Source organism: Paramisgurnus dabryanus, chromosome 11 (genome assembly GCF_030506205.2).
Source record: "Paramisgurnus dabryanus chromosome 11, PD_genome_1.1, whole genome shotgun sequence".
Lineage (NCBI taxonomy): Eukaryota > Metazoa > Chordata > Actinopteri > Cypriniformes > Cobitidae > Paramisgurnus > Paramisgurnus dabryanus.
The window spans coordinates 31,369,390-31,441,478 of NC_133347.1; the positions used below are offsets into that span (position 1 = coordinate 31,369,390).

General features: G+C 40.4%; 1 protein-coding gene and 1 long non-coding RNA gene across 3 annotated transcripts; one reads left to right on the top strand and one right to left on the bottom strand.

Annotated features, from left to right (window-relative positions):
• Window positions 1-2,874: 2,874 nt before the first annotated feature.
• LOC135729890 (taste receptor type 1 member 1-like) lies at window positions 2,875-45,909 on the bottom strand. Its single transcript, XM_065247782.1, has 6 exons — window positions 45,728-45,909; window positions 45,268-45,565; window positions 44,278-45,018; window positions 4,134-4,346; window positions 3,923-4,043; window positions 2,875-3,803 (listed from the first exon to the last, which is right to left on the bottom strand). Exons 1-6 carry the CDS (start codon window positions 45,907-45,909, stop codon window positions 2,875-2,877), a joined length of 2,484 nt encoding a protein of 827 aa, XP_065103854.1.
• On the top strand, window positions 26,472-34,070 carry LOC135729891 (uncharacterized). 2 transcript variants are annotated; one of them, XR_012337970.1, is made up of 5 exons: window positions 26,472-26,700; window positions 27,493-27,539; window positions 29,014-29,060; window positions 31,466-31,602; window positions 33,943-34,066. It is a non-coding gene; the product is annotated as an uncharacterized lncRNA (long non-coding RNA). The 2 variants fall into 2 exon arrangements; XR_010525786.2 differs by having other exon boundaries at window positions 26,482-26,700; window positions 33,927-34,070.
• Window positions 45,910-72,089: the final 26,180 nt, after the last annotated feature.

A 72,089-nucleotide genomic window follows, 5' to 3' on the forward strand; every position in this document is an offset into this window, starting at 1 on the left:
TAAACATATACCGACTTACGAAGATGATTTATTAACATAAAAATGCTGCCTTGTGTCCCTTTAAATGCTACCCACGGATTTATTGTATATGATGACTTTGTACCACTGGATATGATGAGATGAGAACCTTTTTTAATTAATACTTTTTAAAGCATTCACGGCGCTGTCGGGGGATGAAGGCTCTCCACACGTTTGAAAATTATTTTATCACCTGTTTGTCACAATGAAGCATTTTTACAATTTGCATATTTGTAAATTATTATTTTTTCATCGTACCTTCAAAGCTTTTTTGCAGCTGGTGCGTTGGTTGGCTTGTTGGTCCTTACAAGAAATTTCTCCATTTTTGTTATGTGTTTTCAATATTAAAGTTTAGGCAATATGTAATGTGGCGTGTGTGTGTGTGTGGCTATGTTGAGAGACGTATCGGGGGGATAATCAGTCGGGACTTAGGCACAATCTTTAATAAAACGAACAAAATAATAATTTTGCAGACAATTCAGATTTTATTTTAATACATAACGATTGTAGTCCTTTGTCTGTGTGTGTGTGTGTGTGTGTGTGTGTATGTCTTAGTCGTGTGGGTGGTTTTTAGTGTAGCTACTGCCTAGCAGTTAAAATACTGGCTAGGGCTTAGATTTAATCTAATAAAAAAATGTGGGATTAGTCTTTAAAAAGACTGTTGGGGTTTTGTAGTAAAGGCCTATGTATATCAAGATTGATGATAACAGACTAGCGAAAGCTGGCACAAGCGAACTTGGCAAGAGACTAGACTAGAGTGAATGGAGAGCTATATGTCGTGAGTAAATTTAAATTCAGTGATTTATTTTTGTGCGAGAAAAAGTAAAGAAACATTTACACCCCGCTCTGTAAACCAGGGCGGAAACGGCGGCGGCCATGCGTATGCGCGATTCATTTGCAGCCTGGACGCAGAGAGGTGTGTGTCTCCTCTCTGCTCTGAGTCAGAGCCTCTGACTGCAGCGCGAGGCTACGAGACTGACCGCCTGTGAGTGCTTTTGAACGGGAGACAGCAGCAGCCGCTGCTAGTTGAGCATAGTTAGCCTATTCGTGTTTTCGAGTCTCCAAACACTACAAAGCCTTCAAAAACACCAGTAAAAGTGTCTGGATTTGTCGCGTTTGACAAAAAAAGTCGCAAGGATGGTTTGTTTGTGTCATAATCAGTGTTTAAAGTTGGGGGAAAAAGTGGCGGTACTCTCTTTGCATTGGCAAATCATGACATTTTTACAATGAAAAACAAAACTTGGAGATATTGCTGTTACAACAACAATTTATTGTTATTTATTAACAACATAACTGTATTTAAACATGTTTGTGTGCGCGTGGCTGCGTGCATGTGAGCATTTCTTTACAAAGACAACTAAACATTTTCTTTTAAGAAGTTGGTCATTAATAAACTTGATAGTCTTGAAGTTTGTTAAGATGGTGTACAACAATTGGATCTAGATGTTAAACAACAAAACAACGAAGAAAACAGCCCGATCTTGTCTTTTCAGTCATATTTTGATATGTTTACAAGACATCAAACCTAATACATAAATAAATAAGAAGGCGGCCTACACTCTGGTTTTACAGTTCAAGTAGTCACTTACATTTTAGACGAAATATTGACTATTTTGGTCTATTTTAGCAGCGAAAATAGATCTGATGAATCCAAACAAAGATCAAGCATAGCGCGTCCCGTCACAGCAACACTCAATCGTGTTTTGAATGATTCTGTGATTTGAACGAATCGGTTGAGTCAAAGATTCAATGACCCATTCACAAACATCTGTTTCATTCTTGATGAATCGGCCGTTTGAATGAACGACTCAATGACTCGCTTAATTAAACCGCTTAGCACCTGTATTTCCGCGCTCACTATCGACAAACCAGTCCAAACACATTTTAATTGTTATTCAGGAGTTATGTATATACAAAACAATACATTTTGATAACATTAGTTTAGAGATAAAAAAATTCCGATTTATTTTTTCCCTACCATCTGTAGCCTACAACTTGTGAAGCAGAAGGTTTTAAATTGTATAACATATGTATGGCTCCAAAGAACGAGTCTGAACATGTGGTGCACATCATCTTCTTTAATAGTTTTATGTCCAGGGTGGAAAGTGGCATGCAAATTCCACTTGCCTAATCCCATTTGCCCATTTGTTTTACAATTTTCACTGAGTTACAAACATTTATGGACATTTTATGGTCACCTTTTCTATGTCATTTGTTTTCCTTTTCCCCCTGTGTCCAATAGTCCCATTTTAAATAGTTTACTCTGAGTGATGTGGGTTCTGTGGATGGTTTTATATAGTTAAATATATGTAAATTGGTGTTGGTGGTCATATTGAAGGTGTTTCTACAAATCTGTGTCCATAAATCCGTGTCTAAAGATAGCGTGAGGTCGCTATCCCATTTTTTCCTTGGGCAGGGTAATTGTGGGGTTAGATGAAGCGATGATTTTGTATGTCATCTTAATTTCAGTACTAAATTACAATTACATAAAAAAGTGTCTTGGATCAATGCTTTTTAATAAAAAAATCACATGTAAATAATTTAAATGATTATCAAGAATGGAAGCTTTTAGCATATAGTTTAAGAGATACATTACAATCACTAGGTAAAGTGTTTTTGTTAGCACTGAGACCTTGATCAATGACTTTAACCATCTGCTGCTTGTCAGATAATATTTGGTATTTTACTTTGCATGAGTTTACCTAACCTGGTGAGAAAAGAAAAAGTGCTTGCTAATATATTTGTAATGTATCTGTAATATATCTACATTATGTGTACAACTATCTAAAACTAAAAGCAATCAAAATATCCGCATAAAGCATTTCATCTGCATCTGTGCAGCATCATTGCTGTGGTTTAACTTCTACTAATAGTTTGTGTGTAATTCTGAATAGATGTTTGAAAGTACGCAGCAGTGTTTTTCTTCGGTTGAAATAACATGATGTAAGATTTTGGTATGAAATAGCAAAAGAGAAATCCATATGTACTGGATATCTGAACAAATGCATTAACAAACAGGATTTCTTTGCTGTTGAAGAAAAAGAAAACTGTAAAGTATAAAATCCAGACCAGAATTAAAAACACTATACTGAAGGTTATTGATTTGGCCTCATTGTAATTTTTGGGAAGATCTCTTGCCATGTAAGAAAACCAAATACACAAGGCACCAAGAAACATATTCACAAAAGCAGCTGTGCTAATGGATATAACTTCCCCCCTTTCACAGGTGAAAAAAATCTGATTTTTAAAAGACAGTAAGTCCATTAAGGGTTTAGGAGGTTTCAGAATTATATACATTACATAAAAAAGGAAATAAAAGACAGAGAAAGAGGTAACAAAAATCCACTGGCCGTTGTACTTTACCCACAACCTGTGCACATTAGGGAACTCATTCATTTTGAAGACACAAACTATTTGAAAGGCACGAACAAAGAAACAGGAGAGACAGACAGCATTGAAAAAAGCATATATGGTATTTCTATAAGTACATTTTTCTAATGTGGGTTCACCAAAGAAAAAGAATGCACTTAGGCAAGAGATAATCATACACACTAACATTAGGAAAGACATGTTGCCACCAGCAGACCTCACCACTGGTGTGTTGTAATTGTAAGCGAAAATGACAATCATGATAATAAGAAGAGTAATCAAGCATACATTAGAAAATAAAAGTGCAATGGAGGGGATTTCTGTGAACTGTAAATACATAACAGAAAGTGTCTGACATGTCGCACTGCCATCAGACCATTCATTCTCTGCACATGGAAAACAGGTATAGGGGTCCCCTGGAATAAAAACAAAGATATGAATGTTTGGTAATACAGGCAAAATATCAATCTTGTGATGATTAAGATTTATAAAGCTAAAATATCACAAATGTGCTATTTAACTTTAAGGTACTTACGAGAATAATTCACATAGCTGTTTTGTGGACATTTTTTACATAGAAAGCAGCAATCATGATATCCCACGTGTTCTCTTGAAAATCCCTCCTTGCACTCAACAGAGCAGTTTGAGAAAGGAACCTTTATAGAATAATAAAGAGTGTTAAAAGTTCATCTAGGCTGCTAAATGTATTAAATGAAGCCTACCAAGAGTAATAAAGGGTAACTTACAGATGTGTTGTTATGCCAGGGCATGAGTGAGTTGTCAATGGTAAAATTAATTTCTGGATATGTGTCATAAATGCCCACCATCTCAATCCGTGAAAAATTTGTTTCAGTGTTCCAGACCACGATTGCATAACTGATGGTTAGATCACCATTAACATCATATTTCACCTGATAGTTATTGAGTGAAAAATCCAACTTCCTAATTTCTCCCAGAAGCTGTTGTAAAGTGTGTTGAAAAAAAATCTTATCAAAATGTAAACAAAAATTACAACAAAATTATAATGAGTATTTTATTGGCTTATTCTCCGGCAATCTTTTTTCAAAAAAGCCCGCCATCATTTTTTGTGATTTTTACAAAAGTTTCGCAAAATGCCTACCAGGAAAATTCTCTTTTCATAAATATAAACATACAAATATATCAAATAAAAGAACAGATCCTCTGCTTTCAGACAAACAAGCATACAAAACAGGAAAAAAAATTCATCCTATCTTCATTTGTTCTCTTTTTATAATAGCGGAATTACAGATTGTCAGGGAAACTTGTCAGGAAGCGTCATTGGCAGGGAAACATTTTCTCTTAATTGACAAGATAACTTAACAATTAACAATTACAAGATAATTGATAAATACATTTTTTAGATATGAATTTAATATTTAATTCACTAGCTCAGGTTTAGTACATAAACAGCAGTAACTATATGGCTGAGAACCACAGTATTTTAAATGCCTGTTTACCTTTCCTAGTATGTTACTTGGGATTGTGGGTTAAACAGACACTCGTATACTAATTTTCCAGCTCCCCTAGAGTTAAACATTTAATTTATACCTTTTTTGAATCAATTCAGCTGATCTCTGGGACTGGCGCTACCACTTTCCTTAAAAGACACTCCCTAAACACTAAACTCTGATTACGCATGAGATTATGCGAGTAGCTGGCAAACGCCAGTGTCTCTTTTATCATAAACCCTTTAGACGCATCTGCAGCAGGCACTTATTTTGACAAGACATGTGATGCACACACGGTCTCTCGAAGCGCAGAAAACATATTTTGAAAAAAGGAACCACACACGACGGGCTACATACATGTTGTGACGAACTTTAGAGGTTTTAGATGTGCTTTTTGCAATCGCATCTTTTATAAGAATACCTCAAAGCGAGTCAAATATGATGCCTCTTGTGTTTGTGTGTGCCCGTCTTGTATGATGTTTGACGGCAGCACAAAGAAATTACTTGCGTCTGGAGAGAACTTTCAGTGAGAACACAGGTGCGAGTAAATAAGGATTTAAATGTTTGCTGCACTCGGATAAAACAACTGAGCATCAATGAATGGAGAGACTAGATTAGGACTGTGGGCATTAGCTATGCATATGGATCATCGGGGTATGGCAATCTCAGCTAATTTCAAATAATGAGGTAACAGCAGAAAGAAGGTACATATCCCTCTTCTTATACTTATACAGAGACCGCGTTTTTTACAGTGTGTTCAGAGGACAGGCAGCTAGCAGATAGTGAGGAGATGTTTACTGTATGATACAAAAAATGTTTTATGGCCTAAAACGTGTGAATTCGCTTAGAGCACCTTTAATTTTGCAAAAAGCATAACATTCTGTTTTTATTGGGAGTGGACACAAAAAAAATAGACCTTTAAAATTTTAAATGATGTATAAATCATATCTGTATATCCAAAATCAGCAGAGTAATCTAATCTGGTGCTGGACATTCAAAATGGAATTCTGCAAGGACGGTTGGGTCCAGAATTATCTTTTCTCAGGCCTATATGAAGAGTTTGGTTCCAAAATGCAATAAATGCCATTTTTGAAAAAAATGAGTTACTGCCAGAAAAAGTATTGTATCAGGTCAGTATTTAAAAGTAAATTCTTAATTTTACGCAAAATCCAATATCCGCCGTGTTATTCTGTCATCTTTTCTCCCTTTTTTCCAAAATGCGATAAACGCCACTCCTCCTTTTCAACAGAATGCAATAAATCCGCACAAACAATGGCGGCGCGTTGAGTACACAGAGTCCTAGTTTTCCTCATCTACTTTGTACTTCTTGATCAACAAACAAACAAAAACAAAATATTACTTTAATGGCATTGATAAACCTGTGATGGTTTTCTGTAACGGGAAAGAAACGTAAGCCATCAACATCTAATTTACACGAGAGGCACTCGGGAGACGGGTACTTGTTCTCTCGACAGCATCAAGCTCTGTTTTTATAATAAATCTTTGAAAATCAAGTTATGGATTTTAATTTGTTATGTTTTTATAACCTAAAGATGCTATGTGAAAGTTTGTAAAAGAAAATAGTGGTTTTCATCTCGTCACTTTCATGGTATAGAAAACACGTTTTTACCAAAATTTATCAAAATGGATTTATTGCGTTTTGGAACCAAACTCTTCATATCATTCCTAATCTTTAAGGTATTTCAGGCAGCCTCTGAGGCATCAGGAATTCAGGATATTTTTGACAGTGTATACAGGTCATCTATGATAACAAGCAGGGGAGGCTCGGTCACAGAACCAGGCCTTGTGGAAGGATCAGAGACAGTGTTGTGTTAAGGCTTAAGTAATTAAACATGGAAGGTGGGATACATTTTACAGTAAGGAGAGACTTCACATAATGAGCCAGATTCTCTGTCTGATCCATTTCCCAGGTCCTCTCAGGTTACACTGGAAAGGAGTGAGGCCAGTGACTCGGAGGATATTGTTTTAGTCATGTTCAACCCATGCCAGAAATCTGATCTAGGAGTTCTGGTGACAATGGCAGAATGTTGTCAAGTAATCTTAAAATCTCTTGGATCTTTCTCTCCATCTGCTGGTTCTACTGGTGATGATAACTGAATTACAAACTTATAATCACACCAAGAAGGGTATAAAAGGCTTTCTAGACTCTAATTATGAGCTGTGGCTAGGGTTGCCATCGAAATCGTATTTGCAGTGATGATAATAACAGCGTTATAAATTAAGTAAACGAGTAATCAGACGGCTTACCTTTTCACCAGTTGTAACGCCGCTACCATTACTGACAATAAATTGTTGTGTATGTTACTATAATTGATCTCACTGAAGTAATTTTCACCCGAGTAGGGGCTCTATCAGCCAGACAGTAGGACCTTCAATGTTTTTTCTCTGGTGTGTGTGTGTGTGTTCAGTGGTGGGACACATAACTGATGATGATTGGTTTGTGTGTGTTAGAGGAGGTGGGACAACCACATAACTGATGATGATTGGTTTAATATCCATCGTTAGCCAACCAAAGGCAGAGTGGTGCACATTTTTTTTCACACACAAGCACATGCACGTTGGTGTAAAAAAAAATGTCTGAGCAGTGTTGCCAACTTGGTGACTTTGTTGCTAGATTTAGCAACTTTCTAGACCCCTTTAGCAACTTTATTTCAGAAAAGTGACTAGGACAAATCTAGCGACCTTTTCTGGCTTGGTTGGAGACTTTTGGAAACTGAAGATCAGTGGGTGCTCCTGTTAGCCCCACCCCAGTTTTAAGGCACTCACAGGCAGCCTGGTCCTCGCTACACAGTCCCTCCGAGTCGCACACACCGGCATTGACTGAGCAATGGCATGTACCACAAACTCAAAGGATACGTTTGCGAACACTGGAAGTATAATAGGCTGTCAGGAATTTGGAGACACAAGACACGAACCCAAATGCGGACGTTGACAACAAAGGAATTTATTAAACAGACCGGGTAAAACAGAAAACAAAACCCACGAGGAAGCAAAACAAGACAAGGGAAACACGATACTGAATAAACACTAAACTTAACAAAAAACACTAAACAGGCTACGACTAAGATATCACAACTTACTACAGGCAAACCAACAGGATAAGTGACAAGACGAACGTGCACAGAACAGCAGACATAAGGACAAAAAATAGGGACAAAGTAAATTACATACACCTGGAAAATAATCACAAGTAAGGGATCGGGGAAAAAGTGACGAGACCCGGGAAATGCGTGGTCAGAATAAACCAATACTAAAACCACACATTTCCCACATAGAACATATGTACTGTCAGAACCCTGCCATGCTAAACTAGATCTAAATACCAACAAGGATCTGGCAGGATTCTGACAGTACGCCCCCCTCAAAAGGCAGCTACTAGACGCCCTCAAGGGGGAACACTAAATACGGTACATGACAGACTGGATACAAGACAAGAACCACGAGAACATAACAAACACTAACAGGGGCAAACAGGCAATAATAACAGTAGGATTGGGGTGAGACAATAAAAATAACAAACAAGGGAGGGGGGTGGGGGAACACAAAAGTTCATAGGGGGTGGTCCAGGGTGGGAGGGTGTTGAAGGAGTCCGGGTGGATCTAAAGTAAGTCCTGGGAGGGGCATGGCAGGAAGGTGCAAAACCTGTCCGGGGTTGCGCTGGCTGCGCACACGGCTGGGGTTGACGTTTGAATTGTTTTCAAACAGACGGAGCGTAGCTAACTCCTCCCCCTCCCTTCCGTGCTTTCATGAATGCGCCCAACCCCCACCCCAAATCCTTCTTGTCGTTTATTGGCTGGAAAATTTTGTTATGGTTTCTGTTGTAGGTTTGGCCACTGTGTTGTTATTGCCATTTTTGAAGGCTGGGCTGTCTACAGAGATCGCGTTTTTTTACAGAATTCAATAGCGTTTGTCCCTTATTTTCGAGTTGCGCAGCATCCATGCAAACCATCTCATCCACATTCTGTGAAGACTTATTTCCTCTGGCATATATATATATATATATATATATAGCAGAGATGCTCACAAGTCTCTGAGCTCGAGTCCAAGTCAAGTCTCAAGTCTTTGAGCTCGAGTCCAAGTCAAGTCTCAAGTCTCGTTGTAACAAATAAAACTCTAATAACAAATAAAGTAAATGACAAACATTTATAAAAAAGAACAAAGTTGCACATTAAGTAGGGTCTAAAATTAGCATTAGGTACAGAAATTAAATTAAATGGATAATAACACTGTCTTTATTGTACAAATTAAGTATTATTATTATTGTTTTTAGAGCAATAGAAGTGATTTTCTGTTTGTCTTGGGTTGTTTGATTAACATAAATGACACAGACTTAGGTAGGTTAATCGAGGTTACTGTCTCTTTAAGAACAAATAAGCCCAGACTGGTTTCTGACTGGTTTCTTAAGACATAAAAAGACATTAACAAATGTTAGAAAAACAATACTGTGAGATCATTTTGTGTGTATGTGCCCTGTCAAGAAAATAAAGATTTTATGTTGGCTTAACTTTTGAAACACTTCTCTCTGTATGTGCACTACTGAGGCCACTTAAACACGTGCTCACACACAGGCGGAGAGCATTGTTTTTCATTGCTCTATTCAGCAAATGTATGTCAATGGACTACAGTATGACACAAAGTAGCGCAACTCTGGACCTGACTGGAGCTGGACCGGACACATTTAACCACATATACGTACAGAAATCTGCTCACTTGAGCGCCTTCTTGTGGTTAAATTGTTTAACCGTTTAAAGAATTGCAAGCCTTAGAAACACGTTAATGATAAACTTACCCTATTTAAATTGCATATTAATCCGCGAATTGCATGCGAGCCGGACCGCAGATCCGTCACAGCACTACCCAAAGCTTCAGATGAATGGCACCGCAGTGACTGGTGCAGTCGACATGTATGCACGGAGCAGATAGGTCACGTGTTACGTCGTGGGCAGGTTGTAGGTAACGGAGGGAGGGGAATAACAGCGAGCTCATCAGACGTTTCCTAAAAATAAACATTGTTCATGAGTCGCGCGGCTTGAGTCCAAGTCGAGTCTGAAGTTTTTGAGGGCCGAGTCTGAAGTCACTGTGTGTGCGACTTAAGTTGGACTCTAGTCAGAGTCTCAAACTCGAGTCCCCATCTCTGATATATAGTAAATTACACATTATCACACAATTATTATTATATAGGTTATTATTTATTCTACACATAAAGAAGATGGTCCTAATGACAAATCTTCATGCTTTGCTTTCTTACTTTTCAATCTCCATGATAGTGTCTGCTTAATGCCTAATGTAAATGTCATGAGAAGTTCAAATGTTAATCACTTGATCTAGGCCTCCTACAGATGTGCATCTCTGGTGAAGTCATATTAAAGGACTTTGTTATAACATCTCACATACTTTTTTCACCTGTTATTCCAGTGGGCCCACAGCACATCTGGCTTCTCCCAATGACAGCAAAGCCTTCCAAATCATCATCATCATCATTCTTTATTTGCGCTTGCACAGTTTCATCAAAAAAATGCTAACTTTTTAAGTAAATTTCATACATACATTCAGTGCAAAGCTCAGGAGTAGGATGAAGGAAATCGAAAATGAAAAGAAAACGGAACTTAACAGATAATAAAACTGATCATGGATTTCTGTTTTAACTCTTTTGCTTCGGTAACAAACTGCTCTATAAGTAAGCTGTGCTGTGAAAAACCCTTGGAGCCAGTTTTGGCGTATTTTATGCAACTAACCAACCTTGTGCACGCACCTGCTCATGCAGAACACTCCAAAAACAATGAGTTTGCCCAATCATATGTTGTGAATTATTAAACATTAATTCACAAACTGAAATGTGTGTATAAATACGTAAAACATATGAAATTATTAGGAATAACCCACATTGTTCTTAAAGATTAGTTTATATTTCTTTATTTGTCATTGCATGTTAATAGAATGAAATTGGTGAAAAATAGCATACCAATGCTGTGCCACTTACTAGTCCATATGTTAAAAAAAATTACAAAATGACCGTGATAGGGATTGTTAAAAAAACTGCAGTAAAGCCACATATGTGACACAAATAGATGTATAATCGGTAAACACCCATAGACAATAATTAGTCCCAAAAATAAAAGTAAATTTTTTTCACGATTTTTTTACGAAGTGCAAAGAGGTTTGTGCAGTTACAGATATCCTGTGCCATGCCCGGCCACCAGTGTTGGTTTGATTGGACAGAGAGGTTCTGGTCGCAGTATGGGCCGTGCCCACAAATGAATGAATGGACTTTATGAGAGGAACTCATCATTCTTAGTCCCTGGACGATAGGATATGGAAAAGTCTGGGTTGCAATGGTCAGTAAGTACTACAAAGAAGTAACAGGTGTAGTGAACAGCGTACAACAAACATTCCAGACCCCTCCCTAATTGCTACATTTGGAGTGTATTTTGGTGGGTTAACATAAGCAAGTGTGCACTTAATCAGAAAAGGCTGCTCGGACAACTCTTTTATAGTTGACCCCCGTGCCAAAGCGGAAAAGAAGAGGATGTTTTGATTGGCTCACAACATTTCTGCTTAACATCCGTTCAAACCCCCCCTTCACAATCTCATGAAGGCAGGATGGTTGTAAACACTCCTTAAGGAAAAGCATTTTTCAAAGTATTGGCTTTCCAAAGAACAAATCTTTACAATCCTTCCACCAACAAAATGTACTAAAACCATCACCTATTCACTTGACTTGTTTAAAGACACTACCATTCAGGATTACATCTTTATGTTATGAAACTGTTCAATTAATCACAGTTATTAACATATGAATGCATGTATTATATAGTAACATTTTGCTGTTATGTTTATACTTTTTACACTCAGGACAATGTCAATGGCATTTTGGAAATGGTTTGGTAAGTGGAAAATGCGTGGATGAAATTCTTAAGACAGTTAAACTGTACTTTATGCTATGCAAATGAGTTCTCATCCATATTCTGTGGGCTTCCTCTGACATCCACAGCCAATCATGGTTCTGCATCAGGAAAGTACCAAGATGCAAACTCCTCCTTATCTAAAATGTTATAAAAGTTCCTTTTTTCCAGACATTCTGTGTTCTAAAGCTGCTGCCTGTGTGCTAGAGACGTAAACAGAGTACCCCAGCTCTGAGTCTCAGCCCGAAAATGAGACATTAGACAAATTCTGAGTCTCTCGCCTGCGTGTTAGAAATTGCAACAGGACAAACCCCATCGTTCTGAGTCTTCTGCCATATGCTAAGAGACTGAAACAGGGCACCCAACTTCTTGTTTCGCACTTAGAGAGACAATAACAGATCATCGAAAAAACCAACCAAGTTTCTGAATCTCAGCCTTAAGATTTTACAACTCCTCGTTCTGAGTTTGACAACAGAGACTGAACCAGATCAACCACAAATTCTGAGTTTTTGGCCTGTGCGTCCAGAGACTAAGCGAATCACACCATGTTTCAAGTCTCACGTCCAGAAAGGCAGTCACAGACGTCTGCAACAAGGTGAAGCTCAGAAGATCAAACCTTTACTTCAAGGGACTTTTATCTGCGTGTTCCAGATTTGTTAAGGATCTTCTGCACTGACTACAGCACCGTGTCTGCGTGTTCCAGATGTCACGGTTTATGAATGCATTGTGTCAGAACGATCTGACCACAATATGTAGGCAGCGAGTTCAACCATCACATCCATGGAGGAGTTCTTTAACTGCAGCAACCGTCGTCTCGAATCCCAGTAACGTAATCTCTGCGAGTCGTGCTGTTCAGGCATTGGTGGCACAGGTGACGGAGCTCACCCAACAATTCCAACAGCTACGAGTTCCCACTGCGCCGCCCACACCGCCCGTTCAACCCACACCACCGGAGAACATTGCTCACTTGGAGCCCCGCCTCCCGGTTCCTGAATCTTACTCGGGTGAGCCTAACTATTGTAGAGCTTTTCTAACATGTTGCTCTATGCATTTCTCTTTACAACCTAGAACCTTCAACAATGAACAGACCAAGGTGGCATTCGTGCTAACTCTATTGACCGGGAGGGCGGCGCTCTGGGGAATGGCGGTGTGGGAGAATCAAGATCCATGCTGCGCCTCATTCCAGACACTCGCGACTGAGATGAAGAGGGTCTTCGACCGAGCACTCGCGGGTAGAGAAGCAGCTCGTTTGTTGGCGGAACTGAAGCAGGGAGAGAGGTCCGTCTCCGACTATTCGATCGAGTTCAGGACATTAGCGACCGAGTGTCAGTGGAATGAGGAGGCACAGTGGGACATGTTCCTGAATGGGTTGGCTGACCGCGTCCATCAGGAGATCTACGCCATGGAGCTTCCAACTACACTCAATGGACTCATCGAACTGGCCTTAAGAGTTGATTCCGTTTATCCAGAGTAAACCGTCGAGCCATGTCCAGATCCAGTGGAGCAGAGGTGATGCGGCCCATTGGCGGAGACGCGGTCAGCCCAGTCTACGATCCCGAGCCCATGCAGGTGGGTCGAGCCCGACTTTCCCGGGAGGAGAAGGAACGGCGGAGATCCCAGGGCCTTTGTTTGTATTGCGGCGGGACTGGTCACTTTGCATACAACTGTCCGGTAAAAGGCCCAGCCCGGCAGTAAGTTTGAGGCTACTATCAGGCGGGGGTCTCAGCCGAGAAGTCGTCATCTACATCTACGCTCCTCCCGGTGAGACTGAGGTGGTCAGCACATCATCACGATTGTCAGGCACTGGTGGATTCGGGGGCTAAAGGTAATTTCTTGGACCATTCTTTTGCCATCAAACATAACATTCCACTCAGAGCCCTTTCACAACAGACTTCAGTTCATGCACTCAACGGATTAGATCTTCCCACCATTGCTTTAGCCACCGAGAATATTACATTCATCACTTCTGGCAACCACACCGAAATTATTTCTTTCTACATCCTGGACTCACCCCTGGCACCTGTTGTACTTGGACATCCATGGTTAGGATTACCCAACCCAAAAGTGGACTGGCAGACGAAAATTCAGTGTGTGCTTGGAAGGAAGTGTTCAGTAAGTCTTACGCTGCTTCTCGTCCTCCACATCGTCCCTATGACTGTGCTATAGAGTTAATGTCAGGTAAGTCTCCGCCTAAAGGCAAGTTATATTCGCCTTCGATTCCCGAAAGTGAGGCTATGGAGAAATACATTTCTGATTCTCTAGCAAACGGGTTCATCCGCCATTCCTCTTCTCTAGCAGGGGCGGGGTTCTTTTTTGTGGGGAAGAAGGATGGAACTCTGTGACCTTGTATTGATAACCAAGGGTTGAACAACATCATGGTAAAGAATACTTATCCTTTGCCGTTGATGTCTTCAGCTTTCGAGAGGTTGCAGGGAGCATTCGTTTTCACAAAATTGGATTTACGTAACGCTTATCATTTGGTGGGGGATGAATGGAATGGAAAACTGCTTTTAACACCCCTAGAGGCCATTTTGAATATTTGGTGATGCCCTTCGGGCTATCCAATTCACCAGCAGTTTTCCAGGCACTCGTCAATGATGTGCTGCGAGATATGGTTGACCAGTTCATATATGTCTACCTGGATGACATATAGATTTTTTCTTCATCTCTCCAGGAACGTGCAGCACGTCAGACAAGTGCTTCAGAGGTTGCTAGAGAATGGGCTTTTTGTCAAGGCGTAGAAATGCGCCTCTGACTGCCTTAACCTCCCCACGAACCACGTTCAGGTGGTCAGACGCAGCCGAGGCTGCGTTTGCCAAACTGAAAGGTTGCTTTGTTTCAGCCCCTATTCTTGTCGCCCCTGATGCTTCACGTCAGTTTGTGGTCGATGAGTCAGGGGTGGGGGTAGGTGCAGTGCTATCCCAACGCTCCTCCTCAGATGACAAGATGCACCCCTGCATGTTTTTGTCTCATTGGTTATCCCCCGCAGAACGCAATTATGATATTGGTAATAGAGAGTTGTTGGCAGTCAAATTAGCATTGGAAGAATGGCGCCACTGGTTAAAAGGGTCTGGGGTACCTTTTATTGTTTGGACCGATCATAAGAACTTAGAATATATTAGAACTGCTAAAAGACTGAACTCCAGGCAGGCTCGGCGGGCACTTTTTTTCGGTCGTTTTGATTTTTCTCTCTCGTATCGTCGGGGTTCCAAAAACATCAAACCCGATTCCTTGTCACGCATTTTTGATCGTTCCGAACGCCTGTCTACTCTCGAGTGCATTTTACCAGAGAGTCTAGTTGTCTCCACACTCGTATGGGAGGTCGAATCGAGAGTCAAGACGGCTCTAGAAGGGGTAACGCCTCCGTCTAGGTGTCCACTGAACCGTTTATTTGTACCGGAGGGATTAAGGTCCAATGTTATTAAGTGGGGTCATTGTTCCAATATAGCTTGTCATCCAGGGGTAAGTCGAACCAAATTTTTGGTCAAGCAACGATTCTGGTGGCCACACATGGCTCGTGACATTCACAGTTTTGTTTTGGCTTGTTCGGTTTGTGCCAGTGGTAAGACTTCCAATCGACCTCCTGATGCGTTACTTCAACCGCTGCCTGTCCCTTCGAGACCCAGGTCCCATATCGCTCTAGATTTTGTTACCCCCCTTCCGCCCTCCCAGGGCAACACGGTAGTTTTAACCGTGGTGGACCGATTCTCGAAGGCGACTCATTTCAATCCCTTGCCCAAATTACCCTCAGCCAAGGAGACAGCGTTGGTTGTCGTAGACCACGTCTTTCGCTTACATGGCCTCCCGACAGACATGGTTTCCGACAGAGGTCCCCAATTTGTGTCCAAATTTTGGCAAGAATTTTGTAAGTTGCTATGGGCGACTGTCAGTCTTTCTTCTGGGTTTCATCCCCAGACCAATGGTCAAACCGAGAGAGCCAACCAAGATCTGGAGAGAGTGTTGCGATGTCTGGTTTCCAAGAATCCTTCATCCTGGAGCCAACAACTCTCTATGGTGGAGTACGCACACAATACTTTACTGGTATCAGCTACGGGCCTATCTCCGTTTCAGTGTAGTATAGGGTACCAACCACCTGTTTTTTCCAGTCTGGAATCCGAAGTCCCCTCCGCTCATGCATTCGTCCAGAGGTGTCACCGCACATGGACTAGAGCCCGGGAGGCTTAACTCCAGGTGGGGGCGGGCACCAAGGCCAAAGCCGATCGCAACCGGTCTAGGCCTTCGAGATACGTCATTGGTCAAAGAGTGTGGCTTTCAACTAAGAATATTCCTTTCCGATCCGTGTCTAACAAATTAGCTCCTAAATTCATTGGCCCGTTTAAGGTCACTAAGAACATTTAGTCTTCCTCCTGTGTACAGGAGAGTACATCCCGCCTTTCATCTTTCCAAAATCAAACCTGTGTTTTTTTCACGCTTTAATCCGCCTGACCCGGTTCCCCCCGCCTCGTCTCGTAGATGGGGTAACCAGGTATTTGGTAAATCGTATTCTGGACTCTAGGTGGAGGGGACGCGGATTTCAGTTCTTGGTGGATTGGGAAGGTTACGGTCCGGAGGAGAGAAGTTGGGTTCCTGCTCGAGACATACTGGATCACTCCCTTATCGATGAATTCAAGCGGCAGGTAAAGGAGTCTGGGAACGCCAGGCGGCGTTCCTAGGGGGAGGGGTACTGTCACGGTTTACGAATGCATTGTTTCCTTTCTGATTCACATGGCTGTGTTGTGTGTGTGTGTGTGTGTGTGTGTGTGTGTGTGTGTGTGTGTGTGTGTAGTGGGCGTGTCCGGCACTTACCTCCAGCGCACCTGATTCTCATCACTCGCTTCAGCTGGAGCTCATTTACTCCGCTATATATACTCACCCAGTTTCTTGTGTCCTTTGTCAGATCGTTTGTGGAGTTGGTGGTGTCTCGTGCTGTGTTTCCAGTCTGGTGTGTTCCTGCTCTCGTGTTCGTGTTAGTGATGAGCGAGTCACCCGAAACTCGGATCATTTAACCCGATCCCTAAAATGACTCGAGAACCATGAGTCCTTAGTGACCATTAACCCGAGTCAGTTGAGTCCTCTCAGATTTTGCATTAAAAATGAGAAATTGTATCAAACACAAAGCTCTTCAAATGTTTACAACAGAATTACAACAAATAACTCTACATAAGCTGCCATAGGTTCTATAACTTGCAACAACGAGTTAATTTACATCACCAAATGTCGACTGGGGGTACCGAGTGAACCAAAAGCTGCTATTCCGGATCATTATTTCTTGCAGGTCCGAGTACAAAGGGATGCGTGCGCGCGACAATGAGTTGGTCGGCGGCTCGGGGATTCACACAGAGAGTGACTCAACTCATGGAGCTTGAATCCTGGGCTAGGAGAAACAAGCCTTGCTCGTGTTGTTAACCCACTGACTCATGTAGGCTAATCTGTTGAAATATTTGACTGGCACAATGTTTTGGGTAGAAGCTGCAAATGTTTAACATTTTTAAATACGAGGACTGCTGCAGCAGTGCTGCTGGAAAGATCCGCCACCGACGGACGTACACGGCTCCTCTTGTTGACTGAGTCACTCAGAGTGACGTGAGTGGTTCACTCACAGGACCCGTGCAGGAGCAGGCGAGCGGCTCTGTCTGGGACTCACTCACAAGATTAACCGAAGCCTATCGTGGATCTTTTAAGTCAATCTGAAACAGGACACGTTCCTCTCACGTCCAAGTCAACCAAGCCTGACATCTTCTAAATGTGGTGTTGATATATTTGTCGTTATGAAATGAAACTAAACACACCAAACTTTTACAATTATGTTATTGATAATGTTACCACGGGCATGCATGTTTTTTACAAGTTCCTCAGGTCACATAAGCCCTTTTTTGTGAGCAGAGGAGTCATAAACTCGTAGCTGCACGCGTGATCCGAGTTGCTTGGTTGGCATTAGTATGACTTAGCGATTGGAATTGGGAGATTTTGACCAAGTGACTCAAGTGACTCGAGTGACTCGCACAACCCGGATCATATTAGTGAGTGACTCAGAATAACCCGAATCCTTAAAAAGATCCGGGTTGACCATCACTAGTTCGTGTTTCTGGATTGTTATGTGGATTATATTATCGACCGGATTCATCAGTTTCGTCACGCTGGCCATCTCAGTTACCTGTGTCACCCGTCCTGCTGTCATCATCTCAAATCCTTCTGTGTTTTCAATAAACAGCTTAACTTGCGTTTGCTTCCTCTCAATCTTCGTGACACCAGATCGCTAGAATCCTCTTGAAGCTTCTCGGAGATCACTATTTTCACAGCACTTCATGTTCAAGGCTGTTGAACTGAACCTGACTCTTTGTCATAGCAGCACGGAAAAGCCTGACACGTGGCTGACGGGCCACCACTGGACTGCTCATTCGACCACACAGAACGTAAATATAACACAACCAAATATTTCCTGAAACCATGGCATTGGTCTATTCTATTAGTAACTATTTACAATAGATGCTTCCCAATATTGCATAACTGATTTCTTTAACGTTTATCAGATAATTCTTTGATTATTGGGTTATTAGAAATAAGGTTTCATCTTACCAGAAATAGAAAACATTCTGCCATGAAATCAACTCAGTCACTTCAATTTTTTTATTCTTTACATTTTAGTTTCTATCTTTTTCTATTCTTTAGTTTTTTAGTATCATTTAGTAGTGTTTTTAGTTTTCTTGTTTATCTTTTGTTAATAAATTCCATTGTGTCTTCCTTGTGTTGGTTAAACAGTTGAAGGGTTCTACAAGCTGGTCAGAATCTCAAAAAATCCTTCCAATAAATTAGATGACAAACTCCCTCTAATTTACATATTTTCTTATTTGTTGAATGATCTATTTAAATCATTCTTATTGTTAAAGTGAAATTTTCACGGAGTGACTGTATACAGGTGGAATGAAAGTGGTGGAAATAGTTCTGCCAGGGCCAATTTCAGTGTAACACCTGGCTTGTTCCGGTCGACTCCGGGCGATGAATTTACATGAGATATGGATCAGGTGTGTAAAGAGAATGTGGCGATCGATGATTGGGTCATCGAGAGGAAAGAGGACCTATAAAGAGGGCTGTTTGAAAAGCAGAAAAGAGGAGTCAGCTCCGGGAGTCCGCTGGAATCGATGCGTAAGGGGGGCGGGTGAGAATGAGTGTCTGGACAAACAGGCAAGTGGTGAAGACGTAACCTTCATGGAAGGAGTTTGGAAAGAGGAAGGAGATTTATACATGAAACACGGAAGAGATAAGTGCCAAGCCATTTGTTTACGTTGTGCTTTCACGACTACGTGGTGTGTTTTGAAGGAATATTGGATGTCTGGAGGACACAAAGAACGGAGCGAATTGGATATGCATTAGAAGAAGGAGAGCAAAGCTAATCCGGTGGGTCAATGCTTCTGAACATTTGTCATGTGTTATGAGAAGCGAAGTGTGGATATTTAAAGGAACAGTCCGACACTTTGGGGAATTTCCCCGGTTGTATGTTGCCACCTGTATAACCCGCTGTCTTCTGGCTTAAAGCCCATATCCTCATACACCAAACAAAGGTATTGCCGTGTGTTACTGTGAACTGAGGGGAGGACGACTGCTTTTTCAGGGAGCTACACTGCGACCAAAATGGTCGCATATGCGACCTTTTGAACTGCCGTTGCGACCCTAATTTTTAATGGGTCGCAAATGTGCTACCTAATGTTTTAGACAATATGCTATGATTTACTATGAGCATTTATTAAAACAGAAATGTGGATCTTAAGAATACGTTTTATAACGTGCTCTGAGCCATCAACACGTTGGCTTCATTTTGCGTGAAAGCACGTCGTGTCTCTCCCTATCAGTGTGCGTTTGCGTGCTCAGCTGTTTCTCAATGAATTTGGTGGGACGCGACGCAAGCGCAGTGTCTTCCTTGTTTCTGAACTTGAGCAGAGGCTTTCTTCACTGAGGACGCGGGACTCGTATGGTTCCGGGTTATATTTTAAATGGTCTGTCGGGTCCGGTTAGGTCCTAGTTTAATTACTTTGGGTCCCAAGTCTGATTAATGTTGTGTTTATAACCCGAGTCGATCGGAAAACGTCCATGAGCGCTACCGCGCTAAAGCTCGAGTGCAGTTTCAGCGTGCCTCCGGTTTCTATGGCGATGGTTCTTGTTACGACCACGCGCTGCATTTTCTTTCTCACATTTTTTTAATAATCTTATTATTAATTAACCATATCCATATTAAGTTTGGACAGAGATTGTAGCAAAAAGCAATGCTAATGTCAAGCCAATTGCACTGAACGAGCAAAGCAATGTAAAGTCTGTCACCGGGACAGCAAGTAGACTTTTAAATCTGAAATAATGAGTGGATTAAGCTTTTTAAATCGGCAAGAGAGAAATAGAAAGATAGAGCAGAAGCAGTAAAAGTGCCTTTCTAATAGAAATTATAACCATTATAACATTAGTCACATTTATAATCTATAGACCTGCACTGTCTATTAATATACTATACATAGTATTGTATTATATTGAGTTTGATAAAAGGGGTCTAATTGCTTCATATATCAGTGCAAAAACAGTAAGTCTTTTCGTGGTGCTTTGACAAACAGTGTCAGCTTTGTTAATGGCAAAGAAAGTTTAAGGTGGTTAGATTGATGAAATATAATGTGAAATTAATATTAATTTTCAATGAATCAAATTATTGTGTTGTGTCACACATTATTAGTTCTACATCACATGTATAGTAGACCATTATTTGTCAGTGGGTAATAATTGCCCTTTTCACCGGCTACCACCACCAAGTAAATTTCAGATGTGGGAAACACTGCAACGTTTAAGAAAACAAGGCGGCATGTGGTTTAAAAGATGGCAAGTAAAATAAAAAGCATATCTGTATGCAATACAGTTTCATTATTGTTCATTATTATCCAGAGCGCCTTAATATAACTTGAAAAAAATATGTGCGACCAAATCATATTTTGCGCCAGTAACTGAAAAAGTTGGTAGCGCAAGTGCCACCAGTGGAAAAGGTTAGTGTAGTTCCCTGTTTTTGGTGTATTGATGCCTTTCCTTTGATGCCAATCTAACTAACAGTGTTTGTTCATCACCCAGTCTGTTTGTATCCATGCTTTCTTGTTGGAGGTAGCAAAGGAGGAGGAAGGAGTCCCCGGTACGTGACCTTAATACCCCCTGTGTCCCACGCCTATACCTGCACTATTAGCCAGGACTCGGAGCCCGGGCTGAATACGTACCACTGCCCTTATAGCAGTGCTTTTGCCAATATTTGTCAGTGATCATGTTCTAGGCCGAGGGAAGAGCTCTGCCTGAGAAGAGCAGAGGGCTGGTGTGTGACAGTATTTCAACACATGTCCATGACTGGGGGACTGGGCAACCTTCCTCATCGCCTGGTGGTAGTGCTGTGGCCATGGAATGTTTCCAGATGCCAGTTCATGCTATGACGCCATGCTCAGCTGTTTCAGAAAAGGAGATTGAATGTTCTTGCCTCCCTCCACCAGTAAGCCGAAAAGATAAAGCCTCCACCCTGATCTGCATATAGCCGTGTCTCCTCCCGTTGCTACCGGTCACTGGTCTGTATGTTTGCTTGTATGCTGAAGAGCCACAGCTCTGTGTTCTTACCTGCCTCCTTGCCTGTATGTGAAGAGTTAAAGTACTGAATTTTCCATTGTTTGTCCATCCGAGTTAATACTAGTGCACTCACTTGTGTCTTCTGCCACCAGCCTGTATACTGAAGAGCTAAAGCTCTGCACCGTTACCTGACTGCTCTCTGGAACGTCGAGGGGCTAAAGCCCTGAATGCTTGCTTGTGCTCCCACCTGTGAGTCGAAGAAAACAAATTCCAAGTACGTGTCGGTATGCCCACCTGTAAATCGAAGAGACCAAGTCCCTAGCACTTACCTGTAAGCCTACCTGTGAGCCAAGGAGTTAAGTCTCCCATGTAGGGCTGTGACGGTGGCAGTTTTTTACCACGGCGGTGGTAATGTACCAGAGTATCAACACATTTCAACTGTGTGCGTTCCTCGAACAAACGAATACAGAGCACCGTTTACCTCGTCTCATACAAATCTTACTAACATAAAATTAGAAAACAACACATTTACAGATGAACCTCGAATGTTAAAATTCGGCCTTCTTAACATTAAATCGCTTACCAATAAAGAACCCATTGTCAATAAAATATTTACTGACCAAAACTTAGATGCACTCTCTTTAACAGAAACCTGGCTTAAAGCAGACGATTACATTAGTTTAAACGAATCCACCCCACAAGACTACTATTATAAACATGAACCGCGATTAAAGGGGAGAGGGGGTGGTGTAGCTACAATATACAACAACATTTTTAAAGTTAACCAAAAATCTGAACTAAAATTTAATTCATTTGAAATAATGCTATTAAATATGGAAATAACTGATCGTAACCATAAACAGCTCTCTTTTGTCCTTGCTACGATCTATAGACCTCCGGGCCATCATGCAGATTTTCTTAAAGAAATATCAAATTTCCTGTCTGACCTCGTAGTCACTGTAGATAAAGCTCTTATCGTTGGTGACTTTAATATACACGTTGATAACCCAACAGATACATTAGGATTAGCGTTTATAGATATTCTAAATTCTCTCGATATTAGACAAAACGTGACAGGGCCCACGCATACTCGTATGCACACATTAGACTTAATTCTGTCACTCGGGCTCAATATTAATGGAATCGAGATATCACCTCAGAGCGATGCAGTTTCAGACCATTGTCTTGTCTCATACACGGTACTTCTAGATAGGATCACTCGATCCACAATATGCTACCGACTAGCCAGAACAATAATTTCTACCACTAAAGATAACTTTATTAGCACTCTTCCAGACCTGTCCCAAATGAAACATGTAGCAGATAATCCTGAAGATCTAGATATTGTAATAGAAAACCTGAACAGTATTTGTTCTAACACATTGGATGCCGTAGCTACAATTCGAAAAAAGAGAATCAAAGAAAAAAGGCCAGCTCCATGGTACGACCATCATACCGCAGCCCTTAAAAAGGCTGCTAGAAAAATTGAAAGAAACTATAGAAGCACAAAGTTAGAGGTATGGTGTGCAGCATGGAAAGAGAGTGTTAAACACTACAGACAGGCTATAAAAATTGCCAGATCTACGTATCTCAGCAATCTTATTAAAGAAAATCATAATAACCCTCGCTTCCTCTTTAGCACAGTTGCGAAACTGACTAGAAATAAAGAACAAACAGAACCCGCTAATAAACTCCCACACAATAGTAACGACTTCATGAACTTCTTTACTAACAAAATTATGATTATTAGGGAAAACATTGTAGGTACCCAAGCAGCCACCACTCTATCCAGTAATATATTTAACGCTAGCTTACCATACGAACATCTTGAGTCATTTAAACCTACTACAATAGAAGAGCTATCTAAATTAGTATCGTCATCCAAATCATCATCCTGTATATTGGACCCTGTTCCCACAAAATTACTCAAAGAGGTATTCCCTATAGTGTCTAACCCAGTACTAAATGTATTTAACTCATCACTAGAATTAGGCTACGTTACAACAGCTTTCAAACTAGCAGTTATTAGACCGCTCATTAAAAAACCAAACCTTGACCAGGGAGATCTAAATAACTTTAGATCAATCTCAAATCTCCCTTTTCTTTCCAAAATATTAGAAAAAGTAGTGGCAAGCCAGCTACGTACATTCTTAGCAAATAATAGTACGTATGAAAAGTTCCAATCAGGATTCAGGCCCCACCATAGCACAGTGATAGCGCTGCTTAGAGTTACAAATGACCTTCTCCTAACATCCGATCGTGGCGAAATATCACTCCTTATATTATTAGACCTTAGTGCAGCCTTTGACACAATAGATCACACAATCTTACTTAATAGGCTAGAAAACTATGTTGGCATCAGTGGTCAAGCGCTAGCCTGGTTCAGGTCGTATCTAACCAATCGCTATCACTTTGTTTATGTAAATGAGGAGGAGTCACATCACTCCCTGGTTGAATACGGCATACCGCAGGGATCAGTTTTAGGTCCTATCCTGTTCTCCTTATATATGTTACCTCTGGGAGATATAATCAGGAATCATAACATACAGTTTCACTGCTACGCAGATGACACACAGCTTTACATCTCCTCACATCCTAGCGAAACACACAATTTTTCTAAGCTATCAGACTGCATCAGCGATATAAGTGACTGGATGGCACATAACTTTCTTATGCTAAACTCCAATAAGACAGAGATACTTGTTATTGAACCGAATCACTACAAATATAATATGACAGACTACAAGTTGCCCATAGATGGCTGCACTGTGGTGCCAACCTCCACGGTTAAGAATTTAGGTGTGATGTTCGACAGAAATTTATCCTTCGACAGCCATATCTCCAATGTCTGCCGCACAGCGTTCTTCCACCTTAGAAATATCTCAAAAATACGCCATATGTTGTCTGCATCAGATGCAGAGAAGCTTATCCACGCTTTTATGACCTCTAGAATAGACTATTGTAACTCGTTACTCGGAGGATGCCATGCAAATCAGGTAAACAAGCTTCAGCTAGTTCAAAACGCTTCTGCAAGAGTTCTTACTCGATCTAAGAAGTATGACCGCATAAGCCCAATTCTGGCATCTTTACACTGGCTACCAGTTAAATATCGTATACAATTTAAAATATTACTAATCACCTACAAAGCCTTAAATGGCCTAGCACCCTCATATCTTAGAGAATTATTATCAGAATACAATCCATCACGTGCATTGCGGTCACAAATTTCTGGCCTCTTAATTATCCCTACAATATCAAAAGTGTCTAAAGGTGGCAGATCCTTTTCCTACTTAGCCCCTAAGCTATGGAATGATTTACCAACCAACGTCCGAAAATCAGAGACAGTAGATAACTTTAAATCTAGACTTAAAACTTTTCTCTTTAACAAGGCATTCGCATAGTTTGTTTAAGCAATAGTACTTATCTCCCAATAGCTAGCTTGTACAACCTAATAAATAAATAAATTAATGAATAAATTAAAACCTTTTTTTCGTCAACACTCCAAAACATGGTAAATGACATTAATACACTTTAGTAATATGCTGAAACTTTGAATTGGTTGTCGATTGAGTCTTAATTGCAAAATATGGTCGGTTTGCAATTTTGGCCTTTTCCCATGGCCTTAAAAATAGTATGTCATACAGAACCGTTTGCCACTGTACGTTAGTATTAACGACGGCAGTGGGGCCTCTGGCCTTAGTCAAACGAGTTCTGTTTCTGTTTCTAAAATCATCAACTATATGTAATACACTTATCTCCCAATAGCTAGCGTGTACAACCTAATAAATAAATAAATTAATGAATAAACTAAAACCTTTTTTTCGTCAACATCCCAAAACATGGTAAATGTCATTAATACTCTTTAGTAATATGCTGAAACTTTGCATTGGTTGTCAATTGAGTCTTAATTGCCAAATATGGTCGGTTTGCAATTTTGGCCTTTTCCCATGGCCTTAAAAATAGTATGTCATACAGAACAGCTTGCCACTGTACGTTAGTATTAACGACGGCAGTGGGGCCTCTGGCCTTAGTCAAACGAGTTCTGTTTCTGTTCTAAAATCATCAACTATATGTAATACACTTAACCAGCAATAGTTAGCCTGCCCGGAACCGAGCTGACTAAAACCACATTACTGTGTGACACCTGCTTTTTATGTGAACGGCCCCTACGCTAATAAGATTTTGTTTCTCTCTCCCTGTCTCGTCCTCGATCACAAGGACAATAAGACAAACAGATCCAGATCCAGTTCCGGTAAATGTGAAAGTCGGCACACCTCTGATCTACTGGCTGTTCTTCAACGTGATGTCCAGCTGATGCCTGACCAAAGACCACCGGCAGAACCCGTTTAATCTCCGCTTAATCTCCTTCCGTTTCAATGTATATATATATATATATATATCTCCCAAGGGTTTTTTCCTCCTAGGACTTTTTTTTACTTCCCCGGCTAAAATTCCGGGGTTTTTTTCTCCTAGGGGGTTTTTCAACCCGGGGAGGCAGACTTTTTGGGCTTAACTTCTATACCCCAGGTAGCCAGTGCATTCGGACCAGATCCGGCTGAGTGTCGGCGCACACGGCTGTGTTCTGGCTGCGGCTTACCAGCATTAAGCCAGCACTGGCCCAGCAAAAGTTGCCAGATTCGGCTAGGCTGTGGATATGCGGATTTGGTCCGATTTTGGCTGACAAATGGCATATTTTCCACATATTGGCTTTCACATTTCACGTTTGTTTTAATAAAAATATAGTAATTTAACAATTGATATGCATATAATTGTTTCTATTTAATGTTTTGATAATTGTTTTTAGTTTTCCTGATTAATGGTAGTCAATAAGTGAAAAGTAGTGTGAGGAAAAGTTAAGCTCAGAAATGTTTCCCTAATAAAATAAGGGAAGGGGAGAAGCATATTTTAATGTTAAGAATAGGTTTTAGAGGCATAAAGTGCCATTAGCCTATTGAATGTAAGTATCTGGGCTATTAAGTTTATACTGAAATATTTTCTATGTATGTAATATTTCAACAAACACATATTGTATTAATTAATGGTCAAATACTAAATTGAGATTTTATAAAAACATTTTATAAGCTGTAAAGCTTGTCAATTTGTTTACTTTATTACAACTACAATTTTTCAGCCCTTTTCCAGAATTTGAACTAATTTGATCATAAAGATTGATCTATTTATAATTTATCGATTACAATTTTTAGACAATTAAAGCTGGTTAAAGGAACTTTTATTTTGGAAAAAGAACTGCTGCTGTTTCAAGACATGCGCACTAGCTGCGACATCTAGTGACGACATTTACCGGGCTTTAACGGTTGTAGCTGCATGAAGTCTGCTGCAATTTCTCTGAGGTAAGACTTTTTGAAAAGTTATTTAACATAATTTTAATGCTTAAAATATTTATACTCTGCACATATTAGATATATGTAAACTTCATTTAAAAGAAGGACAAACTGGTGTGACTGATATAATATACGTAATTTTTTAAATGACCACAATCCCACTTCAACAAATATGTAAATTAGCATTTGAATTTATTATTAAAATACTGAAGTCTTTCTAGATAAATTTGAGTAGAAAATCGATTTTTATAATTTATCTGACAAGGAGAATTCGGACATAAGAAATGAACTCTGCTCAGTTTAATGAACTTACCTAAACAGTAATATTTCGTTTAGCATAACAAACAAATAATATTTCGCAACTCATAAAACTGGTCTGAGGATTTGCCTCAGCAGTCTATGCAGCAGGCGGGAGTAACTGAGGGATCGTGAAGCTATTCTGCTAAACACTCTTAGCCACCTCAGCCAGTTCCGCTATTATACAGCTGACCGAGGTAATTTTTTTTTACCAAGGGATAACTTTGTCTGGTACAGAAAACATTTAAATTTCACAGAATAGAGAGCATTGCAGCTACAGGACACAGCTGGTAGTTAAACTTCTTTACTTAAAGTGCACCTGCAGTAAAAATATTTCCACCTCACTGTTGCACAACATTATAACCGATTTCATCTATTGAAAGATACTTTGTAGAAAATGAGTGAACCTTAATTATGTAATTATTACTCAACATTTTGTATCTATGATCTGTCTGTCTGTTATACAACTTAACAACTTATTGTGATTGTTTTTTTCACATTTAGATTTCTCAAGATCATCAGTTTGGACAGAATTCATTTGAAGAATTAATGTAAGTAAAAGTACAATATTGGACGGGGCATGGATATTTCTTGGGAATCAGTTTTGTTGCATTGTTAATGTCAGGACTGTCTGAGGGGTCAATTGGGGCCAGAAGTATGATAGGGATTCGTTTAGGGCTACAAATATATATTACAAATAACAAGTCTTTAAAAAGTCTTTACATTAAGTAGTCTAAACTAAACTTTGATATGTAAACGTTGTTATGTAAACTATAATAACAAGATATTTTATTAGATCACAATTCCAGTTTATGGATTTGGCATTTGCAGTCATTTTGAAAAATAAGTATAATGGTAGAGAAAACACAATTATCTGTGGATGTGTGTGATTAAGAGTAAGGAAAACTTACTTTTTTATATAATTGAAAATCTCAAAACAACCCTTAAAAACCAAATTGAGTTCTCTTTTGCTGCATCTTGCAAATATTACAATTTTAAATAGGCAAGGCTTAAAAAGGTATAAAAATAATAAGGAACTTTCTCGATAATACAACACTGGCACAATTGGGCATGTAACCGTTTTTTTTTACCTTAGTGGTGTGCCCTTATTCTAGTACTTATGTTTCTAGTAGCTATGTTTACATGCAACCAATTAATCAGTTTGTAATCGTATTGATGGCTCAATCGTATTAAAAAGTCGTCATGTAAAAACCTTAATCAATACGATTGAGGTAGATTGGATGCAAATTTGAATCGTATTGAAAGGGGTGGTGTAGTCCAATCTGTGATCCGATCAGCAGGAGAAAAGTATGCATGTAAATGCGTGAATCGAAGTATTTTGTCGGATGCAAAAATACATTGTGCATGTGCACAGAAAATTTGTGCTCAAGTTCACGTCGTATATTTACCTCTTATTTGCTTTGGTTTGGCTTTGGGGTGGCATTGCCAAGTCCTCTCTTTTTTTCGTTCAGATTTGGGCTACTGTTTAAACTGTCTTTGTGAGTTGTTTTTTCTGCGGGTCAGATATGAAAGGATTTTGTTCATTAGTTATTGGTATTTGGGCTGTGATAAGTCATTGGGATGCTTTTGGGCTAATTTTGAATGTCCATGGGGATGATTTTGATATGTGAAGCTGCCAACCCTGGCTGTGCGCTTGCACAGATGTTCGGTTTATATAAAATGTACATGAAAACAAACATTTTGAGGTGCAAACATTTAAACATGTTTAGGGTGCATGTAAACTGTATTGTTGTAACCTTTCATCGGATTAAATTCAGTCGGATTGACAAAATTTTGTGCATGTAAACATGGCCCTTGTGATGACAGTTTGTTCGAGGATAAGAAAACTGCCATCTAGGGTTTCAGAACGAAGCAAGAGCCATCAATATTATATATGTATTGTATGTTTATGTATATATACATTAGCAAGTAAATGTAATGGTTTTCTGAATAAATATACATAAATAACATAATGTGTCTAAAAATTATTACACAAGAAATTCAGATCTTTCATGTGTTTTTCAGAGCACTAGCAGGTTCCAATAAAGGCTGGAACAGAACAGACAGAAAAGGTACAGTATACTTTCTTTCCATGTCCGCCTTGCCCACGCACACATCCGTACCGCTTTAAAAAGTATATATTATTTACAGGACATTCACAAATTTAGAAAAAATGAAGAAAAGTAGCAGCTCCACCACTGCATTGAATATACTGTTCTGTATGAGTGTGCAACTCAGCGTTCCCACAACGCGCACGCTTGACATCTGTTCCTCAGACATGAGGGCTCGCGAAGCACGCACACAGCGCGCAGTCAACACATGCGTGATCACTAAACTAAGTTTTCTTTCTTGTTTAAGTGAACATAAACAGCTAGATGTGTCAGTATCAGTATATTAAAGCAGTGCAGTCTTAAAGCTGTTCTGGGTCTTAAAGTGACAGTAGCCTACTGCTTTCTGTGTCAGAAATGTTCTTTACACCCAAAAATGAAAATCACTCACTTTTCTTAACTGAACAACTTTTGCAGCTGCACATTTAATTCATACAGTGAGGACTGTGCAGTGTTTTGTGTGTATTTATTGCTAATGTTAAATCATAGATTCTAATAACTAATATTTTTACATTTAATACAGCTGCCTGAAAAGTAAAACAAGATGAATATAGTGTTATGATAAAAAAAACAAAACATTTGGTTGCTTGTCAGTAGCATTGTTGTAGTGACAGCCAAAATACATCGGCCTAGGGCTGGGCAATATGGCAAAAATCCATATTGAACGATAATGATATATATTTCGATGTAAGTTGTTAATGCTTCCAGCTTTAAAACAGTATGCCAACAATGACTGAAGCCACAAAAATAAGAGGGTTCATTTATATTTTAATCTGCCCTTCGTCAGTTTTTTAGCTAGCCAAACCACTTCCATATAAAGGAATTCGTGCTACCTTTTTGTCCACAATTTATCATCTTTGGATATTCGTTGCCACTTCCACTCATTTTTGTTTAGTTTTTTTGTTGTTGTGTCGAGTTTGCAAAGTAGGAAATGGACTTTGTACTACTCATGTGTGTTACATATAGGCCAATGTATTTTGGCTGTCACTACAACAATGCTACTGAAAAGCAACCAAATTTTTAATATTTCCTCTTAATCATAATACTATACTCATCTTGTTTTACTTTTCAGGCATCTGTATTAAATGTAAATATATTAGTTATGAAATTGTCTGTCAACATGATTTTAACATGAACCTTAACAATAAATACAAATAAAACACTGCACAGTCCTCACTGTATGGATTAAATGTGCAGCTGCGAAATTTATTCAGTTAATAGTAGTGAGGGGTTTTCATTTTTTTTGTGTAATGAACATTGAACACTCAAGACAGCTTTGAACACCCAAGACAGCTTTAAGACGGCACTGCTTCAATATACTAATAAACATACAGCCGTTTATGTTCACTTTAACAAGAAAGAAAACTTCGTGAGCCCTCGTGTCTTGAGAACCATATACGAGCTATACATGCTGGTAAACAGGCACGTCACCTTGTGGAAACGCACAGTCGCACACTCATACAGTACAGTATATTCACTGCAGTGGTGGATCTGCTAATTTTCTGTTATGTTTTCAGTTGATAAGATGTGCTTTTTGATTACTGAAATTTAATTTAACCAGAATCCAGAATAAAACGAAAAACACGGAATTTGAGAAAAAATTTAACTGAATCTGGGGAAAAACCAATAGGGCCATAGCTGTGCTAAAACCTGACTCCAATTGGCTTTTTTGAGGTCATTCAATTAAGGGTTCACATTTTTTTCACAAGCACTAAGATGTTTTTTGGTAGTTCTCAATAAAGACATGAAAGATCAGAATGTTTTTGTGTAATTATTTTTAGACACATTGGGGCGGTTTCCCGGACAGGGATTAGACTAGTCCTAGACTTAAACAGTTTTAAGAGCTCTCCAAACTGAAAACAACTTACACTTACATATCTTAAAATACATCAGTGCCCTTTGTTTTACCTCAAAATGCACACAGGTAATGTTTTTAGTAAGGCATGTTTGTTAAAACATATGTTAAAATTATATTTCCTAATTAAACTAAGGCCTAGTTCTGGATTAAGCTAATCCTGGTCCGGGAAACCGCCCCATTATGTTTATCAATGCCCTTTACTTAGATAAAGTTTAGATCGCATTTTATGACAAATTTGTTCAGAAAACTTACTTTTAGAAAAACTACTTTTTCTTGCCACTGTATATAAAGCCATTACAATGTTAATCTATGAAGCTATAAGTCTTCCAACCTAAAGTACCTGTCAATGTTTTTGAAGCAGAATAGCTTGTAGGTAACATTTAACCCTGGAGAACCCACGGGTAAAATATGGCCAATGTTAATTGATTCTAAGAGAAGGGTTCTTGGGTTCTCCAGGGTTAAACTAACATGCTTGCATTTACCTAATTAAATAATTTTGTTTCTTTTCAAGAATCTGTCAGAAGAAATTCAACTACTGTTCGTGCACCAGATGGTGAAGTAGAAAAGTTCGTAAAAACTTCTGCAGCTTGCATCTGACAGAGATGCAAAAAGAATAAGAGAGCGGGCCTGAAAACAAGCAAATTCAAGGTATTTCAATTGTTGTTAAAGGGATAGTTCAATAGATATTCTTTCATCATTTACTCATCCTCATGTTGTTCTAAATCTGCATGATTTTTTCTGATGAACACAAATTAAGATGTTTTGCGTAATGATGGTAAAAACACAGCACATTGTAACCATTGACTTCCATAGTAGGAAAAAGTATTTTGAAAGTATTGTGATATATGATGAAGAAAATATTTTGATAAATGATGGTTAGCACACAGGTGACGGTACCCATTAAATTCCATCATATTTTTTTATTCCTTCTATGGAAGTCAATGGTTACAATCTGCTGTGTGTTTACCATCATTACTCTAAATATCTTCTTTTGTGTTCATCAGAAAAAATTCATACAGGTTTAAAGGTAGGGTAACACATTTTGAAAAATGCTAACGGTAGCCGCCTAGTAATGAAATCACGATCCCACCCTTAAGTCAAATCGCCATCCAAAGTCACGCCTCTTTCAAAACACATGAACATGCACAGATCAGACGGTCACATTTCATGTCTCATTCACCAGTGAGAAAACTTTGCAGTACAAAGTGAATAACACTTCCAAAATAACCAACATAAACAACTGGTTTACATCAGAATTACTTTAAGCACACGTTCGCTTGTGTAGACGTAGTAACTATATCGTTATGCTAATCCGTAAACGAACACAAATTTCATAAGCAACACAATGTTTCATCAAAGTAGAATATCTGAATTCATCTCAGTACAAACATATCGCGTACCTACCTTACCAAAATAAACAACGACCCTTTCAGACCCTTTCAGACCCTTTGCCTCCTGCAGCTGTTTGCATCTCGTGCTAAAGCAGTAAAGTTACAGATGTTAATTTGGGTTTTTGCTCTTGCTGATCCAGGCAGTTTTTGCTGTTGTTGTTATAAAAGATGCCTTTCGTTTTGTGGCTCCTGTACAGGTTGTCAATTCAGCAGAAAAGTTTGCTTTTCTTTAGAGATCGACCGATACTCATTTTTTTAAACCGATGCCGATAACAAATATTTGGATGCTTATGTGCCCGATAACCGATATGCTGAACCGATTTTTATTAACTGTTATACTTCTGTTTTTGACATAATTACTACAAAACTACTGAACTGAACAAACCCTTATAATAATAATAATAATAATAATAATAATCATCACAATCACTTCCTCTTTGCATACAAAGTCATAAATAGAGGGGTCTGAAAGAGTGAAGAATAATATTAATTTAATGAATCATGTAGAAACTATATTCCCAATACATGGACCATTCCAAACACCCCTATCATTTCGTCAGAAATAGACTGATCCAAAGTTCGCGCTCCGGTTGCCAGGTTACAGAGTGGGAGAGAGAGAAAAGTATAGCAGAGTTGGCTGCTTGTTATACATAGTTTATAGAGTAAAACAGGTGGATTAAGTCTCTTTTCTGGGATATAATATCGTTGTTTTGACCAGCAACCTGAGCCTTCAGCAATCCAACCAGTAGTTAGCAAAGAGATTTTACAAATAATATCACTGACTGGAATACTACATTCAGGAAAGTAACAATCAAAACGGCTTATATATCACTGAATTTCTTAACTGGTAATGTTATTTGATGTCAGAAAAATTAATATTTTATGGCTGTTTTATTCATGCAAAGCTACGTCGTTATTGGGACCGGATTTTATGGATCAGCCAGCGTGACTCTGTGAGTTCGTCTCTATTCTTGGACAAGCTGCAAACATTGCTTTTAATATATCAGCTTATTTAACATAACATGCATTAATGCACAAATAAGATGTGTTATAAATGCCTCATATGCAAAGTAAGTATACTCAAAGACCTTTTAATGAAGTCGCGTCACTCCGCCGTCATATGTGCTGTGCACGCTGCTTCTGCTGCTGTGAGCTCCTCTCCTCAGGATGCGTCCGGCGCGCAATTCTCAATTCTCTCGTTTATCGGTCAATCCGATATTACAAAACCGATATCCGATCATCGGAAAATGCTCAAATATCGGGGAAAATATCGGAAAACAGATATATCGGTCGATCTCTACTTTTCTTGCTGTTTACAGACAGGAGGTGAGCGCACGTGAACACGCATCTTAATACCAAGTGTAAACAGCCTCTTAACCAGCATAACTAAAAATCTTTCAGGATCAAATCTGTTACCCTACCTTTAAAACAACATGAGGATGAGTAAATGATGACAGAATTTTTATTTTAGGGTGAACTATTCCTTTAACATTTACCCAATTTAACATTAATGCCTTCAGTCTATCTGATGAAGTAACCATGAGTCATTTTCTGTTCCCCCTCTTATCTCTTTTCTCTCAGTCTTTCCTTCTTTTAGGGTACACTTGAGGAGTGTCCAGATGTTTATTAATGTTTTATTAATGTAATGTTATGTTTCAAATAAACATGTAAACATACTGTATATTTTTCTTTCTTTTTTAAACACCTACAGTAAAGTGTGACACTTAACACATTAAAAGCATCACAAACATTGAGGATAGAACTTCTAATGTGCAGTTTAACTTTTTTTATAATAAAAGTTTTTTTAAGAAGGGATAAGTACATGCCATCTTAAGGGCTAAGGTTATAAAGTATTGTTTTGTGGAAAAAACACTTAAAAAAAAAATTCGGGCTAGTTTCGTCTGAGTGTACAGTTTAACCTGGCATGATTCTGGCACTTTGCTGGCAGTGTCGGCTGACATTAAGCACCCGGACATTGGCCAGTTTTGGCTGAGTATACAGTTTTAGCTGGCGTGATTCTGGCACTGTGCTGGCAGTGCCGGCTCACTTTAGGCACCCGGACATGGGCCAGTGTACTTGGGCCGATTCTGGGGCGTCATTCATCCCAGAGTTGGCCCTTTTCTGGCAGCCGGAACTGGGCCGTGTTTTTTTTTCTGGCCTGCCGGATTTGGGCCATTATTGGGCCAAACTGTTTTGGCTACCTTAACTTCTATACGTTACATTAGTAATACGTTTGCTTATAATGTTGATTTATAGCCGCAGCAAATTTAGCTGCTTGTGCTATCGTATATTATGTTATGCTATCTGTCGATTTTCTGTGCTTTTCACTGCATCTATTATGTAAAGCTGCTTTGATACAATTACCAAATTGTGAAAAGCGCTATATAAATAAAATTGAATTGAATTAATGCACAAATTCACCACGGTGGTTATAGATTGATTTTGTGTGTGCGTGTGGGGGGGGACGTATGTGCACGTGCACATTGATGCATATAGGTCTTATACATAATGCATACATATATTTTGAAATATAAAAATGTAAACGATGATCAGATATACAGTTCCTAACAAGCGTGCGTGTTTATAGGCAGCAAATTCTTTCTCCGCCAGTGGGTGCTCGTCACAGCGTCAAGCAATGCTAAGGTTATTTAGCAACAAAATACGCTCTGAAGCGTCCACGTGCTTTGAAGAGGAGGGAAGCGGCGCGGTCACGTAAAGCGTATGTGCTTGGCAATTTCGGTGGCTGCTCGAGCTGAGCCCCGGAGCACACAGGAGATCTGTGCATTTCTGCGTGTTTATTGTAACACTTCCACTCATGAAACAACATGTGAGAAACCTTTTTGGGGTTATAATGTTTCCAGAAGCGCTGAAAACGCGTTCTGATGGTGTACTGGTAGCGCAGATTGATACTTTTTTGTGCCCAAGAGAGAACAGACGTTTCTCAATCTGAAGGCTGCAGCCCCCAGAGGTCGCTGCTGTATATGTCATCAAGCCTGGTTTATTATATTCAGACATTTGTAAGTCATAAGCATATTACAACAATGTATGATTAACAAAGAATTATAGTCAACTTTATAATTGTTAATGTTATAAGTCTTGATGACGTATGCAGCTTGCAAATTCGACCTCTGGAGGCTACAGTCTTCGGATTGAGAAACGGCGTATATCTTTTCTCATTGTTCTGCCCCCAAGCCAGTGGGTCATCACTGATATCGGTTGCCTTCCCTTGCAAATTAGCGCATTAACTCCACGTCTGCAGGCTGTTTGGGTTAACATGAACCTGACGACATCTCACTGGGCGAGATTGTACTTTATATTTTTCAAAATTTGTGCGGTGCACACCACCGAGGGGTGCATTTACCGACCGCCGGTTGACTGGTGCGGTGGTAATTACAACCGTCCCAGCCCTACTCCCATGTAATTACCTGTACCTCCCACCCACACGTTAAGGAAGTGATGCCGGTGTCCCGAGCTGCACTCTGTATCCTCCAGCCACAGAACCTTTTAAATAATTTTAATTCCCCCTCCCTTTTCCCTTTTTAACTTAATAAAGCTAGTTAAATTTTAGCGCTCTCGTCTGTCTGTTCATTGGGGTGTTTCGGGAACTCCTCGAGGTGGAAATAGAGGGAGGAGCGCGACTCACAGCATTGGTGGTCCGCTCCGACCTGTGACAAAATTCTTTAGCTGGTGCCCTGAAGTAGAGGAGGGAGGGGTCATCTGACACACACACGCACACACACTTGAGGTGAAACCTCTAGTGTCCTGTGTATGGCATACTAACCAATTGTTGCCTATGTGAAAATCATTAAATTAATTTGTGCCCATGTCAAAATAACTACACAGGCTTTCTACAGCCAATGTCTTCACTCCTACAAGGCAAGTCTGATTGCGAGTAACTCCCAGTACCCAATGTTATAATTCTGCTCTGTAGAAGGCGTTACATAGATGGAGACAGGTGGTATCCTATGCTACCAGGACAGGATGGCTCTGACACTGGCAATAGGAGCATTAACTTCAACAGTATGATTTCTCAGGATCCAGGGTGTATTCAAATAGAAGCTAGAGAGAAAACCTACAAGTTGCTGAAATTTTGAGCAGCTTCAGAGTTTCAGGACAGAAACTTAGGGCTTGCCCTTGATGTGCAAGGTTACAGTAAGCTGCTGTAATTCAGGATGAAGTACTGAAAGAGAAGCAGGAATTGCTGGAGTTATTTAACTGTGGATGGGTGGGATAGCTTGCTCCTTCTTAATGTCCATATTAATACTTTCAACACTGATGTTTGTCATGATTCTGTTTTGTGTCTCCCTGTCTAGTACTTCTATTATGAAGTTCTGTCTGTGTCGTCCATTTTTGTACTCTCTATTAGCAGTGGCGGAGCCAGAGGGGTGTCCAGGGTGGCACTGGACACCCTTGTCATGTCACCAGCCACCCCATGTGCCACCCCAAATTTAATGCGCTACTTTCACTTAATCGCTATGTTTATTTTCGACGTGCGGGAGCGCAGCACATTGTTAAAAACAAACATGATGAATATTATAATATATGATATTATACAAATTATTAAGATTTTAAACTGATTTAGCAGAATAATAATAACAATTAATTAATGTATTTGTCCAGCAAATACTCATAATTGTACATTTAAGAAGTTAATTCCGTGGCCTTTAGAAAATAACATTCTTACTGCTATAAAGTATTTTTAAGCATGTAGCTTTAAGATCTTAACGGCAGATTAAGTGACATTTATTTCATGAGCATTGAACACAGAAACAATTCAATTGTGAAATGCAAAACCGGTTTATTAAACTACGTTACACTACAAAAACACACAAGACTAACTATACATACAAACAACAAACAAGAAACATATATGAAAGAGAAAGAATGGAAAATTAAAGGGATAGTTCGGCCAAAAACGATATTAAACCCATGATTTACTCACCCCCAAGCTGTCCGAGTTGCATATGTCCATCGTTTTTCAGACAAACACATTTTCGGATATTTTAGAAAATATTTTAGATCTTTCTGTTGATTAAATGTAATGTTACGGGGTCCAGCAATAGTCCACGACCTTCAAGTCCAAAAAAAGTGCGTCCATCCTTCACAAATTATAATTTGTGAAGGATGGACGCACTTTTTTTGGACTTGAAGGTCGTGGACTATTGCTGGACCCCGTAACATTACATTTAATCAGCTGAAATATATAAAATATTTTCTAAAATATCCGAAAATGTGTTTGTCTGAAAAACGATGGACATATGCAACTCGGACAGCTTGGGGGTGAGTAAATCATGGGTTTAATATCGTTTTTGGCCGAACTATCCCTTTAAGAGAGAGAGAGAGAGAGAGAGAGAGAGAGTAAAAGAAGGGCAATATCACTATAGACTTAACTTCTGCACAAATCATCAACTCTAAGAATCACCTTAATTAAAAGGGGCAATAACTTTTTACAGCGAATGAACAAGCGATTCTTGCGTTTGGCTTTTGTGAGGCACGTGTGTACGTCCAGCTGTATGGGCGCGTATGCGAGGAAGAGAGTTCCTGAGTTTGTGGTCACGTGACGGAGTCCTTGGAGGTGTCCGTAGGAGTTGTTCCTTTTTGGGTTAATCCATCTGTCTGGTTAATCTGTGGCGATTAATTTGTCCAATTTGTTAAAGTTTGTCCAAGTGTCAAGGTGCCCGTGAAAATAGAAGGATAGGGGTCTCACAGCAGGAAGCTGAGCTGGGAGCTGAGCTGGGAGCTCAGCTCCACGCCGTGAATGGCGTGTCGTCGAGAACTGTAGGCCAACTGTGTGCTGATGAGCATCGATGAATTGGGGTGCGGGCCTCTTAACCTGAGTTTAGACCAGGGTTATTATAGTTTTAAAAAAAATATTAGTTTTTATTTTTATTTCGTTTTGTAATGTGTTATTTTATTTCAGTTTAGTTTTAGTTATTTTTAGTGGTGCATAAATAGTTTTGATTTCGTTTCTATTTTTCAAAAATCATTACTTTTAGTTTTTATTTAGTTTTAGTATAGTTTTAGTCTTTAGCATAATATCATGGTTGTGTACATACACCTTGCCAAATCTGGAAATGTTGAAAATACGATGAGAATAAGAGGATTTAAAAAAAGTTTTGTTTATTTAGTACTATCAGTCAAAGGCCGGGACAAATACCACACCAACCAACACTCTAAATTCTGTTGTGTTATTTGGGTAAATATAATATACATGTATAAATATACATGTTTGGTTATAAATAATCATATGCTGGGTTGTTAACACAAACATGAGTTAAAACAACCCAGCATTGCATTGAAACAACCCAGCATATGTTTATTTCAGCACATTAAATTTAGTTCAGCACATCTTACTTGTACAAACTTATGTCTGTGCACAACAACTGAAAATCAATGCAAAGTTTAATGTTCTGCCTATGAGTGTCCATTTCTGTACCAGAAGAGATCGCTGTACTAACATAAAATGCTTATTCGTTGACTAAATATTAATATATAATATTATTTGTTGATTATCCGCAAAGGCATATAATAGTTTCAGATTAGTTAAGCGGACATTCTGTATCATAGCAACCAAAAAGCGTCAGCTAACACTGCCAAGCAAGTGGTTGGTGTTAGCGTTTTCAGCCATATTTAACGTTTTAATGCTTCCGTGTAGATATAATTAAGCCTTCTTCAGTTATTGTAATGGTTTGCCAGCAGAAACAAATTGTCTTACTAAACTAGCCGTTAGCAACAAGATGATGTTTTCTGAACCGAACTGTTGGCTCGGGGGCAGGGATCCAGTGCCCTGACAGCGTCATACACATCACGTGACCCTGCTGTGCAGGTCAGGAGTTCTAATAGACTGCCACCTATTGGTCATTAATGATTCAGCAACGTCTGCTCATTTGCTTATGATCCGGTAATATGGGTGACTCCGTGTTCAACTGCTGATCCAATAACATTTAAAAAACGAAAACGCAAGTTTTGTTTTCCTAAATTTTAGTTAGTTTTAGTTAGTTTTACAGGTCCACATTATAGTTATAGTTTAGTTTTAGTTTTTTTTAGAAACCTCCGTTTTTATTTTATTTCAGTTAACGAAAATGTTTTTTCACTAATAGTTTCAGTTTTCGTGATAGTTTTCGTTTACGATAATAACCATGGTTTAGACCAACCCCTTGAAGTTCAGATGACCAATCCAAAAGGGTGTTGATAAGAGTAGGAAAACTTTGTCTTTGTTTTACCAGACTCATTTGCATAGATGGACTATGCTAAAGATTTTGTTAAATAATAATTTGGATTCATATTTAACAAGTTTGATATCAGTTATGGTAAGATGATGCACATCATTGATCAGGAAAGGAAAAGGGGATTATTAAGAGTGTAAACAAGGTATGGTTTGAAACACACATCAAATAGTAATCTCATGAATGTGAATTATGAGACATGCTAAGATGAACAAAGCATCCCTATAGTGTTACAAGAAAGTGGTTCATTACAGATACAAACATGCAATACAAGGATATATAATATATACAATTTACACCAATTTATTTTGGTCTTAGCTGTGAGACAGACACATTTTTGTGTCATGGCTGCTTCGTCTCTGCTCAAGGTTTGAAGTTTGCTTTGAGGTGTTAATTTGCTTAGATTGGCACAATAAAACAGCCAGAGAGAGAGTCAATAGGTCTGGAAATGTGTGTTATCAGGAGATTAGGATCTTCTGATGAAAGCATCCGAGCAGACCTGGTGACAAAACTCATTCTAGGGTCATTCTAGGGCATGAAACCGTTAAGGACCCAGACTGAAGAGACCTCCAGTGGACGTCCAGCCAGATTTTACATCTTTATAGGCTACTGTATGATTGTTAATTCGACTGGATTGCCACATTGAACTTGAAAGCGCGATGCGCATATCCGATAGCACAGCCAGAGCTTAAAAGACTTCATGTTCGCGTCTTTTTGGCTTAACAAACAAATGCTCATATGTCAAAATAGCTGTCTTGGTGATTTTCATACTAAACATTTGGTTACTGTACGTCTTAAACGAATAAACATTTTATTGCATTCGGTCTTAGCCTAACTTGTTGAAGTCTCTCTGTCATTAAAGTTAATTAAATATCAAAAGAAAAAAGAAAACTTTTGCATCTTCTCTATCTTAAATAAAGATGAATCCAAACATCCTTTGTGTTGAGCTCTGCTATTTGAAGTAAGTTTAAAGTTTATCATGGAGTTTAGATTTCCTGATCTTTTGCTTCATTAAAGGGATAGTTCACAAAATGAAAATATTTTGATAAATGATGGTATGCACACAGCTGTTAACCATTGACTTCCATTGTAGGAATACAAACAACATGATGGAATTCAATGGATATACCATTAATTGTGTGCTTACCATCATTTATCAAAATATCTTCTTTTGTGTTTATTAAAATAAACTACAGGTTTAGAACAACATAAGGGTGAGTAAATGACAGAATTTTCATTTTTGGGTGAATCCCTTTAACAGACAATAAATCAGATGTAAGAAATACAGTAGAAATATTTAAAATTCACCCTTATTATGTTTACATCTAATGCGATCAAAAGATTCATTTATGCTTTCTTGATAAATGGTTACACGTCATTTTATTTTATGGACTATGGACCCCCTAAAGTAGCTTTGGCCACCCCATTAAAAAAATTCTAGTTCCGCCACTGTCTATTAGTTCTTTTGTTTATTGGTCTGTGTGCTGATTGTTACCCAGGTGTATCTTTTATCCCTAATTACTCTGTGTATTTAACCCCAGTGTTTGCATTGTCTGATGTCAGTTAGTGATGTCCAGTTCGTGAACGAATCGTTCATTTGAACCAGTTCTTTTCAGTGAACGACTTGAATCAGTACACCTATTCGGACTGAATCGTTTAAAAAGAGCAATGATCCACAAGTTACTCACTTTCAGATGTGCTCGACAGTCATTCCGATTCTAATTAAGAGAGAGTTATCCGTATCTTAACTCGTAGAAGCTCTCCCCAACAGTATCACTGACGACTGAACCGAGACATGGTGAATTTTGTTGATACTGAGCATGCGCAGCAAACATACTGGTATTCCAGAGTCACCGATTAACTGCAAACCTGAATCAAGAACGGTTTCTATCAGACGTGTCTGACTTGATGAGCCATTAATACTGCGCATGTGTTACTGAAAAGCACGATACAGCGATACGAGTCAGGAACAGGTTGCTGCATTTATGGAGACATTTATGCTGTGCTAATACTATAGCCTACATGAACTACTGATTGACAGATGATTGACAGACATAAAGTAAGTTTATTTAATATTTTGCATGATAAATATGCATGGTACAGCTAATTATATTAAACAACGTTTTAACTAAAATGTATTTGTTAGGTGTGTGTGTGTGTGTGTGTGTGTGTGTGTGTGTGTGTGTGTGTGTGTGTGTGTGTGTGTGCAGATTATATTTTAAGTTGTTATTAGCTTGATCATGATTTCTGTTAAAAGTTTTTGTGCTTTAGTTGGACAACTAAAATAAGTCAACCATACACAACTTTACTTGATTTTTTTTTAATGTATTTTGCCCTTCTGGATGATAGAATTAGATGAGAATGACGTCATTACGTAAAGTACGTTAAAGAACTGGTGAATCGTTTTTTGAACCAGTTTTTGAAACGAACTGTCCGAAAGAACTGATTCACAAAAAAGAGTCAGACTTCCCATCAATAATATCAGTCATTAAACATACCTGTGAGTGAATGTCTATTCTGTTCCTGTTTTGGATTACTAGTTTGGATTATGTCTGTTTGTTTTGCTTGTTTAATATTTGTTATCTTTAATAAAACTACACTGCACTTGGATCCGCTACCTCTGCTTGCTTAAACCAACATCATCATAATGTTATAGTCTAAGTTTTGGGTGCTAGATTGATGAAAAACAGGTTTCAAAAGTTAGAAATGTAAAGCACGTTTTAAATCAATAAATTGTCTGTTGTTCTTATGACTCAGAGAAATGATAAAGCCTGTATCAAGGTTTACAAACTGTAATGTTATCAGTCAGTCCACTGTTTTCCATACAGTGATTTATTTAGGCAGCCCGCAACAGTATCAACAATGGCCGCCACAAATAGATTTTTCATGCTTCCCATTTCCTTTTTTCACTATTTAAAAAAACTGAATTCATTGTATAGTGAGGAGTGCTCAGTGTTTCTCCCTCTCTCTCATATTGCATGCAGCATCTCTTTCTCTTAAAAGGTGGCAGTGTTTCAAAAAAGCATTCCTCTGCGTAAAAGTCAACAGTCACAGATGTTACTAAAAGGAAAGATGGCTGATCAAGTTTATCATGCCTTAAACACAGAGGGAGTGGATGTTGACCTGATAATGACATATACAAAGCCATCAACCTGACCCTAAGTGGCAAAAACAAGTGATGGAAAACCAGACACTGATATTTCCCCTGATTTAGGGGCAGCAGTGGCCTAGTGGTTCATGTAGGTTGTCTACAAACCGGAAGGTTGGTGATTCAATCCCCGGCTCCACTGGACCAAGTGTCGAGGTGTCCTTAAGCAAGACAACTAACCCCAGCAGCTCCCGACGAGCTGGCTGGCGCCTTGCATGGCTGACACCGCCGTTGGTGTATGAGTGTGTGAGTGAATGGGTGAATGTGAGGCTAATTGTAAAGCGCTTTGGATGGCCATAGGTCTGTTAAAAGTGCTATACAAATGTAGTCCATTTACCATTTACCATATTTCAAAAATCATGGTATCCCTGGCTGCATGTTAGTATGGGTACTGATGGTGTTCTGTGTTTTCACTGCTCTAAATACTTTAAGACAAGAAAACCAGCACAAGCTAAGAGTATAGACCCAGCTTTTGTCAGTACTGGATTTAAAAACTAAAAAAAGCACTTAAGAAAATTTCCCTGGATGAGAAATCAGAGGGTCACAAAGTTGGCGGGATGTTTTTGGTGAGGCAAGGATTGGCCTTTAGGGGCCATGAAGATCATCAAGGTAACCTTGACCAGCTTTTAAATACAAGGCTGAAGATGATCAATCATTCACTAGGTGATTATCTGTAAAGAGGCAGGTGGACAAATCTTGTGGTTGTCAAAATGAGTGTATAAATTTGATGAGTTCATCAATTATCAGGACAACTGCAGATGAGATCTGTTCGCTACCAGTTTTGCAGTATTCGATTATTATGGATGGGACAAAAGATAACTCTGGTGTTGAGCAGGAGGTGCTGTGACTATGTTATGTTGACACTGATTTGCTGGTACATGAAGACTTTATAGGGCTGTGTGGAACACTTTCTACGACAGGTAGAACTATAGACAAGTTTAAAGCAATTGTTGCAGCAGAAGGGGAGGGGCCAGCACTGTCCATTAAGCCTTTATGTCCCACAAGGTGGACTGTACGCTCACCTGCTATCTGTGCTGTTCTCAGCCAATAAGGTATTGTACTAAATGCACTAGATGAGATGGGTACAAGTAATTCTGAATCTGCAAGCCGGCAGAGAGCTGATGTATTCAAAAGTATAATGTTGTACTGGGACTTCTGCTTGCTTTAGGTCAGTGATCAGTGAACTAGGGGTTCTAAACATATCTCACTCTTGTTTACCTTTGTTCATTGGTGTTTTTACATGATTTCAATTAAGAATCCCCTAATGGCTTATTTAGTGAAAAACATAAGCCCAACTTTTGCAAATAACTACTTAAGCACTAGTTAATGTCAAAATAACAAAAAGCCAACTAATTGAGTTGAAATCATTTAGTGGGGGCTTGGTACCCCCTGTTTAAAAAATCCCTGGTAATGCAGAGTTCTGGGAAGGCTTTAGTGAGAGTAAAGAGTCCTGGGTTGTGTGGTGCAGATGAAGATAAAAACTAAATATAAAATAAAAAATAAAAACATGTATAAAAACGTTGCACATTTCAATACATATTTCAATGCATTTACTCACCATGTATGGCTTGACTGTTGTATTTTTGCTGCATTGGTTCATGTTGCAGTGCAGAACTTTATGTAATGCATGAGCTATAGTGTATATGGCAGCGTAGATGGCAAAAGAGAATGTGGGATCTTCATTTATTATTTCTTCTGTGGTGACCAATGAGCAGTTGTCACAATCTTGATTACATGTCTTTGTGTGGATTTCACTCTCAGTGTTATTATTAGGATAAACCTCAGTTCTTTCTTTGGTTTTATAAATGAATTTATTAAATCCAGGCAATGACAAAAATCTCTCTGTAATGCCAATAATTGTCCCAATTTTCTCAATTCCTGGCTCGTTTAGAAGCTGTTGATTCATGGACCATGTTTCATCTGCAATCCAAACTTTGTCTCGGATGTTGTTTGTTATGGCTGCTTTGATTATATTTTTTGCATATTGTGGCACAGTGAAAACCACAATGACATTGATGTTAAGCTTATCAATCTTTTTAAGAGTTAGACTGTAATTTGCACTTTGACTGAGAATCTCTTGATAAGCCAAACAAATCCCAGTATTTCTGATATAATTGTTAAACAGTTGAAGGCCTTCTTCACTGTCTGGATCTCCAAGAAAAGCAACCCAGTTCCATCTAAACCACTGAATGATGTGAATAATCATCTGTATCAAGTCTTTGTTGCTAGGGTTTGTTCTTATAAAAGATGGATACTGAAATTTATCACTTAATGTATAGCTAGTAGCTCCATAATTAACCTTTAATAAAAATATAATTTTCACTTAACATTCACACATATATTATATTTACACCACTTTTTTGCATTAAATTACTTGTTTACATTTCTGTACATTTCACTTGTTTAGAATTGTGTGTTTACAGATTACATTAAATGTATTTAAATACCAACATTCTGCAGATTGGTACCACTGGGACAAGTTTATGAAATGTGCTATATACTTGTTATTTTGTATTAAATAACAGTGTAAATAATAAACACAATTTACCAGTGGTAGAAGGTCCATTGTGATCAGTGGTGCAATAGTAATAGTTTTTGTGTTTCCATATGGTCCTGTTAAAGCAATGACTTTAGTCTGATGGCTGTTGAGTTTTTCTTGAGGATTTATTGATCCATTCTGTGAGATAAAACTCAAGACTGAAGGGAAATTCTTAATGTCAGAACAATGATCAAAAACTTCATAACCCAGAGAGACATTGGGCAGCAGTGTGGTTGAGTTATTAATCTCCTCAACAGCAAACCTCATTACTTGAAACATCTGATAGCCTGAGTCTGAGAAAGTTTGCCTATAGCAGAAAACATTTTTAAGGTAGATAACTGCAGTTAAATGTTGACTCAGAAGCATTAGTTTTCAATAAATACTGAGGTTATGTGGCTTTAAAGGTGTAACTTTCATCCAGATTATAAGCTTGTTAAATCAAGCTGATAAAATAAATATTCTTGCTCACCTGAAACATTCAATGGCCTCCGGGGAGAACAGGGGTGCTGCATGTTCAGCTTTATGTACTGGAAAAAGTCCTCCCAATAAGTAATCTCCATCTAAACTGAACTCAGATGATGAACTAGAAACTTTGAAAAAGATGCAGTTAGTAAAAGTCACAAGGAAAGTGTAAATGCAACTTAGAAACATGATTCAACATGTATTGTTTCTCATGAAACAGGGATGTGAGGGGGTTCTTATGTTATAGTTTATTTGCTTAACAGACATTTAATTTGCCTAAACCACATTGCTTATTCACATGTCTGGACAGCACTCTTAATGTTTTTTTTAAATGGGTTTTTTTTGTTCTTTAGGTATTATAGATTAATTTATTAAAACTGTGGAAATTACAAAAATCTCATCATTATGCAGTTCCAATTTTCAGTTCCTAGCATTTTAAGAAGCTGCTGATTCATGGGCCACATTTGACTTACAATCTATCCTTTATCTTAAATGTTGTTTGCTTTGGCTGCTGTATGATATTTGCATATTGTGACGGTGAAAACCATGATGACATTCTGTGTCAAATTTATTGGTCTTTAGTTAGACTAGTTGGCACTTTGGCTCAGAATTTCTTGATAAGCCAGCGATGCCAGTATTTTTGAAATAACTGTTAAACAGTTGTAGGCCATCTCCATTGTCTGCAAATAGGAAAGCCTTTCATTTAGTTAATGTCCAAGTTGTGTTAAATGGTATGGGTCTGCACGTGATGCCCACATTTTCATGGAGACCGCACTGGTAAAGGTGTGAAAGGAGAGGAAGCCACAATATTCAAAAAACAAACAAAAATGCAAACAACAGTGTAACAACATTATGAGTTGTTCCAAACAATGACAATGATGTTGAATCGTAGGTTAAATTGTGATTTGTTATGTGGGGGATTTATGTGGTTTCAGGCTTTTGAGAGGTGCAAATGGGTATACAAAGTCTGCAAAATCTTATCAATTACCTATGTGTAAAATATAAGAGCAATGGTGATAGGAAGTCTGATGCTTTATGCTTTTTTTTCTTTAAAAGATATGAAGTGAATAAACAAGGCTTCAATAACTTTTAACAGAAACCATGATAAACATTTTACGTTTTGATGAAAATGCCGTTTAACATATTTAATTTTAATATTAATTAAATATACAATTTGCCTGTCACTCATCTCCTCGGTTCACGCATATTCATACCCAGACAACAGACGACTCCAGGACGGATTTGTACCAGATGCGCACCGGAACTATTGACTGTGTTGTGGATCAGCTGTCTGGGCAGTATCAGCACAGCAGCTCACTGATATCGAACATGTGTATTTGTACAGACATGCTCAGTAGTGATGCCCGTGGGTTGGGTGGGGCGGGTAAAGAAATTGTCACTTTATTGCGAGTGGGTCATTAAAAACTAAATATAAAAAACATGTATGTTCTATTCCTACGTAGTAACATAACTTGCGTAATGACCTCAAACCATTGGCTTCGTGTTATGAAAATGCCAACAACAACAAAACAAACAAAAGACAAGTGAAGATAGTAGACGAGATAGGAAATTTACAAAATGAAAAGAAATGCTGCAAAATCTAATGTTTGGGACAGGCTCTCAGAAATAGTTGCAGCAGGAGACGACAGTATCGGCTATGTAAAGGGCAACTCATGTGAAAAAATAATACAAACATAAGAGCCACAAAACGTGCACTTCCAGCATGTCAAGGCATATTTGTGGGGGTCTAAAAAAGGAAGACACATTTCAAAATATTACCGCTTTCCTCAAAAATAAAGTATCAGCACATGTCAAGTCTAAAGACACAGATGCTTGTGTCAAATTGTGCTGTCAAGATCTGCTGTCCTTCACCATAGTATCTGGAGATGGATTTCATACCGTAGACCACTGTCTAATAAACATTGTTTCACGGTATGGATGTGTGGATGCCAGCACAGTGTACTCCCTCACATGTTCTCAAGCACACATTTTAGAGCTGCAACTATCGACTATTTTTTCAACCGATTAATCTATCGATTATTTTTTCGATTAATCGAATAGTCTAATGATTTTTTTATACATATAATTCCCCAACAAATAATAAATGTAACATCTGCCATTAACGCTAACATTTTATTTAAGCATTTTCTTAATTAAACAAACACACAAACCAAAATTTTCAACATGAAAAATAAAGTGGCAGTGCCACTTTAAAAGAGGCATTATTCACCTTAAACAATAAAATAGGCATATATTAATATTTTAAACATTAGTTTATGATTAGTACATGCATTAACTCAGCATTTGTTCAGACTGAAGTAAAAATAAGTTCATTGTGATTCATGAACCCTTATATAAGATGTAATGGTTATATTATTACTGTTAATATTATTACTATTAGTAGTACTGCATTCTCATTTAACTTTAACATTTAACTTTTCTTAAGTTCCGGGTAAAAAACAAGTTCAGTTAGTATGATCTTCTAATATTTTATAAACAGCGTTTACGCCGCTGTTACTTTAAATAAACGCATGTCAGGAATACCTTACAAGACGAGCTTCTGTAATATCTGGAACATATTCGCAAAAAAGACGTTCATTGGGAACTCCGCACTGCCAGCTGGCTTTCAGTGCACGCGGGCACATGCCTATCAGTTCTCAATGTGACAGTAACTTATTATTTCATAACTTCTTAATATAAAAACATGTCCTGCTCTTTATTTACTGTTTCAACATACTGCCCAGAAGCGATGCAATGTCACGTCTGTCAGGCGTCTCGCAGCTCGTATTAAACGAAGATGTAAACGCAGCTGTATTAAGCACAATATGTATTGATTCTATTGTTTATAGAGTAAGTATAAAAACTTACTGTAATAGTTCAAATTCTTACGCTGACGTCTCGTCATTTTGAGGTCGGAGAGCTCCAGGTTTTCTTCTTTTAAGATGATCATACACAGGTGTTGCGCTGCTGTGGTATGCCATTTCAGTTTTACACAGTATGTGTTTTATTTGGTCTCTGCTTAAGTATTCCCACACTTTTGATCGCGTTCTGTCTGTTTGGTAACACTTGTATCACCCGGTCGGAGCTGAAGCCGCCTTCATTTCAAAATGTAAACAGTGCGACGCATCGACGCATTTCCGGCAAATCGACGTAATTACGTAATCGACTACGTCGACGCGTCGTTCCAGCCCTAACACATTTAAAATAAAAAGAACACACCACCATACATCATTGAAAAGTGCAAAAGCCTTGTGTGATACCTGAAAACATCAAGCACTGTGGACACTCCTACACAGCGTGATATAGGAATGCGAAACCCGATGGAATAGTCAAGTTGCGATGATGCAGTCAGTCAGTAAACAGTACTGTAAAATCCAACAGGCCTTACAAGAGAAAGATTAGCTCCACAGAATGGATGGCATTCAGCTATTTAACTGGTCGCGAGCCCCAATACGGTTATTCTCTCAGTTTTTTTTATTTAACCAGGTTAAAACTCATTGAGATTAAAATCTCTTTTACAAGAGTGACCTGGCCAAGAAGGCAGCAACAAATAGTAAAAATCTACAATTATACAATAAATAACAAAACATAAAAACACACTCTTAAATCACAACAACAATTTACCAAAGGATATAACATGTGATTTGTTAAAAGCAGCTTAAACTCATTTAGTGACAGTAACGTGGTGAGCTTTAAGGTATCCTGTAGATAATTACAAGAGGAGGCGGCATTATATGAAAAAACTTTTTCCCTATCTCTGTTCGAACCCTAGGAACTTTAAGTTAAGAGACAAGTAATGTGGATTAAGACTGCAAATCGACTTATAAATAAAACAATACCAATTAAAACTTCTTCGAGTATACAAGGATGGTAACTCCGCCTTCTCATATAAAATGCAGTGATGCGTTTGATAGCTACACCCAATAATAAAATGCAAGGCACTATGGAAAACTGTATCAAGTTTTTTTAAATATACTGTGTTGGGGCATTCATATAAAGTATATCTGCATAATCCAACAAAGGTAGAAATTTTGCAGATACCAGATATTTTCTAGTATTAAATGAAAATAAGGTTCTGTTTCTGTAATAAAAGCCAAGTTTTAACTTAAGTTTGGAAATTAATTTGTCAATATGTACTTTAAAACTTAACTGACTATCCAATACAATGCCCAAATATTTATAACTGATAACACATTCAATTTTAGTTCCTTGCAACGATAAAATTTAAGGAACATTTGTTTTGTTCAGCTTTAGATGTCAAAACACAATTAATTTGGTCTTATCTATATTTAAAAACAGCTTAAGTTCACAAAGGCGATACTGAACAGTGTTGAATGCTGACTGTAAACATTTAAGAGCTTGCGAAGCTGAGGAAGCAAAGCAATAAATAACGTCTCGGTTACATATGTAACCCTCGTTCCCTGAAGGAAGGGAACGGAGACGTCACGTCGTGACCGACGAATTGGGAACCGCTTCGCGGGTGACCTATCTGCTTCGAGAAACCTTTAAAACGCCAATGAACTTGGCATGCAGATAATTGCATCTGCCGGCGCCGCCCCGCCGCGCAGGTATTTAATGAGCGGCAGGTGCAGTTATCAAATCAGCTATTTTTTTGCTGAGAAAGCTGGACAGAAGGAAAGGGTCCGGCCGGTATCAGCAGTGGAACAGCAAACTGTGGCGACGGGACGTGACGTCTCCGTTCCCTTCCTTCAGGGAACGAGGGTTACATATGTAACCGAGACGTTCCCTTTCAGTCGGTCACTACGACGTCACGTCGTGACCGACGAATTGGGAATCCCTACCAAAGCGCCACTGAAGCTGACCCTTCCAGTGCCTGCGTAAACCCTCCGACTCTCCCTATTCAGGGAACGGAAATGGGGTTGAAGCAGAGGCTGGTCACTACTTGTTCCTTAACCCACGATAGTGACTAGGCGAACTGGGAAGCGAACTCGTCAGGCGGGACTAAGATCGCTGCGGAAAGAAAACCCTCTAGGGGTCTACCACTAAGGTGATGGATAAGAAAAAAAGACACGAGGTCTATAAAAAATACTCTCTCTTAGTACACTAGAGAGGCGTGGAATGAACTCCACTAAGGGAAACGTGGTAAATCAGAAGTTTCCACGGAATACTCACAAAGAAACCACTAGGGGGCGCATTGTGGACGCTAGCCTCACCCAGGTTCTTAAGGATACATCCAGTGAGAGGCTGGCAGCCGATGCTCCGCAACATCGGCCACCAAGCGGTGGAGGAGACAAAAAACAGTTTTTTGTAACGTTTTTGCCTTAACTGCCTTCCATAATGGTGCGGTCGTGCAGCACCGAAAAGAAAGGCACCAAGCCGACACAGGAGCCGTCCCTCGATGCTCTCACTGATCTGACGAGAGAACTCGAGAGGATACCGGCTCAACACGAACACTGTAAAATCTAGTGAACGTATTAGGTGTCGCCCAGCCAGCAGCTCTACAAATATCTGCAAGTGAGGAACCACGAGCCAAAGCCCAAGATGAAGCCACGCTTCTAGTTGAATGGGCTCTCAAACCAAAGGGGCAAGGAATGCCCTGTTTCTCATACGCCAGGGCGATTGTGTCTACAATCCAATGAGACATCCTCTGTTTAGTGACAGCTTTCCCTTTCTGCTGACCACCGTAGCAGACAAAGAGCTGTTCTGAGGTCCGAAAGCTTTGAGTACGATCCACATACACACGTAGTGCACGAACAGGACATAACAAAGCCATGGCTGGGTCTGCCTGCTCCAAAGGCAGCGCTTGTAAATTCACCACCTGATCTCTAAAGGGAGTGGTGGGAATTTTAGGCACGTAGCCCGGCCGGGGTCTCAGTGTAACGCTGGATTCAGCCGGCCCGAACTGAAGGCACGAATCGTTGACCGAAAATGCATGAAGATCCCCTATCCTTTTAATAGAAGCCAATGCGAGGAGCGTCAAAGTCTTCATAGTGAGAAACTTGACGCTCACCGTGAGCAGAGGCTCGAAAGGGCAGTGCTGAAGGGCTTTCAGCACCATGGACAAGTCCCACAGAGGAATAGAGGGAGGGCGTGAAGGATTCAGCCTCCGCGCACCTCTTAAAAACCTAATGACCAGATCGTGCTGACCTACAGATCTACCGTCTATGGGTGCGTGATGCGCGGATATTGCCGCGATATCTACTTTAATAGTAGATGGTGACAGCCTCTTCTCCAAGCGGTGCTGGAGATATGAAAGCACAATACTGATCGAGCATTCTCGGGGGTCCTCTCTTTGAGAGGTACACCACACAACAAACAGGTTCCATTTCAGCGTATACGCCTGTCTCGTAGACGGCGCTCGCGCTGCAGCTATGGTGTTAGATACCGCCTGGGGTAAATCACCTAGAACCTCCGCGCCCCGTCCAGAGACCACACATGGAGGTTCCACAGATCGGGACGGGGGTGCCATAATGTGCCCCCTTCCTGAGACAGAAGGTCCCTCTTCAGGGGAATCCTCCAGGGAGGGGCTGTCGCGAGGAGAGTGAGCTCTGGAAACCAACTCCTGGTGGCCCAATATGGAGCAACTAAAATAATTTTCTCCTCGTCCTCCCTGACTTTGCACAATGTTTGCGCAATGAGGCTCACTGGGGGAAATGCGTATTTGCGAAGACCTCTCGGCCAGCTGTGTGCCAATGCATCCACGCCGAGTGTTCCCTCGTTCAGTGAATAGAATAGGCGACAGTGGGTTGTTTCTGGAGATGCAAACAGATCTATCTGCGCTCTGCCGAAACGTCTCCAAATCAGCTGGACCGACTGAGGGTGGAGTCGCCACTCGCCGGGGCGCGCTGCTCGAGAAAGCGCGTCTGCCGCTGCGTTGAGCGACCCCGGGATGTGAATGGCACGAAGAGACCTCAGATTCTTCTGACTCCAAAAGAGGAGATGGCGGGCGAGATGCGACATGTGACGAGAGCGCACTCCGCCTTGGCGATTGATATACGCAACAGTCGCAATGTTGTCTGTGCGAACTAATACATCTTTGCCTCTCAACTCGCTGCTGAAGCGGACGAGCGCAAGATATACAGCCCACAGTTCTCTGCAATTTATGTGCCAATGCAGCTGGGGTGATGTCCACACTCCTGAAGCTGCAAGCTCGCCGTACGTGGCTCCCCACCCCGTGTTGGAGGCATCTGTGCATACTATTGCATGTCTGGAGACCTGCCTCAGTGGCACCCCCGCCCTGAGAAAGGCTGGGTCTGACCACGGGGTGAAAGTGAGACGGCATTTCGGTGTGATCGTGACACGGTGAAAGCCGGTGAGCCACGCTCTCCTCGGGACTCGGTCGTGAAGCCAATGCTGAAGCGGTCTCATATGTAGCAAACCGAGCGGTGTAACAGCTGCGGCTGCTGCCATATGCCCCAGGAGTTTCTGAAATTGTTTCAGAGGGACCGCAGTCCTGCCCGAAAATGTATTCAAGCAAGCCAGAATCGACTGAACGCGCGCCTCCGTGAGACGTGCTGTAAGATTGACCGAATCCAACTCCATGCCGAGAAAAGAGATCTTCTGTGTAGGACACAGTTTGCTCTTTTCTCGGTTGACCTGAAGACCGAGACGGGCGAGGTGTTTGAGCACCCGATCCAGATGGGTGCAAAGCATCTGACGCGACTGTGCTATAATAAGCCAATCGTCGAGGTATGCCAGGATGCGAACACCGCTCTCTCTGAGGGGCTTTAAAGCCCCCTCTGCGACTTTCGTGAAGACGCGGGGAGAGAGAGAGAGCCCGAACGGTAAGACTTTGTACTGGTATGCCTGACCCTCGAACGCAAAGCGAAGAAACGGCCTGTGTCGGGGAAGTATTGAGACATGAAAGTACGCGTCCTTCAGGTCGATGGCTGCAAACCAATCCTGTGGGCGAATGCATTGAAATATATTTTTCTGCGTAAGCATTTTGAACGGCATCTTGTGAAGTGCTCGATTCAGAACGCGCAGATCCAGGATCGGTCGCAACCCGCCGCTTTTCTTGGGTACAATAAAGTAAGGGCTGTAAAACCCTGACCTCATCTCGGCTGGAGGAACCGGCTCGATCGCATCCTTCGCCAATAGGACGGCAATCTCTGCACGTAGTACGTGCGCATCGGCGGGTTTCACTAAAGTGAAACGAATGCTCGTAAATTTGGGAGGTCGCCGGGCGAATTGTATTGCATAGCCGAGACGGATCGTGCGTAAAAGCCAACGCGACGGGCTGGGAAGTTGTTGCCAAGCTTCCAGATACCGAGCGAGGGGAATTAACGGCACGACCGTAGTACCCGCGGCGAGCGGAACAGGGGTGCTCGATGACGCGCTCTCTTGGGCTGCGTTGATATGTATATTGTGTAAATGAGCACTCACCAGACTCCGCTGATGGATGGCTGCGCGGAGAAGACCCTGATGAAGATGTCTCGGTGCGCTCGACACATCCGCTGGCGAAAGAGGAGAGGGAGGACGTAGGGTTATGAGCCCATCCGTCACCCCCGGCTGCCTCTGAAGACCTGGAGGAGGAAGAGGAATTCGCTCTTTTTGTGGTTTTGTGGGTGCCGGCTGAAAAGCCGGCGGAACGGAAATTAAAGAAAACCAAGGATTCCCCACCCGGTCCTCCTCCGGGGGGGAGTGGTGCGTTCACCATCTCCCGAAGAGCGATCCCCTCCACCTCCAGGTCGCCCGTCTCAGGGCCGCTTGGATTTACGCTTTCCACCAGGCTTAGCGGGCTGAGAGGGCGGGGCGGGCTGCTGACGGCCGGTTCCTCGCTTCCTAGGAGGGCCCCGATGAGGAACGGAGGCGGCCGCCGCTGCAGGACGCCCTCGGCGAGGGGCAGACTGAGGTGCCGACGTCGACGGGGCAGGTGTTGGTCTCTTCCGACGCGGCATGATGTTGGCAAGGGCCTCAGTCTGCTTCTGGGTGGCTGAGACTTGTTGTGCGAAGTCTTCTACTGCCTCGCCGAACAGGCCGGTCTGGGACACCGGAGCATTCAAGAGCCGGGTTTTATCGGCGTCTCTCATGTCCGCCAGACACAGCCAGAGGTGGCGCTCCTGGACCACCAAAGTGGACATAGCACGACCGACAGCCTGTGCGGTGGTCTTAGTCGCACGTAGCGCCAGATCCGTAGCCGCACGTAGGTCTTTAAAGACCGCCGAATCGTGACCTCCCTCGTGCAGGTCCTTCAGAGCCTTAGCCTGATGAACCTGCAACAAAGCCATGGCATGTATGGCTGAGGCTGCCTCCCCACAAGCCCGGTATGCAGACTCCGTCAGAGCTGACGAATGTCTGCAGGCCTGTGAGGGAAGGGTCGGACGGTCCTTCCAGTAGGAAACGCCGGCAGGACACAACTGCATCGCTACCGAACGCTCCACTGTCGGGATACCGGCATACCCTTTAGCAGCCCCGCCATCGAGGGAGGTGAGGGGTGATGGCTGATGCGGCCGGTTCCGGGAGGAAAACGGGGTTTTCCACGACCGAGTCAGCTCATCATGCACCTCGGGAAAGAAAGGTACTGGAGGGGAAGACTGTGAAGCCCGTGCAGCCCCAAAGTACCAATCATCTAGGCGGGACGGTACGGGAGGGGGAGGAGCTCTCCACTCCAACCCGACCGTCTCCGCGGCCCGAGCGAGCATGGCAGTCATCTCCGGATCGAGATCGGGAACCGCAACCCTTCCCGAAGGAGGGAGAGGATCCGGATCAACGTCCGAAAATGACGGCCCCCCCTCCGATGCTACAATAGATATCGAATCCTCGGGAGGCCCGGCAGAGGTAGAAAGCGACGCAGAACGCGCGCTCTCCGTCTCCATCGGGACCTCGGATGGTTGCGGATCCGGTGGCTGAGGGCTGCTGGACGGACCAGCTCGCCGATTCAGCACCGTGAGGCGGAGGTCGTCTCTCCGTAGCTTCACAGCCGCCTTCTTAGGGGCGATCAGCAACGGAGGGCGGCGTTCCCGGAGAAACGCCACACGACCCCGCAGATCCGCAAGAGTCAAGCTCTCGCAAGCGGAGCATGTCCCTCCCACGAAAGCCGCCTCAGCGTGCTGGAGACCCAAACACGAGAGACAGCGATCGTGTCCATCACGAGGAATCATATATTTATCGCATCCAGGAGTCGAACACGGACGAAAAGACATCTTTAAAAAGACGCTTAACGCCCGTGAGCAGTGAACGGCTGTCTTTAAAAAGACGCAAGTTCAACTGCAGCTCTTTTAGGGGAAATCACTCTTTTAGCTGTGTAGTTGATGAAGCACACAGGGAGGAGAACGCACACACTCAACTAAAAAATGTGAAAGAGATCACAAAAAGATAGAGAGGTGGAAACACTCGCGAGCCCCGCTGTGGTGCCTTCGCCCAACCAACTAGCACGCCGAGATCTATTCCTTCAGAGAGAGCAGCTTCTCGTGAGCAGTGTCACTGCCAGCTTTCGAAGCTAAAAAAGCTGATTTGATAACTGCACCTGCCGCTCATTAAATACCTGCGCGGCGGGGCGGCGCCGGCAGATGCAATTATCTGCATGCCAAGTTCATTGGCGTTTTAAAGGTTTCTCGAAGCAGATAGGTCACCCGCGAAGCGGTTCCCAATTCGTCGGTCACGACGTGACGTCGTAGTGACCGACTGAAAGGGAACAGTATAATCTGCATAGAGATGATATTTAATGTTTGGAATGTCAGTGTTTCCCCTAGGTTTACAGCTTTGGGGGGGGGGGTTGGTTGGTTGGTTGGTTGGTTAGGTATATATACAGGGGAAAATTGTGATTTGTTATGTGGGAGCTCTGTGGGGAGGGGTACTTCGAGGCGTAACATGTTTAATACTGATGACAGCAGAGCCACTGGTGTGTTTTAATGACATTCTGGACTTCTGATATGATCTGATAAGTTTCAGCTTTAAATCTGTGTCAGAGGTTGACCCAAAATTAATATTTTAAAAAGGGCATCTTAAATGATGCAAGTCTATGAGTTTGACACCCTACAGTATATCCAAACTTGGAATAACATTGAAACTACAGGAATACACATCTGAACTGTATTGATTGTATTGGGTTGTCTGAATTAATACTGAGTATAAATATTCAGTGTCCTCAAATTGAATGAAATGTGTAACGTTACTATTATAGTATATGTTGTGGTTTTACATGACTGGACAAAGTGCGTGCGTAAGTGCGTGTGTGTGTGTCTCTGTCTGTGTGTCTGCGTGCGTCTGTGTGTGCATGTCATTTAGGGACAATGCATATCTTTTTCCGGGACCATGTATATTTTTAGGTAGAGCGGGCCTTATGCTTATTTTATGTGATATTTTTTTTGGTGAAAAAGCCACGGTCAGTTTTTTTGACATTAAGAATAAAATAAAATACTTGTTTTCTATAACAACCATTAAATCTGTGTCTGTATTGCATATTCAAACCTTAATACCATTCCATAACAGACTAAAAAACTTAAGACTAGACTAAAACTCTTATGATATTTCGTCGACTAAAACTAGACTAAAACTAAAAGATTTCAGATGACTAAAATAAGACTAAAACTAAATGGTGTGTTATTCAAAAGACTAAGACTAAATCAGAATTTGCTGCTAAAATTAACACTGTTAAATAGAGGAGAAACGAAGGCAGTCTTCCAGATCCTTGGAATTTCACATGAAGAAATCAAAAGATTAAATAAATATGCTAAAGGTTCTGCAATAAAATCTGCAGCTGCCTTTAGATAAAAAGCTTCCAGCTTATCAGGCCCTGCAGGTTTTTTGGATCTAACTGGGTAAGATCTAGCCTGACGTTGTCATACTCAATTCTAGTCAGAATTTGAGTCTGATACCGCTCCATTGAGCTATAATTAGGAGGCGTGTCTCAACCGAAAAATGCCTCTGCAGTCTGCACTCAATTAGATAGACCTACGACCAATCAGAGCAACGGAGTGTGTAACATATGTTGAAATGTCGTCTTTTGTAGCCTGACCGAACTGCTAGTTATTTCGCTACAATGAAACTAACATCTTTGTGATTATACCAAGTCTGAGTTAGCGAATGTACATCAACACCTACTATGTTTACAACATTTCATTTATATCACAACATTAAGTATTTACTAAGTCATACAGTAAGACTATCTCTTACCATTTGTACATTAGGTGAACTTCATCCACGACGATACCCATTAACGTAATGTTGGCTTGAAAAATATCGGAGCCTAGCATGTCCCTCCACTTATTCAGCGATTCCGGGGTTCCGAAAAGAAGCTGGCAACGACCGCTAATTATATCCATCTCGTCGTGCACGCCGAGTTGCATCGCCGTGACACTCATTTCAGTTGCTTCTTTAACTTTGTCCTCCATAAGTGCGACCAACTTTTGCCGAATCCTGTAGGAAAGACGGCAAAAACATAAACAAATGCCTTGCTCGCGTTTCTCTGTTCCTCTTTTAAAATCAATGCTCTGTTGTTATCTTTAAGAACAGACTCAATGTCAGAATCCACACATCTGAATTCTCCAGCGGCAGCCATTTCGTTGTAAACAGATTCAACACACGCGTTCTTTGGTGACGCAGTTGATAACGTTACTGTTAAACATCTGTCCATCATCGTATAAAGCCCGGCCTCACAATTTGATTGGTTCGACCAGCTTTGGGACTCGCATAGTAGCTCCTCAACGGAAAAACCCCAGACCGATCTTCCCCTCTTCAAAATGTGGTGGGCGGGGCTAAGATCGGCTGGCACCCAGGCTAGGTAAGAGCTTTATGAACATCGGAAACAGAAAACTGAATAAAATCAAATTTTGTGTAGTTAAATTACATGAAGTATCAGTTAAAGATACACCAAGCTGATTAGGTAAAGAATAAGAAGGTGGTTGAGACTCAAATAAGGAACCTGATGAAGTGAAATGTTCGTTAAAACATCTAAAATAGCGATCTTCTCTGTTATCAGGTGGCCATAATTGGTAATAATTTTACTTATTTCTGTGTTATTGGCTTGCGATAGTGATTTAACAATTTTCCAAAACTTAACCGGATTATTTAGATTTTGTGATGTTTTCGAGTAAATAGAAATCTGATTTGGCCTTTTTTATCTGTGAAGTACAGAGGTTTCTCAGCTTCCTAAAATTTAGCCAGTCAGGCTCAGCTTTTGTGCTTCTGGCTTTGGCCCAAGCTGCATTTCTTTTCTGCAGAAGCTTGGCTAGTTCTGGTGTAAACCAAGGATTGTTTTGGGCATTCACTCTTATTTTTCGCATTGGGGCATGCTTATTTATCAGTTGCAAGAAGGCACTGTAAAAAAAATTGCAAGCTAACTATATCATGAATTAATTTAATATGACTCCAGTCAAATAAATACAAATCATGAAATGCTTGCTCAACAAAATGTTTTCTATTTCTCACAACAAGAATTTGATATTTGAATTTTGGACGTTTGGTATTCCTCACCGCAGCTATGACCAGTGTTGGGAACGTTACTTTAAAAAAGTAATTAGTTATAGTTACTAATTACTTCTCACAAATAGTAACTGAGTTAGTAACTGCGTTACATTATTATAAAAGTAATTAATTACCAGGAAAAGTAATTACTGCGTTACTTAAATTTTTTTTATATTTCAAATAACTTGGATGCCCCTTACAAAATTAAATATGTTAAATGACTAAAATGGATACTAAAAAGAAATCACTAATTTTGTGGCAGCATGTGACGATGTGAGGAACTTTATTAGATCAGAATTACTTGCCACAGACGTGGAGAGACTTTTTCTTCATGGGCATAAGTTGCACATTACACAAACATTCCTGCCTTTCACCTCAACAATGGAAAAGTAGTGCTTTATACTTCGTGTTTGCGACCGCTACCTTTGAGCTTGTTGTACTTGCCATCGCCCTGTCGCCGGTGTTTTCGGAGTGATTGATGCGCGATGACCGGGCTGCATGTCAGTGCTTTGAGATGGGGCACAGTCAGCAGCAGCACCGCTGCTCGTTGAGAAGAGAAAACGACGCGTATTTCATGTCAGTCTACAAAAGTCTCCAACCACGCCAGAAAAAAATAGCTAGATTTGTCCTATAAAGTCGCTAAAGTGATAGAAAGTTGCTAAATCTAGCGACAAAGTGACCAAGTTGCTCAGACTTTTTAACACTGCTGCTCGCTCCTCGGACTTGGACTGCGCGTGTGGGCGGGCCTTTTTGTGAACTCTGCATCTGGTTGGCTACCGATGGAAATTAAGCCAATCATCATCCATTACGTTTCTCACAACACACACAAGAGAAAAATAGGGTTTGGCTGAGAGAGTGAGCATACGCGGTTGAAAATCACTACAGTAAGATCAATTTTAGTAACGCACAGCATTTTAATGTCAGTAACGATAACGGCGTTATAACGGGGGAAACAGTAATTTATTTGATTACTCGTTACTGAAAAAAATAACGCAGTTACTAACGCCAATTACTTATAACGCCGTTATTCCCATCACTGGAAGTTGATTTTTCTGAAAATTTTAGATTAAGCCGAGTGGGACTATCAATTAGTTGTGTTAAGTTTAAAGTGTTACAAAAAGATTTAAAACGATCTGAGGCAGGAGTTAACCAATCCCAATTAAAATCACCAACTAAGGGCGTTTTCACATTAGCACTTTTGGTGCGCACCCGGGTTCGATTGACATCAGAGTTCGGTACATTTGGATGATGTGAACGCTGTCTTCCGAACTCGGATGCGCACCCGGGAAACGTACTCGAGTCCGCTTAAAAAGGGTGGTCTGGGGTCCGGTTCATGTGAACTCCAGATCGGTTCACTGCTAATGTGAGCGTAATCGTACCAAATCGCATAAGTGAACTAGGGATGGGCATTCGATTAAATTTTTTTTGTCGATTGTCGGGAGAATTAACGATCGACTATCGATTAATCATTAATATTTTTATAATAAAAAATAATTATTTAACTTATTATTCAAAAATGTTGAATACAAAAATACAGCGTGTTTTCCTCCATGAGACCTTTATTACAAGATCAACTTGTGGCAAACAGTTAAACTACATTTAGTTAGACAAACGGACCATATACGCGCTTGAATATGCGGCACTCTAAAGCAGCGGAACCTGCAGCTGCGAGCCGCATTCTTAAACAGAGACCTCATTTGTTCAAAAAAATCATGACCTCTTCATGATTATTTTTTTGAAATCAAAACGGAAGGTCACAGATAATGGAGTATGGTGTCAAATATTGCACCCTGGTGGTAAAATGTTGAATTGCTGCCACACAGTGAAATTCATTTAATTGCTTCAAGACACACGCTACGCTAGGCAACGCAACCTGCATTAGATAAAAAAGTATTCGATTAATCAATAACAAATTAACGTCATCGACTAAATTCTTAACGATCAATTATCGATCGTCGATTAATCATGCCCATCCCTAAAGTGAACCACTGTTAATTACGTATTATATGGAATGTCCCACCAAAACAGACGTGTGTGTTTGTGTACGTGCACTTACCTTGACAACAAAATGCATAGAATGCTTGCTTGACTTTTGTTCTTATTTTTTTAAACCTTTGTCTTTGTTTTCAAAGAAATAATACAGAAACGCACTTGCGTCTGTCTGCCGCAAACATACTAAAGTCGTTTCAATGACAGCGGTCTGTCCGCCGACGTCAATTTTTGTGGAGGCATTCAGAAATCATCTCTCTGCTTGGAGTTCGTCAATCACGCTTGTCGTCTTCTCGTTTACAGCGGTTGCCAAGCAACATGAGAACATGCCGGCTGCAGCTTGATGATGCAAGCGTACCGCGGTTCAGATGCAAAAATAATATGTGAACACAGTCAATGGGGGGCATGGGGAGGGGGAGCAATCGAACTCGGGTTCGGACCAGGCAATCGCACCAAATGTGAAACCGTCCTAAGAGTATCTCATTGAATTCAGTGGCAGAGAGATGCTGTTCAAGTAAAACAAGAGAGTCAGAGTTTGCTGAGGGAGGCCTGTAACATCCGGCCAAAGTTAAATAAGCATCCTTAGAAAGCTCAATTTTCAATACTAAAAGCTCAAACATTTTGAAAATTGTAAGACTTACCCCCAACACAATGAGGCGTCTGTACTACAACATCAGTGTGCAAAACTGACCTATATGATTCGGAGTACATGGTTCATATTCGGGAAAGGGCAACGCAGCTGCTTAACAAAAAATGTCCATCAGCTTCACCCACAAGCTTGCACTAATAATAAACCACAGTATGCATATAAATTATTCCACTAGTTAAGGGAAATAACTGTAATTAACTGGTAAATTACTGTCCTTTACATTTCCATGATGCATTACGTCATTATTTATTGCAAACTGTTTACATCTTCAGTCAGAAAACAAGGATTAATGCATTAACACACCATGCTGGGTCACCCCATTGCCTTTAAATAACTTGGAGTTAGTTTGCTCTTGAAGGGACACACAACTCAGTCATGTTTTTGAATGGTCGTGCATCATTCCCTCAGTTTCCCCTGAGATGGGAGAAATACAGAATTCAGTGTTGCACTTCCTTCTTTCAATGATGTAAAAATTGTCATTTTGTTTAATTGAAAGAAGTAAATGCTATATCTTTGTCGAGGGTGTAAGACTACAAACACTCACTTCTTATTTTTTCAAGAGGTGGGTGGGACACACTTACGTTACAGACCTATTATAGATCAGTGGGTGGGACTTACAAAAATACACGAACATACAGGAAAAGAAGCGATCAGCCGCCATCTTTATGCTAAGCTAACAGACGATGTGGAGCGAGTCAGACTTCATGTTACAATTATAGCAGAAGGTCAACATGATAGGGTGATTTCGCAAGCGTGATGCTCTAATCCGCAGTTTGTGGCTACCTTTATGAGCCACAATACAGCAAAGAGCTGAGGCAGATGGAGGAACAGAAGGCAGAGAAGCCCGGGAGGAGGCCTCGGCCTCTGCTGCGTAGAGGAGCCCGGACTGGCGCGAGCTTGGAAAGACTATAGTGTGTGTATTCATGCTGGTTGCCTTTTGTACAAAATTTCTGCATCAGATCAGGATATGGATGTTTGTGTAATTAATTGCCCTGGGAAGAGAGGTACTTTGTGTATGGGGGTGTTTGTTTCACAGACACGTTTTGGCTCACGAGCACAGGAGCTGAGCCGGCATGTCTGTTGAGTAAACATATTGTGTATGCATTTGAGTAACTGCATTTATCAGCAATTGACCTCTAAACTTGTTTCATCATTGCTTTCTTTTTCGCAGGATTTTGCCAGAATGTACAGATGCAAACTTTGCAATTTGCCTTTTCACAAACGAAATATTTTTATGTACATATAAAAAGACACCAACATAGAGCAAATTTTCAGTTTGCGTGTTGAATGCTGTAGTGCTATTGTACGTTTAAGAAATGTTCCTTACTACGGTCACATGTGCACCGAAATCATATGCAGTAACTAACACAGGTTGCACATAGGCATCCACAGGGGAACCTCCACTGTCAGGTTCCTGGATGTGTATTAGAGATGCGCAGTTGGCGGTTACAGCCGCGGACTCCGCAGATAAATCGCGGATCAGGCGAATGACGTGACAAAAAATAATATTTTAATTAAATTCAGGGGGTGGCGGGCGGTTGAACCAATCAAATAAAAATATATGTATAGATTGTTAAATATTGTTATCTGACTATACCTACATCCCAAAAAATCGAGCACACTTTTAAATAGTCACATTTTCATCAGGCATTAGCTGTGTCCTAATTTAAGGGCTGCGACCTTCTAATCATGCAACCTTAAAAGGTGAGCACTCTGTCTTTCAATGTGGCAGCCTCAGAAGTTCACGAAGAGAACTGAAATGAGACGGTCTAGCCTTCTGAGGACCCATAATTTGCGTCACACATGGGCGTCGGAAGCAAATGAAAAGTGGGTGAGTCCCCACGTCAACACCCCCCCCCCCCCCCCCCGAAATACATTTACTGCAATAGATGCAATTTTCATATTTCCTTTTAATTAGCCTGAACATTTGCGTTAATTAAATAAAAGACAGTATTGCGGTCAGAATTCTGGTAATAGCCCTTTGAAAATTTAGCAAATATGTCATATTTCTTTTTTTTCTCTGTGACATTTTTTTCTCTACTCTGCTGACAGTAGGCTACAATGTTTATTTTTTCTTTTGAGGAAATAAAAGGTAAGAAAAACGAATGAAGGTAACTGTTAAAATTTTTGTATACCCTTTTTATTTGTTATACCCAATCTGTCTTTCTCTCGCTTAGAGAAATATAAATGTGAGATTTTGGAAATGAGATAAACTTATTAATGGTATCCGTCGGGAACATGCTGTCATAAGAGTTTGAGCATGTGTACTTCCAAAACACAATCGATTAAACAATTGCAGAGGTATGACTTATGAATCATTTGCAAATGTACCTCGCAAATAATGTTAATACGTGAAGACGTTATAATCGCATGAAAAGTAATTGCAGGCTTCTGTAAAAAAAAAACACTTTAAAATTATCCAGCGATTATGGCAAAATAATCAAAATAAACAATTTTACTGCAGTAATAATATTTTAACGAGTAGCCTATACTTTTGACGGTTTGAAAGGAACCACATTTAGTGCTGTGTCAATTATTATCAATAAAAGCATATGCTAAACCTAAATGTCTCCGTGCCTCCGCAATTTATATCTCTCCTCCTCATCTCCTCCATTTTTTTCTTCTGTTTCTTGAACTTGGGGCTCGAGTCGACCTAATGTTCGAGCTGCCTTTAAGAACAGCAAGCTTAGTTCATTTACCATTAATTATTAAGACTAAATGGGCAGGCAAACTCGTGAAACAGTGAAAGTAAAATAATTCGCCATAATATGGTTTTACACGTCTATAGAAAATATACTATTAATAAAGCAGTTATTAATTTTCCTAATGCATGGATGTTTGACCTTTACTTCCGTTTTAAACGTTATACATTTCGCAAAGGAGGTTTTTCAGCACTTTGTTTGAACAGCAACTCAACAGCACCTCCCTCCGCGACTTTTTTTTAAAAGCTGAAACGGTCCGCGGTGTAAAAAGCAAAGGTTGGGGATCCCTGCTCTAGTGGAATGGATTTTGACTAACAGCGCATTGATAAGTGAACAGACAAATGCGCTAAAGTAGAGAAAAAGTGGTTGGGTCCATTATCATTGGTCTTAAAAAGTGGGTGGGTCCTGTCCCACCCACGTATAATGGTTCCGACGCCCATGGCGTCACATGTGGCATGTGCCCCCGGTACTAAAACAGTGATAAGAAAAAGTTTTCGAATAAATAAAAAATTTTATTTAATAAAGGTTTTAATTGTTTGGGATAGCCTCGGCTGTTAAGGATCCATTCGTTCTATCCTTCCTATCGTTCAAATGTTCCGCCACAAACTGCAAGTCTGGAAAAAACTATTATGGTGTCCCTGATTCTCAACCTGTGGATGTTTTTCATCGCTAAAAGGGAATTTGGGAATTTATATCAGAGCACAGATGACAACATGTTTGCTCCAGACAGCGCAAGCTAGCACGTAGGGGTGTTCCGAATACCATTTTTTGAGCTTCGAAGCTCTAGTAGAAATCAAATCGAATATTCGAAGCTTTGGAAGAAGGGGCTGAACATATTTTTCTCTTTAATAAAGGCAGGAATCTGTGTGTGTATGTATGTGTGTGTGTCTGTCTACAGTTTTATTATGTGGTGAATGTGTTGCTGCGGACCCAAGGGAGTGTATGGACTGGACTGCATTTTTATATACCGCTTTCAACAGACCTAAGGCCATCCAAAGCGCTTTACAATTTGCCTCACATTCACCCATTCACTCACACATTCATACACCGACGACAGTGTCAGCCATGCAAGGCGCCCGCCATCTCGTCGTGGGCAGCTGGGGTTAGGTTTCTTGCTCAAGGACACCTCGACACTTGGTCCGGTGGAGCCGGGGATTGAACCACCAACCTTCCGGTTTGTAGACAACCTACATGAACCACTGAGCCACTGCACCAACCTTCCGGTTTGTAGACAACCTACATGAACCACTGAGCCACTGCACTCCCATGTAGTGCCTTAATTTCGTGCAATATGGACATGTGAATTAGAATTAATAAGCTTTTAATAAACTACAGAACAGTGCAAGCCGGAAGCGGCGTGCCAGTCAAGCGTCCTGCGAGAACAGCATTAGTGAAACAAAACATAAGAGCAATACTTTTAATAAGGTAGCCTAACATTTTTCTAACAAACAAACACTCCCATATCAGAAATTATCAGCACAGTAATTACTGACAATGTAAAGGGTATGCCATTTAAATAAAACAACGAAAATAAATAAACGAAGTTCAACAAACTAATAAAACGGTAGCATACTTTCAAAATCAAGTTTATTTACTAACAATTACTCCATCCAATCAGTTTTTTCATCAGTAGAACAATAAAGAAGATATTTTGCAGAAACCCCAGTGCTCCGTTATGCAAGTCAACCGTTCCGCTTTGAGAGCTAAAGCATATATATCCAATACAAAAGTAATCCCCCATAACTCCGTGTGACATATTGACGTCTTGTGAAGCAAATCAATCAGTTTTTCACAATCTCCACTGCGATAGCAGTGTCATATCATCTGCTCCCGCAGGAGCCCTGCTTTTCACAATCTCTGCTCCAGCAGGAGCCTATTTTCTCTGCTCCCGCAGGAGCCCTGCTTTCCACTAATCTCCACTGCCATCGCAGAACAGGTGCAAGCATGACGATGGCCCTCTTGAGGACAGGTGTCTGTATGGCTGTGGCCATCTGGAAAACAGGGACTGATATGACAGTGGCAGTCTTAAAAACGTGTGCAGACATGGAAACAGCCATCTTGAGAACAAATGCTGGCTTGGCGGTGGCCATCTTGAGAACCGGTACTGGCATGATGACAGCCCTCCTAAAAACAAGTGGCTCTGGTGCGGCAGCCATCTTGTGAAGTGGCTCTGGTGCGGCAGCCATCTTGTGAAGTGGCTCTGGTGCGGCAGCCATCTTGTGAAGTGGCTCTGGTATGGTTGTAGTATCCCACCAGCTACGATGCTCTAAATACCTTAAGAATCCCCAGAAATCCAGGATTTCCAGCCCCTTCATCTCCCACAAAGGCAAAGGGTCATCAAGGCAACTATTAAAAAGGTCCTTTAATGCAGCATCATTATAGTTCAAGCTGCGAGACAGAGTCCAAAATGTCTGTGACAGGCAACCCACCGACTGACCCTGCTGACGTTGAGTCCTTATGTTGCTGAATCTTCCCCTCCTCTCCTTCTCAGTAGTAGGGGGAAGGATACGAATACCCAATCCACTGGATCTATTCATGACAGAGTCCTGATTTTCATTGAAGCTTTGGATCGAAGCTTGATTCATTCTGGCAAATTACGTGACCAATGACGGCCGAAGCTTTGTTTCAAACACACCCACGTGACTGCTTCGTTATCTGATTCAAAGGTTTAAAATTGGGCGATGCGCCCTCTTAGGTTTTATTGGAGTATTGCATTACACGGAATCGATTACTGTATAGTAAGTTTATGAGATGTGTATATATATGTATATATATATATATATATATATATATATATATATATATATATATATATATATATATATATATGTGTGTGTGTGTAACCCGTCACGGAAAATGAGAAACAAGGGTTTTTTTACATTTGTGATTTTCGTTTTATTGCAGAATCTGTTAGTTACATACTGTATAAGCTTGTGTTTTCACCTCCGCCCCCAAAGGGAACAATGTGACAACTAAATAGGGATAGTTCACCCAAAAATGAAAATAATGTAAGTAATGACTTACCCTTATGTCGTTCTAAACTCGGAAGGCCTCCGTTCATCTTCGGAACACAGTTTAAGATGTTTTAACGTTAGATTTAGTCCGAGACCTTTCTGTCCCCTTCATTGAAAATCTATGTACGGTTTCCATGTCCAGAAAGGTAATAAAACATCATCAAAGTAGTCCATGTGACATCAGTGGGTCAGTAAGAATGTGTTGAAGCATCGAAAATACAGTTTGGTCCAAAAATAGCAAGAATTACGACTTTATTCAGCATTGTCTTCTCTTCCGGCTCGAGCGTGAAGTCACGTGACTGTAGTGACATGGCTGCCCTGTTCCTCAGACATGTTTGCTACGTTTTTTTTTTTCCAAACTTATAGCGTGCGTCTCCACAGACTGTAAACGAAGCTCGGGCGCACAGAACAAAAATAAAAGAAGCTGGGGCGGAACAAATAACAGTCAGCCGCATTGTACGTCAGCCGCTTCACTGACTTTATGCGGTGCCGCAGTTGGATGACGTCGAAGTAGTTTAATTTCCACTCGCTCTCGCGGTACTTTGACGTCATCTCTCTGTCAGTTCTTGCAGCGCAGCATGAAGTCAAACAGATATAAGTTACACAGAGATCATTGAACTCTTTAACACTCTGGGGTCGGCTGCGGCGCCGCAAACTCTTTATTTTTCGATCACTCCCCAAAGAGACTTAGATAACTCTGCTGATTTTTGACATACAGATATGATTTATACATCATTTAAAACGTTAAATTGTCTAGTTTTTTTCTGTCCACTCCCAATAAAAACAGCATGTTGTGCTTTTCGCAAAATTAAGAAAATAAACATGATGCGCGTTTTGTTCTCTCTCCCTCAGTGAAGTCCTTTCAGAAACACGTCAGAAAAATTAACTTCAACCTTACGAATATTTGTCATATAAACAAAAGATAAATGTCTACATAATGCTTGGAATGTCTGCTTTTGGAAGATGTAAGTGAAATCGAAAACAAATATTCTAATTCGTTGTTAACTGTATTAGAAGAGAGAGATGTACCGTCTTTCTTCTGTTGCTTCATTATCTATAATGAGCCACGCCCCGCTCCATTGAAGAAAAGAGCAGAGATCATCCATATTCATTAGTTAACCCCTCAGTCAATGGACATTCCTACTCTGCAGCCATTCACTGCTGTGTTGAGTTTTAATCCGAGTGCTGGAAACATGACATCTACTTGTTTACTCGTGACTGTAACTAAAGTTATCTCCAGACGCAAGTGTGACTCGATCGACGTCCAAACGCACACACAAACACACAATGCCTCATATTTGAAGCGCTTTATGGTATCATTATAAAAGATGCGATTGCACACATCACATACTTGTTTACTCGCGCCTAAATCTCCAGACAGACGCGAGTGTGTGTGCTTCGTCAGTGTGACGGGATCGATGTCCGACATATAAATCCTTATTTACTTGCAGATGTGTGTCAGTATCTCCAGACGCGAGTGTTTTCTTTGTCTTCCGTCAAACAGCTGAGGCGACGGGAACGCACATACACAAACACGCGAGTCAGGAAACTCGACGGGCTTTTTGGTATTCTTATAAAATACGCGATTGCAAACAGTACAATCCTTATTTAGTTGCGTCTAAGCGCATATCTCCGCACAGCAAGTTTATTAAACACAGGATCACTCGCATGTGCAAACATTCACTGCTTTCATGATCAACACGTGAGGTAATGGCGGCGGCTGTAAACAAACATTGATAAGTTTATCACGCGTGTCCCTGGTTGGGTTTCTACTATAATGATTACAAAAACACAAATAGGAGTCCAGACAACGATAGGCAGTTGTTCTTTTGAGCTTTTTACTGCACAAAAGTAAACCTCTCGCTGGCCAACCAAACACAAACCCTGTGTTCACTTTATGATGGCCAAACAGTACCTTTACCATGATTAGGCTACTATGGTTTTTAAAAGGTAACTTATACTTGTGATATTAATAGAAAATATTTCAATAGAAATATAAAAATATATATATATATATAATGTGTGTGTGTGTGTGTGTTTACATTATATTGAAAAGTAAACCTTATCATGGTTTTACTACAGAGAAAGTTACTTTCCTGTTGAACATCCCCACAAGGCTTATTATGTGGCTCATTATTCAACTATTTTGTCTCTCAGCTGTCAATCACTGATTATTCAGGAGCTTTCCCGCCTCCACGCATACAGCCTTTCCCAAGCAAAAGTGTCTTAGAAATTGTAAATCAATATCTTGCTTTATGTGAATAAGTAGGCCATATGATTTTCACATCATTTTGAAGAATAAACTCTAGACTACTAGATCCTGTTTGGAAAGTCTTGGGAAAACATGTTTAGACTGAGTTTTGTGGAGTTATATCAGTGACTTAAAAATTTTGCTTTTTCAAAAACCACGCATAAACATTTTTCTCTCAAAAATACAAACATGTACATACATGTTGATTATATGATGTTGTAGCCCAGTTTGTGATGAACACAGTGTTATGAGACTTTTGCCATTAATATGTTTTCAAGCAACTGAAAAAAGCACAAATGTCAGTGCATGTCAAAACTTCCCCAGGGCCCTAAAAACCCCTTAGACCCCAGAGGGTTAAATAATTGGCTACATGTGTTGTCTATCAATATTTTCCATGAAGTCATTGGCTGATGGAGGAACGAGCGAGCGATTGGTAACATCTCTAAAGGACGTCACGTTTTCGACGGCGATGTTTGGATTATCTATACTACCTCCCTATTTTAAATACAAACTTTGAAGGCGGGTTTATGTGTTTAACGGAATGTAAATTACTGGTGTGTAATCTCATATACCCTTACATCCTACGATGTAAAATAGTCCTCAGATTGTATATTCTATTCTATTACCAGACGGTCATGCGAAATCTGATGTAAACAATAGACTATAAATCTATATTTCACGGATTATACGCATTTGTGGACAAAAATGGTCATTGGATTATTCACACATTTGAAACAGACTGGATTCGACTTGTGATCCCCACAAAGGTAAAACGTTTGGTTTATTTTTCATCCGGGCTTCTGTCATAAAATACTACATATGATGCTAGAACATCTGTAACTCAAAACGGCTTTACAGGGGGTATGGCTTAGCTAAATGAGATGAAAATGAGCCCTATTGTCTCTCCAAGCAGGGAAAAGAGAAAAGTGCTAACTCTTCTTTCTCAAATTTCTCGGCATTCTCTTTCTTGAATGTGTTATATTCAATTGGCCACAACTTCTCCAAATCTTATCAGATTTCCATGTGTTACACATCGTTGGAACGTTTAGAAACTGCACTTTCAGAATCTGCGAATAACTCAAAATGTCCCAGATGTCCGACTTGTGTCACTACTTTCCGTGACTGGTCACATATGTGTGTATATATATGATAGTAGTAAAAAGCCTTTTCTGCACGACTTAATACCATGATATTTTTTTAATTGGTTCACCTTTTATACTTTTGAGACAAGGGGCCCTATCTTGCACCCAGCGCAATTGACTTTGTCAGTGACGCATGTATCATTCGTATTTTGCGCTGGCGCACAGCGGGTTTTTCCCTCCATAGACGCACGTCGGCAAACTAGGGAATGAACTTGCGCTCCCTGGGCGGTTCATCGCAAAAAAAAGGCGTGTTCCGGCGCAAACCATCCCTGATGCTATTTTGCAGTTTAAAAAAACAATTGCGCCACTGACCAGAAAAAAAGTTTAAAGTCAGTTGCGCATTGTTCATTATGCTATTTTAAGGGCGCATGCTTGACCATAATATATAGCGTGCACAATGCGCATACACTTTGCATCTAATCTACACAGATGCAACAGTTACTTTTGCAAATCATAAATTGTTACACTTAAAAATATTAATAGACGAGATAAGGGAAATCATAGTGGTGAGCATTGTGGTGATAGTTTTTATTTATTGTGTGGCTGTGTTAAAAAATTCTCATGCAAATAACAATTAAAATATTTTCATAAGTTTGTTGTGTGGCTGTATTACGTTTATTTTATGTAAATAATAATAAAAATGTTTTCATAAGAAACCTTTATGAATATGAACTTGATTTGTAAGAGTACTTTGGGGTTGGAGCTTGCTTGCGTTTCTTGGGTCCGATTTCAAAGCCCCCAAACCCTTTCAGCGTTAAGGGTGGACGCAGCGATGTCCTCTGCTGGCGTCAGGTCCTGAGGCAGATCCACCTCCCGTTACACGGCGTGCCCTATTTATGCTGGCAAGCTTGGGATTCCCCCGTCTCCTGACATCATTGTAGCGCTTGGCGCAATGATGGGGATTGGCAGCTGATGAGACTGTGGCTATTTCCTCTCACGCCTGTTTAACCTACGCTGATTTGGGCGGGTTTCTCCTATCCCCATACAAAACAACTTCTCTGTCTTTGCTGCTCTTACAAGAACGCCGGTATCCTCGGCTGTAAAACGCTCCTGGCGTGCGCCTGGTAAATCCGTCATAATAATAGAAACTCGCTATGGAACTTGCGCCCTTGCTGCCACATCAAAGGCCAGGGGGCGCCCTCGTGCAGAAACTCCAATTGTGCCACAGAAGTAGCAGCATTTTGGACGTTATTCCAGGAAATGTCTAGAAGGATATCTAAATTGCCGTTCTTCAGATTGTTTCAGGTATTTTCA

Bases quoted from the DNA above. Each gene is read 5' to 3' on its own strand.
- LOC135729890 (XM_065247782.1), bottom strand. From the start codon at position 45,909: ATGTTTCTAAGTTGCATTTACACTTTCCTTGTGACTTTTACTAACTGC. The intron at 45,566-45,727 runs GTGAGCAAGAAT...TTTCTGCTATAG, and splicing joins GAGGCCATTGAATGTTTCAG to GCAAACTTTCTCAGACTCAG. The intron at 4,347-44,277 runs GTGAGTAAATGC...ACTTTACAACAG, and splicing joins CAACAGTCAAGCCATACATG to CTTCTGGGAGAAATTAGGAA.